The sequence below is a fragment of the Sceloporus occidentalis genome, unplaced genomic scaffold, assembly GCF_023333645.1.
Source record: "Sceloporus occidentalis isolate IW3139 unplaced genomic scaffold, rSceOcc1.0.p SCAF_2, whole genome shotgun sequence".
Classification (NCBI taxonomy): Eukaryota; Metazoa; Chordata; class Lepidosauria; order Squamata; family Phrynosomatidae; genus Sceloporus; species Sceloporus occidentalis.
In genome coordinates this window covers 194,946,036-195,006,983 of record NW_028316982.1, presented here as the reverse complement: position 1 = coordinate 195,006,983, position 60,948 = coordinate 194,946,036, and the positions used below count along the sequence as shown (strand labels likewise).

General features: G+C 40.5%; 2 protein-coding genes across 2 annotated transcripts; one reads left to right on the top strand and one right to left on the bottom strand.

Moving 5' to 3' along the window:
• The first annotated feature begins 782 nt into the window (after positions 1-782).
• CUNHXorf38 (chromosome unknown CXorf38 homolog) lies at positions 783-15,067 on the top strand. Its single transcript, XM_089511852.1, has 7 exons — positions 783-1,028; positions 5,251-5,385; positions 5,705-5,827; positions 6,981-7,130; positions 8,795-8,962; positions 12,443-12,614; positions 14,446-15,067. The coding sequence occupies exons 1-7, from the start codon at positions 798-800 to the stop codon at positions 14,478-14,480; spliced, it is 1,014 nt and encodes a 337-aa protein (XP_089367978.1). The 5' UTR covers positions 783-797; the 3' UTR covers positions 14,481-15,067.
• On the bottom strand, positions 14,728-32,801 carry LOC149319507 (renin receptor-like). The gene is made up of 9 exons (XM_089511851.1): positions 32,647-32,801; positions 24,038-24,168; positions 23,530-23,658; positions 21,400-21,495; positions 20,634-20,771; positions 20,144-20,197; positions 19,609-19,758; positions 18,456-18,575; positions 14,728-17,727 (listed from the first exon to the last, which is right to left on the bottom strand). The coding sequence occupies exons 1-9, from the start codon at positions 32,714-32,716 to the stop codon at positions 17,533-17,535; spliced, it is 1,083 nt and encodes a 360-aa protein (XP_089367977.1). The 5' UTR covers positions 32,717-32,801; the 3' UTR covers positions 14,728-17,532.
• Positions 32,802-60,948: the final 28,147 nt, after the last annotated feature.

Genomic DNA, 60,948 nt, shown 5'->3' with positions numbered 1-60,948 from the left:
TGAGGAAGCAGACTGAAGTCTAGGAAAGCTCATGCTGCCAGCTTCTTCCTTTCAGTTACTCTCAGAGATGCTACAAGATCTCTACTATACTGATGGTCTCAAAGGTGCTACGAGATCTCTGCATATTGGTTTTCCAGACTATATCTTTGAGAGGAAGAAGTTGGCAGCAGCAAGAGTCCTAGACTGCAGCCTACTTCCTCAGATACATATTTACATGTGATGATGATACATCAGATGCATTTATGTGCATCTGAGGAAGTAGACTTTGAAGGAAAGCTCATGCTGCTGCCGAGTTTTCTTTCTCAAAGGTGCTGCAAGGTCTGTCAACATACAGATGTTTTTGGGGCTGGACTGTTTCTGCAGTGTGTTTTGGAGGGACGTACTAAAGGAAATGGCAGTACTTGCCCATAGGGAAACTATACTTGCCCATAGAGAATCACTGGGGAATTTTTGCTCATGGGGAAACATAGGCGAATACTTGCTCATAGAGAAGCACTGGAGAGGAGGTTACCTATTATTTATTTATTCACCTGTGTTTTCCTATAAGCAAGCATTCCCCAATGTCTCCCTCCCTATGGGCAAGCATTACTACAAAATGTCTCCCTATGGGCAAGCATTCCCCAATGATTCCTTATGGGAAAACATTCGCCCATGTATCCCTATGGGGAATTATGGCCTCCCTGTGGGGGAAAGTATGTACTGTATGTTGCCACTTGTCCTACTTAGGCCCCTGCTGGGCCTGCCTCCATTTCCGTGTCTGAAGGGAGGCGGCCGAGGCGAGGCCTGGGCCTGGAGTGATGATGATGGCGCTGGCGGAGCTGGCCTCCCGCCTCAACTGCGCCGAGTACAAGAACTGGCTGAAGGCCGGGCAGGGCCTGCTGCTCCTGCGGGGGGCCCTCCAGGGCTTCGCCGGGGAGCAGGTCCAGGCCTTCCACCGCAGCATCGCCGCTCGCCTGGCAGCAAGGCCGCAAAAAGGGCCGCCTCCTCCTCGGTGCAGCGGGAAGTGCCCCCCTCCTCGGGGGAAGCAGGTCAGGAGGAGGCCGGCAGCCAGCCTCTCCTCCTCCTCCTCCTCACGCCGAGGCCCTCGGCTCGGCTGCTGCCTGGCGGCCTTCGGAGGAAGGGGCGACGAGGCAGCTCTGCACAATGCATGCGGGGCACCCCTAGGCTCCACCGAGTAGTATTGTTACTAAGACCATATGATAGGGAGGGGGATGGCTAGCCTCCGAGGAAGAAGGGGCCACTGAGGTGGCATTTAGTATAAAATAAGTAAAGTGTTAAAGCATATATTTGTATGAAAGAAGCGTAATAATTGGTATTGTAAAATTTAAAGATATTAATAAAAAATTAGTAATATCATATTAAAATATATAATAATATTATATATATATATATACACACACACACACACACACACTTTTATATACTTTTATCTATTTTATCATTTGTATGTTCAGTGCTGTGCAAATCTACAGCACTATATAAATAAAGCATAATAGTATTATATATCAAATATCTACTAATGTTATAATATATAAATTATATTACATATTATATTATATAATATATATCAAATATCTATTAATATCTACTAATGTTATAACATATAATTATATCATATTACATTTTATATTTTATAAAAATATCTCATAATGTTATAATAATGATATAATATATAATTATATTACCTAATATATATATATATATATATATATATATATATCAGATATCTAATAATGTTATAATATATAAATTATATTACATATTATATATCTATATAAAATATCTAATAATGTTATTAAAATATCTTAAAATGTTATAATATATAATTATATTATACACTCATCCTTCCATATTTGCTGATTTGATATAGACGGATTTGATTAATATGTCCTCTCTAGGAATATCTAGGTCCTCCAGTGCTACTCTGTGGTCAACTTTAACCAAAAGTTGCACCAAAAAACCTAGCAAGAAAGATTCCTAGAGAGAATACTCTACTTGGCCTTTGTAGCTCCTCCAGTGCAGTTCTATGGTCAGTGTCTGTTGGACGTTGACCACAGAGTTGCACCAGAGGACCTAGAGATTCCTAGAGAGGTGTCCTCTCAGGTAAAAACTTGGTGTTTTTATTCTTTGTGTTTTTTCTATGTTCACAGGAGTCTTGTGCCCCTAACCCTAGCGAATATGGAGGGACAAGTGTAATATTATTATTTAATATATATCATAAGATACACATACACACACATTATACACACACACACACACTGAGGAATGGGTGTAAAGGAGTGATTTCCTCCTATTCCCTTCCCTAACCTCATGTACCCTTTTCCCACCTGTTTTGGAATATTCTAAAATCCTCTGGAATACACACACGCACACACACATTTGGAGGGAGGAGGGCATGGGAATCTTCAGGACGATTGGTGAAGATCACCTTCCCCCCTTTTAGCTAGGATCAGAAAACTCCCCCTGAGAACCATAGAATCATAGAATCGTAGAGTTGGAAGAGACCACAAGGGCCATCCAGTCCAACCCCCTGCCATGCAGGAAATCCAAATCAAAGCATCCCCGACAGATGGCCATCCAGCCTCTGCTTGAAGACCTCCAAGGAAGGAGATTCCACTACACTCCAAGGGAGTTTGTTCCACTGTCGAACAGCCCTTACTGTCCGGAAGTTTCTCCTAATGTTGAGGTGGAATCTCTTTTCCTGCAGTTTGCATCCATTGCTTCGGGTCCTAGGTTCTGGAGCAGCAGAAAACAAGCTTGCTCCCTCCTCAATATGACATCCCTTCAAATATTTAAACAGGGCTATCATATCACCTCTTAAACTTATTTTCTTCAGGCTAAACATCCCTCGTTCCCTAAGGCGTTCCTCATAGGACATGGTTTCCAGACCCTTCACCATTTTAGTCACCCTCCTTTGGACACGCTCCAGTTTCTCAATGTCCTTTTTGAATTGTGGTGCCCAGAACTGGACCCAATATTCCAGGTGGGGCCTGGCCAAAGCAGAGTACAGTGGCACTATTACTGCCCTTGATCTAGACACTATACTTTCAGACACTATATTACAGAGAGAAGCAGACTTGCCAGCTGCATTTGCTTGGCTGGATCCAACCTGTTATGTTTACTTATGCAGATTTCAATAGATGTTGCCAGTTTGTACATCACTAATGAAGGAAGGCTGTTTTGTCACAGAGAAGCAGTATAGGTATAGTAAGATTACTCTGGATCACGTCTTTTGACTTAAACTTGTATGGGAATACTTTTGGAAAACTGTTGCCAAGGTGCTTTACTTAATATCATGGTTAAGCCAGTGGCTATTAGAAAAGTTGCAAAGAAAATTAGATGTTTTTTTTTTAAAAGGTTCCTGGACAAAAACAAAATTAAAAAAAATATTTCTAGAGATGTATTTAAAGTAGGAAATCATTGCTTTGAAACATTTCTGGAAGTGATGGCACTCATGGCTAGAAAATGATTCCTCCAACATAGTGAAAAGAAAAAACTAACTCTGCCTGCTTTATTGCAGGTGTTACATTTCCTGTTTTGATTCCAGATTTTGATTTCTTGTTCAGCTACATTTCCTCCCATACTGGGAGGTCTGTATTTGTAACGGGAGGCAAGAGCTGTGTACTATGTTTGTTATTTCAAATCTTTTAAGATGAGTAGGAAAAGAAGGTTGGCCCTCTGCTAAGAGACATCGACAAACAACTCTCAAAATATATTTGGCTGGCAGCATTTCCTGATTCTTTGCTCAGCTGCCAAACTAATTTGGCAGTCGTCTTCACTATTGATGGCTCAAGGGTGCCAAGGTGTCATCACTCAAATTATTGCTTCACATAATGTTACGGCACAGAATTTATCAAAAGAGATTGGGCAGGAGGTACTTCTCAGTAATTAAGTAATTGACATTCTGCAACCAGCCTGTGATCATATGGACTCTGTATCAGGGTGGCAATTTATTTAAAATTACTAGATGATGGCCAAATAGCATCATTCATATTGATGATATGTCTCACTCAAATTATAAAGAAGGCATCAAAATATTTTAGATAGATAAGGCTGCATGGTTTTTGGCTCTCCTGCCAGTTTAATGTGACAAGCAGCAATTCAAGGTGCATAACCTTTAACTACCCTTCGTGCTTCATACTGGATAAGACTTCACCAGTTGAATGTGGCCTACCCAGACCACAAATTACCACTTGGAATGTATGCTATGGCAAACATCGTATAATAGACTATTGGTCTAGGACTGGGAAGATCAGGATTTAAATCCCCTCCTATCCCTCCTGAAGCTAACTAGGTGATTATGGGTCAATTGCTGTCCCTTTATTCAATTCCCTAAGCCCCTTGGAAGCAAAGTAGAACATAAAAGTAACAAACAATTTATATCATATAACTGAGCTTAGAGATAAAGGTAAATATAAATATATATTATAAACAATTATTAATAATGTATATAATACATTGATTATATTAGTTGTTACAAAATACTTATAGCTATTATAGATAGGTGAGCCAGTGTGGTGTACTGGTCTGAGCACTGAACTCCAGGAGACTGGGGTTCTAATCCTTATTCAGTCACGGATACCCACTGGGTGATCATGGCCAAATCAAATTCTTTCAGCCTCAGAGGAATGGAGTGGCAAACCCCCTCTGAATCTTGTTAAGAAATGACTGTGATAGGGTCACTGTAGGATCGCCATAAGATATATTAATCAAAAAGCAAAAACTATTGAATAGTACAAAGAGCCCTTCAAGATGAATACTCCTCTAAACTGGCTGCAATGCTTAAGATGTTCCACTGGTATGAATCACTCCCTCTGAGGCCAGAAACGAAGTGTCCAGTATCGATCATATGGCTGGGCACCTCACTGAGACCGAAGAGGGAGCGACTCACACCGGTAACTGTGTCAGACAGCACAGTGGGGCGCATGTAGAAACAACCACGCGGTATTGCTATGGAATGTTCTGAATTTTTCTGCAAATTCTGGAGCAAAGTGTGGATTCAGTGTGGAACTGTCCTTCCCTTGTGAAGATAGTCTGCACTTGAACCTGGGATTTGGCCCTGTGTTGTATAAACAGACCACAGTGAGGGCAGGGGGGACTAGTGTAATTGGCCTGGATAGAGGTGTCCCAGGTAGACACAGACTTGGAAAGCACCAGACTTGGGAAGGCTTCACTTGGGTAAAATACTTTAACCATTGAATGCTTCATATTATAAGGTCATTTATGTATGCTGCTTCTTTTGATTTATAGTTTCAGCCTGCCTGCTCCCTATGTAAAGAATGGAAAAAGGAGATTTTGAAACATCACACACACAGGACTGGGGAGGTGAACTGGGGAAACTGCAGGCCTTGGCTCTGGCCTTCTAACTCTTGGGAGATTGCAAAGGTAATTCCTGATGGTTCTGTATCTTTTCCAAGCATGATGATGGTGAAGATGATGATTTTATACATCATCTGTACAACAGATAGGGAAAATGTGACACATGAACCCCAGTTTTGGAGATTGTATTTCATATAATATCTGATTAACTTGGTGCTTCATTCTGAAAAATGAAAGCAGTGATGGCTTAAGGGTATTTGACATGATCCAGGAAATTATTTGGTGTGTTTTTATATCAGGTGTAGAAGGCTATTGGATGGGAGGTTACTGAAGGCTGTGTGAGATGTGGCATGCCCCATTGACTGTGTTCTTCTTCATTGCTTAGGCTTACATGCCTCGTGGGAAAGCTGATAGTTGTGGCCCTGACAAATGTGATGCATCAGGACTCTTAAATCTTTTTACCTTCTGTGATCACTTCAGCAACATTGATCAAAAGAAAATCAGAGAGGTAATTCAAAGACTGATGTTGACATCCTTTCTTCATTCTCAATAGGTTTCTCAAACACATCCACCAATTTCCCACCATTGATCTCCTTTCTCTTCTAGCAAGCTCCCTGTCTGTGTACAGTGTTGGTTCCCTGCATTCTCTATAGAAGAAATAATAGCTTGCTTATCCAGAAGCAGCATCTCACAATAAAAGTCCAGAAAGGAGGAAACAACACCACTTCTTTTCTTCTGAAATCTCTGCCATTTATGGGGAATTAGGGACAAAGAAGGAGTGATTTCTTTTCATGATTTAGCACAGGTTGGAAAAAGTCTGGGCCATGAACCCATTTTTGAGGCCTCCAAAAGCCCACTGGACCCCATTTTAATAAGGTTTTTTTTTGTTGTTGCCTGAAGCCACAAAAATGTACAAGAACTCCATGTACATGTTATAGATGAGCACCCCATAACTCCCAATCCTTGTTTTTTTAGGCTGGAAGCCAGCTGAAAATGGTGAATAGAAATGACATGATGGCCCTACCAATGCAGTGAAATCTACTAGTGTGGCCTATGTGGTGGCAATGGGGAATTGGCCCCCACCCCCTGTGCAGTTACTCATCCTAATTTAGAAGAACTGATTTCAAAATATTATATCCATACCTTTAGTTGTTGGGTAGAAGCAAGAATTACAGTAGCTGTTGCTTGTCCTATAACCAGGTAACAAACAAGACCCACTGAAATTCACTTTTCTATACAGCTGTTAAAGGTACAAGGGTCTTCTCCAGTTTTCAAGGTGGCCAGTCTTACTGCTATTGACATTATTTGTGCTCCACTTTTTCTCAAAATTGGCACACAAGATGGCTGTTCTCTTCAGTAGACTGTGTATGCCTACAGATGAAAAAATAAAATTTGGTAAAATATAGTAAACTTAAGGTTGATTGTGCAGGCTATTAGAAGCACTGATGTCTTTATTCACCTGCACAGTCTTTACCACATGGAGTATTTCCATGCCAGTGACATTGACAATAGCCTGTGACTGTGATGTAGACATATATCACTCATTTAGGCCTCATTCCTCTGCCACCTCCCACAGCGCAGGACTGTAACTTAGTAATTACTTTCTGTAGCTCTTGCTGCGTTTACAGTCCACCTGTTTTTCTTTATGTTTGCATCTCTAGGTGATTAAGTGCCGCAATGAACTAATGCACTCTTCAGACATGAAAGTCTCTTCTTCTTGGCTGAAGGAGTTTGGCAATCATGTCCAGAATTTGCTAAGCGAGTTCCAGGATGTTCCCGAGGCCCAAGCAGCTAGTACAAGGATAGAAAAGGTAAAAATTTCAGTCCTACTAGTTTCGCTGCTATTATTCATTATGATTATCAGCATTATTTTTTGGCTATGCATTGCAGTGAATATATAGTTTTATGGTCTGTGAATATTTGTGTATAATTGGGAGTATAGCAAGCTGTTTCAGAACTTGTTTCCTGGGAGGGGAACAAGCATTTGTGTGGATCAGCAAATGGGAACATGGGTTTCGTGTAGATTAACATGGTGCAGTACAACTATTGCAATTGCCTGTCTAAAAAGGACTGAGTATAATATAACAAAAAGTGTGTGTGTGTGTGTGTGTGTGTGTGTGTGTGTAACATGAGCTTTCATGAACTGGAATTAACTCTTGTCAGATATAGTCTTGTCAGTATAGTCTTAGAACAAGGATTGGCGAAATGTGACCTTCTGGATGATGTTGGATTGCATGTCTCACCAGCTCCTACCCAGCATAGCAAATGGTTGGGAATACTGGAAGTTGCACTCCACAGATGTCTGGAGGGCCACCCTGTTGTGTGTGGACTATCAACATGATTGTTAAATTAGGTTCAGAAAGTAATGACAATGACAGTTTCTGTTATGGAAAGCCAACATGGCAAAGTGGTTTAAGTGTTGGACTATGACTCTGGAGTTCATGGTTTGTTCCTTCTCAGCCCTGAAACCCACTGTGTGAACTTGGATAAGTCACAGTATCTCAGCCTTAGAGAAAGGCAATGACAAATCTCCTCTGAACAAATCTTGCCAAGAAAACACCATGATAGAGTCACCTTGCGGTTGCCATAGTCTGAAATGACTTGAAGACACACAACAAGAAAAATAAACTTATTGTAGGGCAGTTTTGTAGGGAGATGACAGGCTTTAGACTGTTTGCCACTTGAAGAAGAGAAAAAAAATGCTATGTATACAGTCAATGTGGGAGAATAGAAAAGACAGGATACAAGAAACCATTTTAGGCCCCATACAGACAGGCCAAAATAAAGCTGCTTCGGGTCACTTTGGAGGTACGCTGTTTAAATGCTGCATGCGTCCTAAGAGTCCGGAAGCCGTGCCAAAGCCATGCCCCAGTCCTAAGGACTGGAATGCCGCTTTGGCTCAGCTTCTGGCCTCTTAAGATGTGAGTGTCATTTAAACAGCATACCTCCAAAGTGACCCGAAGCAGCTTTATTTTGGCCTGTCTGTATAGGGCCTTAGTTACTTCAAATTTAAAATAAAATTCCAGTTATAAAATAATGTTTTGTGCTGTAGGCCCTTGTGTTTTATCACCGAAGTTCCTCTTCAAACTTCTTAGCATCAAAACACTTTCCTAAGTGGTAGCAAAATCAAAGGAAAAACAGACTGGAATACTCTTGATGACATACATGCACATAACTTGGGGTTGTGTGTGTCTTAGGTCTTGTTTGGGACAGTGTGCATGGGGGCATTCATTATTGATAAAAGAGAGACTTTGTGAACTCAGGCTTTACCTGCAAGTTGGAAAAAACTTAAAGGCACACAAGAAGTATCTGAAGGGATACACTCCTTCAAAACAGTATCTTTATCAGATATTGTACTGGCATTACTTGGAGTTTTTTAAATCCAGGCCTTTAGGTCATGACTTCCTTACCAAACCAAATAGCGTTTTTATAAGGTAGTTTTCTGTTTGTTTGTCTCTTTTCACCAACCAAATAGCTCCTGTCATCTGACTGGGCTGTTCATGTACCAGGGGAAGATCAGCTTGATGGACTGGAAAGTGAAATAAGCCAAATGCAGATGAGTGAAATAGAGGCAGAACTGATAAAAGAGAGACTTTGTGAAATCAGGCTTTGCATGGAAGAGCAAGAAACAATGTCAAAAGAGGTAAGAAAATTGGAAACATCAAAGCTTAATTAGATATTGAAGTTTATTGTTCCCTTCCTATAGGAAGCTAGTCTATTTAGAATGGGATGGACAATCCAATTCCAGAGGTTGGATTGTATCAGCTGTCACTTCTAGCCAGCATACTCAACAGTTTGTCAACAAAATTTTTCTTAGGCAAGGAGTAACCTCTCCATGATTTGAAATTATATCAGGTTTCATATGAAGCAAACAGTTCAGATGATTGGCAGGCTACTCCTTGCCTAAGAAGAATGGCAAGAATTCTGTTGAGCAGTTACAAATGTGTAACCTAGAGTTACACACTTGTGATTTTTTTTCATATTCACGATCCCTATGTAACCCCAGGTTTAGTTTAGGGGCTCCATAAGGACTGTGAAAGTCCTCTAATTTCCACTTACCGGAGCAGTTGCAATCAATGGGGGTTTGTTCTCTTGTCCAATCCGGAAGCAGCTGGCTGACCATTTGCCCCCATGCACAAGTGTTGTCTGAAGCAAGGGGGAATTATAAGAAGGGTCTTGCTTCTGCCTATTGCAGCAGAGATCACTTATGGGAGGAGGTGGGAATGTCAATCAGGTGCTTCCTGACCAAAATCCGTCCATATCTCTCAGCTTCTACTGCAAAGACTTTGGTCCATGCCCTAGTGGTCTCTCGACTACTGCAACCTTCTCTTGGCAGGGCTTCCTCTCTCTCACCTCCATCGATTTCTGTTCAGCACTCAGCTGCTCGTATTATCTCACTCGCTCGCTGGTATGACCATGTCTCCTCCCTGTTGTCATCCCTTCACTGGCTCCCCTTTCCCTTCCACATTCGGTATAAGCTTCTCCTGCTCACCTTTAAAACCCTGCATGGGCTGGCCCCTCCCTATCTGAACTTCTTTCTCCCTACATCCCCACTCGTTCCCTCCGTTCTGGTAACCAAGGTCTCCTGTCCCAGCCCAGGATTTCCACGGCCCCATCCTGGATTCGTCCCTTCTCTCTTGCTGCCCCTCACTTCTAGAACCTCCTCCCCTTACAAGCCTGACTCAACACATCTCTAACCAGCTTTAAAGCCAAGTTAAAGACCATATTGTTTAGCGAAGCGTTCCCAGGGAGTCTGTGATTGTGACCTGGTTGTTCTGATGCTTGATTCAGTACTGGATATTTGTTGTTTTACTTGTTTCTTATGAAGTTTTTAATTTGTTGTTTTAACTTCTAGATTGTACGCCAGAGGCAGGCTTTTATATTTTTTAGATTTTACCTGGTTTTGTACAGCGCCATGTACATTTATTTATAAAGATAATAATAATGATAATAATAATAATAATAATGGGAACAAATCCCCATTGATCGCAGTGGCTTCTTCCCAGTAAGTGATGATTGGGGGAATTGGGACAGGATTCAGTGCATAGCACCATAACTATAAATCTCCAATGAAATGCCAATCAACATTCTTAATACACCTGAACTTCCAACAACTGTTTTCTTCATCAGTGAGAGCAACTAGAACAAGTAACACAAAGTCCTAATGATCTTTGCTGTGGTTTATGCCAACAGATGCAAAGTATGGAATGAAGTTTATGCAAAGGGTAAAACTGGGTTACTGTTGAGGCTTTCGCTGGTGATTGATATCACTGGATAATGGCATCCTCAGGCTTGGTGTCACCCAGTGTATGTGTGTGTGGGGGGGGGGGCTGTAGGGGCACACCTTCCCCACTTGCTCTTTTAGTCCGCCTGCCAAGGGCTGTAAGCGGGGCTGGGCAGGTGAGGGAGAGGAGGAAAGTTTGCTCCTCCTTTGCCTCCATATGGCTTCCTTGTGAGAGGGGAGCTACTTGTCCGGGATTGCTGCCAGCAATCTCTGACTTATGCTGATAACCAAGCCTTCAGCCAACACGTGCAAGCAAAACAAACCTTGTGAAGAAGCAGTCTAAGAGCAGGCCGAGGAAGCAAGCCGATGTCAGGGTTCCAGAAAGTCAAACGTACCGAAAGATGAGCCGAAGCCAGAAAGTAGCATGGTCAAAGCAGTCCGAGGTCACAACAGCCAAGAGATAACGAAGGTCCAGTCGAAGGTCAAGATAACAAGGTAGCAAGGTAACAAGATGTCAGGAGCTAGAGCGACAGCAATCACACCAAGGGCTCATGCAATAAACTCTAGCAACACACTCAAACCTCTCTCCCACTTAAATCAGGGAAACTCTCCCTCAAGCCACCTGAGGCTGGTTTGCTAATTGTCTTTCTGCAATCCTCCTGGATCTGCGCCTGCAAGCACTCTCGGCCCTTCTCTCTTGATAAGAAGGCACCTGCAGGCAAGCCTCGTCTCCAGAGTCACCACTAGGCTGTGGCACCATAGGAGGCCTCTCCTCAGCACTAGGACCTGGTTGGACCTCCTGCTCTGGGACTGGGGAAGCACAGCTGGGACCTGGCAGAGTAGAACTAACACCTGGCGTAGCCTCAATCAGCCCTTGCTCTGGAGGAGGCTCATCCTCCTCGAGCTCATCTTGGCTGGCCATGACACTACTGTACATTGGGCCAAAGTCAGGAGGGCCGGGCTCACCCTTCTCTCACCGCCACATAGCTTCCTCATGAGGAGGGAGCCAGGCAGAGACAAAGCCAAGAGGGTTGCACTTGCCCTTCCTCCTCTTCTGCTGCCTTGGCTTCCTCCTCAGGAAGGGAGTCACAGCAACAAAGAAGAATAGGTGGGCCCAGATCAAGGATGGGCAACCTTTGAGGATCCAGGAACCAGTGTTGCCTTATCTGACACCTCCACTCCCCTATGTCCCTTTTCTTGCCCCCCCCCCCTCCCCAAGCCTCTTGGATATGCAATTTGACATTGAAAGATAATCCCTTGAGGTCAGTTCTAGGTTTTAAAAGACCTTTATAAGAAAGAGGGTTAGATCCTTCTGATTTATTTAAAATGATGGTCTTGTCAGGCTTAAAAGAGGTTCAGGGGGAATTATATTTAAATAGCAAATTAACACACACACCTTTCCCAGACTTGTGAAGTTTGACTTGCTGTTTTGGAGAACAAAATCTCTGAGCAAAGAGAGGCACTGTATGTATTCCCAGAGAGTCAATGGGGGGGGGGGGGTTGCGAGGGGTTCAGACCACACTGAGTGACACCCCAAAGGATGCCCCAGAGGGACTGGCGCAGCTCCTGAGCAAGTGAGAAAAGATGTCAGCTCACTTTCCTGCTTGGGATTTGTATTTAACCTTCTCTGTCAGAGGGTTCTAGTGCCACAACAAACTATAAACCCCAGGATTGAGCCTTAGTGCTGGAGGTTGGAAGTCCAGGCTTACATCCCAGTTCTTTTATGAAGCTCGCTGGGCTGTAATAGACAAGTCTCTCAACCTAATTTGTTTCAAATACTACATGTAAGACATTAGTATTTCCTAACATTTTTGGAGAAAATAAAATGAAACCAAGTATGTAACTTTTAAAATATTCATTGTACTTTTGAAAACTTTCAATGTATTTTTTTCTTTTAAGGATTTAAACAGAATACAAGCTGTAAAGGATTTCATACACAATAATCATGATCTTCAGAGAAGTTTGCAGGCAGAAATGCAGAACTTAGAAGACTTAGTACAAAAATTATACAGCCAACAGCAATTGGTAAAAGAGACAGAAGAAGTGAATTATGAAGAGAAAAAAGATGAAGGCAAGTGCATATGCTTAAAATTAAAGAGGTTTCATTTTTTCTGACAAGCTGCATAACATTATAGCATTTGAGTAGATTTCAGATATGAATGCTGCCATACAGAAAGCATAATGAAAACAAAATTTGCCTGGTTAGTTTGCATAAACATGCAAATTATGCACAGACCTGCTTTGTGTCTGCTTGTTTCCTTAAGATTTTTTGGCTACAGAATCTAGACTGAGGGTGTGGAAACTCTTTCAGCTGAAATGTAATTTTAGGAATGTTCTAAGGTGCCAAATTCAAATTGTGGGTGAGACAAAAAATGCCAGTGTATATATTTTTTTATCATTATTAACGTTCCTGCTGCCAGTAACTAAGCCTTAGGAGAGCCATTTCAGCCTTTTAGAGTGGGGAAATGTCTGCACAACAGCTGGTAAAGCACTCCAACTCATGCAAAAGGGGATGGGACCTTCTGAGGAACCTCTGGGGGCTGGGTTTTGCCTCCGAGGTTCTCTACCCCAGTCTGGAGTCTGTAACTCTATAGCACTATTCACTTGTGTGTTTAATCAACTTGCAGAGGGAAATGTACTACCTGCACTCCAGTTTCATTATTTTATTCACATGGAGAGCAACAAGTCTGAGCAGGAGATTTTCTCCCTAATTGTGTAGTGCCTTCATATGATCAGGTTTGCTAGTAACATGGACAACACTCACACGAAGGGGAAACCCAGGCTCATTGTTCTCTTATGTGTGGATAACAACAGAACTAGAGTCTGGGTCTAGATTAGGGTCTAATGCACTCTGTTCTTTGTATGTTGATTCAATACCTTTTATAAATGACTATAGAATGGTTCAACCCTTTTTCGTTTTTGGCCCAGTCAGCAGCTCGTCATGAATACAAATGTTGAAAGTTTTATTTCCCACAGATGTGTCAATGTATGTAGACATAAGCCCCATAATGAATGGCAGCAACCTTTTCCCTAAAGCAGTGACTAACAAACTTTGGTCACGCAGATGTTTTGGATTTCAGATCCCAATATTCCTGTTGGCCAAGCTGGCTGGGGCTTGTGGGAGTTGAATTCCAAAACACCTGGAAGACCAATTTGGGAACCAGTGTCCTACAACATCATTGGCAACTTATATTTCTTTAGCTCACTGTCTTTGTTACCTCTCTTTCAGACTCCTTGCTCGGGTTCCATTCCCCTACTCTCTTTATGCAACAGTGTTGTATGAGGCTTTTAAAGACAGACTAATTTTTCCCTTCCTCTAGGGAAACTAGATTACAAACTGAGGTCCAAAACACACTGCAGAAATACTCCTGTTTGAGACCGCTTTAACTGTCCCAACTCAGTGACTGGGAATCTTGAGAAATATAGCATATTGTGGCAGTAGAGCTTTCTGATAGAGAAGGCTGTCTCACAAAACTAGTTCTCAGAATTTCCTAGCACTGAGCCAGGGCAGTTAAAGTGGTCTCAAACTGGATTATTTCTGCAATGTGTTTTGGACCTTAGTTCCTAAACAGTTGGTTGGTATGCTCACTCAGTCATATCAGTGTTGGAAACTTCAACACAAATGCAGCGTCATGGTGTTCAGCAGTGCCCTGCTTCCTGTGTACTTCAAAGCTTCACATTTTAATTTTTTGTACAGCTAAAATGAGATTATCAGTCTGGATTCTTTTTGTTCCCACAAATTGTAAATGTAACTAATCCAGCTATACTTAATATTCCACTGAAACTCAATGAGCTGTAAGTGTAGAACTTAAAAGATCATTTCTTTTCTTCACATTCATCCCTATATGTAGGCCTGAATAAGAAACATATCTGGTATTGATGTATCTATATTTTTGTTTCAGATTGTCCTTTACAAAAAATGAAACGTATGGTATGAAGAATGGCTGCTGTGAAAACACCAGGCATGTCATGAAGAGAAACATTTAAGACTAGAGGTCTCTTTTTAACTCTGGTCTCCAGAGTCATAGTCCAACACTCAAACCATGCTGGATCAGTCATTACATTTTTTTAAAAAAATGCCAGACCCCTTGTGCTATATGCTGTCTTGTTTGTGTAACTTAGCATGATTTTTCTTAGTTTTCAGTTCTGTTTGCGCTGTGAGATAATACCATATTAGTGCTGGAAATAAATCCCTATGTTGCTTGGGCATGGCAATGGGAAGAAAAAGCAAAGTTTTTCGATGTATTTATTGGTTAGACATACATTTTCTTGGTAATGTCAAACATTATTCAACAAAAATTAGAAGACAATCTTCCTATAATGCATGCATGTTCATTTGGTGAGGCAGACAGTGAGAAACATTTTAAAATATTCTGTTAGGATAGCTAAAGGGCTAAGATTTAGAAAGCAAAGTATGGACTGGAATTTCAGAATTGGGTTTAAAATTCAATCACTTTAGTTTACTTATTCATCAGGATAAGTAAAATGAATTGTCAACTTTGATATTAAAACTGTACAATGCCACCTAATTTAGTAAGATTTTGTTTCATTTATTGTACATTTGCTGTTTAGTTCAACAAGGCAGCCAAGATGGTGTCAAATCAAATCTGTTCCTCTATCAGCTATCGCAGTACAATCTTTTATACTGAAATTTCCAAAGTCTCCATCAACAAGGCCATAATCTAAAAAGGTCAACCACATTCAGAGTTCACGGAATAGGTTAATGATAAAGCATTTGGGCCATTTATTTCAGTGGGACTTAAACTAACTTCCTCTTCCTTAGAGCCTATCCAAGACCTTATGTTGATACAGGAAAAACTGTTGCCTAATCTAGATACCAGCTCCATAATCTATAGAAACCAGCTTCAGAGTCAAAGCACTGAATATTTTATCAGTACTCAACAGTTTGTACACAAAGAATATAACTGATTAAAATAAATGGGCTTAGGTGTGCTTAACTCTAGGTTAAATCATGCCTAAAACATATTACTAGGCTAGTTTCAATTAGGAACTCAGGAACATCAGTTGTTAGTTTTAAGATTATAAATAATTGATCTTGATCTTGATCTACATGTCTTCAGTATCTTCAACACATTTTAAGTTTCCTATATTCCCCAATGCATTCACTAACTAGTGTGTGTAATTGAGGTTTGTTTGGTTTTTAAGACTGCAAGGCATTACCTAAATCTACATGTAAAGATGCTGGATAATAAAAAGAGGGGGGAAAACATTTAAACTATTGCTAGAGATGAAAAGTTTTTTCCCACAGGGATTCAAGTATTTTCAGTATATTTATAAATATATATGGGAATTTTACTATTTAACTATCAGAGTAAATAGTTAATGTACAATTAACATACCTCTTGCTATGCTTTAACTGATACTGCACGAAAATTTTATTTTGGCAACATAGTAGTACCTGTTGTTGCAATATATATCAGGAGTGATGTCTATGTTCCTTATCTGTCCTGGCTGCATGTTTAGGCTGCTTACTAATGTAGTAGACCACCTTATCTAGAAAAAGTAAGCCCAATCACAAGCTTAGTGCAAAAACTCCAACTACATAAAGTTAAGCAATATAATAGAAACTTGTTTACTGGTCCACTGTGCTAAATACATGAACAGCCACTCACACCTTCAGAAGCCTGAATATTTGTTAGATTCTCTCCTCAACCCCAATCTCTCACTGTTTCTACACTTTAAAGTGAATGGGACTTTTTTAAAATTCAAGGCCTGTTTACACCATTTTCAGTGCTACTATTGCAGACTTGAAAAGCCTCCTTGTGGCAATAAAGTCTGATCCACATTATGCTTGTTGAGCACATACCTACCATTTACAAGACTATAGCAGTACCTATTAGCAGTTTCTGCAATATATGGTGAAAGCTGAACCTTGTAGCTGTTATATACCGGTACATAGATTTGCCAATGATTAGAGAAGGCCATGTGCCATCTCAGTTTACAGTGTGATCATGGACCAGTTTTTTAAAAGATGGAAACTTGAACGGAACTCAGTATTCATTCAGCTATTGTTATTGGTACAATCCAGTGACATGTAATGACAATATCCTCTTTTTTCACACTGAAGATCCTGATATACCAGTATGTATTTTTCTCTTGCTCCAGATCATGTCTGCACAGAAATTTTAGGCAAAACATTTATTATGAATAAAAGTCACAGGATGGGAGTGAGGGATTAAATGCACCCCAGCATTCACTAACACCTTGAAGAAAAAAACACTCCCAAAACAGCAAATCACACCTACAGAAGCCAGCCAGTCACTTCCTATATATTCCAATGTGATTTGACTATGGGAACAGTAGGGGAAGATCACACAAAACTAAAATGAAAAATCACAGCCATAGAGGCTTCTAGGGATGCACAATATGATATACTGTATTTAGGAGGAACTGAAGGGACAGACCCTCCAAAGTCCCAGAGATGGCAAAAATGGTTCCCAGGTCCCCGAGAATTTGCCCACTCTGTTGTAGGGTATCTCACAAGGTTACACCCATATTGTATTTTAACAGAACAGATTTAATTAAGGGAGAATATACAGAAGGTTCAGCATAAGGAGAGATAAATCCCTACAAACAGGAACTTGAAATATTTACATGAAAAACTCCTTTGTAACTGATGGTCTACAACAGTTTCAAGAAAAAATCCTAGGTTTCCAGTGTAAAGAATTTAACACAAAGCAAACTGCTAGTGTATTTTCAGTGCATTTGTTTCACATGGTTACACACAACACACAAGAGCAACTCTAAAATTCAAGGAATATTGCACAGCCACAGAATGGAATCATTTACACATACAGTCAATAAACATTTACTCATGATTTCATACACTGCTAAATTTTTAAATATACCCTTAAGGGAAACACAAGGGGATACACTTCACAGAAATAGTTGTACTGTTAGATAGTCTATACTGAACCACACCAAGTCACTGGAAGAAGCCTCACTCATTTCAGGCTTGAATCTGAAGCTCAATCCATCCTAATCTTTTGGTTGGTCATCCTATAAATGATGCTGTCATAGCCTGGATCCATATTCCAGAGATTGTAGGAGATAACAATCACAGCGATTGCAAGGCCTATCATGATCCAGAACACTATGTTGAAGACAACGGCATAGTTGAAGTTGTATGAATATCCTAGGTTATATGGATTTTCAGACTTGCTCTGTAACAAAGAGAAATAGTATTCTTAATAAAGGAAGAATAAAGAAATGAACATATGTAAATATCCCAACAAATAATTGAATAATGAAGAAAAGTGACAGCTTGTAATGTATACACAGTTCATTAGTATTCTAACATCTAAGTTTTTTTGTCAAAACGTAATTCCAGTCTTCAGGCAGAAAAAGGCATTAAACAAAAAACAATCTAGAAGATAAAACCCACAATCTAGACCAGAATCAAGACCATAAGCCTCAAAAGTTTGTACAAATAGCTAGGCTTTAATTTGATGCTGACACGAGTTCTTTCCTAATTTTTTATCAGAATGTTTAGAGAGCAGCTGGCTCTTTCCCTCCATATTTGAAATCCCCTTGAGAAAAAAGTTATAGAGCAAGTGCATCATCTACCTCTAAAGCAGTCTGGTATCCCATATAATAGACATGTGGTATGTATTTGATTCATGGCATTACTGATGAAGCCCTTAGTTATGGATAAGCAGCTCATTTGGACTCCATATTCATTTAATACTAGAATATCCCCTCCCCCCCCACCCCCCAGTCAAACACTTCTTAGTGCACTGGGCAGCTGAGAAAAGAACAAAGCACAGTGTAGGAAAGTTATCACTTGACAGAATGAATTCTAAGTGACTTCCACTGAAATTCACAAGATTTCAAAATATTTAGGGTCAAGATACTAGGTTTACATGATATGTCTAGTGAGAGCTTGTACAACCTGTGAAGTTGACTGCAGGATGGACCGTGACTTCCTCACAAAGGGAGTGTCAAACGTCTTCACCGTCACCACCTCTACTACTGCATTCCCACCATATAGGCTGTACATCTCATCTGCAAACTGAACACAATTGAAACTCAGAAAACAGAGTGTACTACATTATTTTTATCCTGTCCTGTATCTGGGGGTCTCAACGTAGTATAGTCAATAAAGACAACTTGCAAATAGAAGATAAAACCCACGATCTATAAGTTTGTATGAACAGTTAGGTTATAATTTTGTGCTAAAATGAGGCCAATGTTGGCATGAATTGGACCTCCAAGGGTGAAAGATGTACAATTTGAATTGTAACAACAGTAAGCAGCACAGCTTCTCATGGTATTTGGTTTTATCTTTGAGAACAAAGCCAGTTGTTTAAAGGTAGAATGATAAATACTAGTCAAAACCAGTATTTTTTTTTAAATGCCCCAAGCTAATTATTTGAAAGTTATCTCATAAATTTTTAGTGGAAATATTTTCAGGCATTTTGTTTCATGACTATAGTACTAGCCTTTGAAGAATCACAAAGTCTACCATCTCACATTTTGTACTTCCTGCATATTTCTTTAATCACAGTCCAATAATAATGTGTGCAAGGCCAGAGAAATCACTAGCATCCTTAAATTAGGATAAAAAATAATTTCACAGAACTCAGTTATAACATTTTAGCATTCAAGAACTGCCAGAGTTTTGATATAGGATATGAACATTTTATGAAGTCATGCTGTAGTCAACAGCTCACAAGAAGGGCAGATTTTTGCAAAGAGAAGGTTATTCAAACCATTTATGACTACATTTAATTTGTAAGGAATAGCTGATTTGCATATCCAGTATCATTTTATCTGTATAGTTTCCCAACAATAGCAACAAATCACTATTTGTTTCTCTTCTAAGTGTCCTGACTAACCACTGCATTATTAATAATGACTAGGACAACTGACTGATTTGGCCATCAATTCTAGCCATCCAACAATTAATTTGAAATATCCATCACTGTTGCATTACGTAACTCTGAAGACAAGAAACACTGTACCATATTGTTACTAAATGTTCCCTTTATGTGAGCTAGCAAATTTGGCATTCAATTATTTAACAAGATCTCTGCTCATGGTACCTTTTGTAGAGAGTCTGCAAGAATCTGAGAAGCATCCTTGAACTGCTGTGAATCCTCTCCATAACGCTTACCAATTTCTTCCAAACCAGAGAGCTCTAGAGAATATAGATCCGGCGAATGATCTTTGGCTAAATGTTTGTGCCTGGAGAGCTTGGGAGATGACAGGGAATTTTTTTTTAAAAGGATGACAAAAATGCAGGTGCTTTCAATTTACAAACAACTTTTTCTGCCACCTTAGTGTAAATGATCATTGGCCAGGATCATTCTTCTGTCTTGTTCCCTCAGTCATTTACAAAAATCATTGCTTAACCAGCTAGCAATCACACATGTTTTTCCCCCACTCCTTTTCATTTCAAAGCAGCCAGCTGGCATCAAATGAGCGGAAGAGAGTTACATGACCAGAAAATTACATATGGCTGCTACCCCTGTGCCTGGGGCCAAATGGCAACCACCTTTTGTCCAGTTTCTGCCAACAGACCATTAGCAGCCAACTGCAGAGTAGAATGAAATACTTGTTTACAGAGTCTGTGCTTACCAAGCTTGTGATATCATGCAAAACTTGTAATTCTGATAGGAAGAGGAGATCAACCTAAGGAAAGAATGATCTTAAGTAATTTTGAACAGGAACTGAGTAAGCAGCTCAGCTACACCGAAGACTCTCAAAGCTAACATTGACATTATATTATTAGCAGAGATGGCAAGCGGGGAACTCACTCAAAACACTTCTGTTTACTGACTATTTGCTTACTGTACAAAGGGCTCACAAATGGATCTCATCTATGGTCAAATCTTATCATTAAACCAATGATGAACAGCATCAATGCATTTTGTAGATCAGTACCTTCCCTTGTATAATAAATACATAACCAGCTAAAATTTCAGTGAGACTCTACACAGGAACACTCTAGAATCACTTCTTGAGCAAAAATATGCACAAACGTAAGCAAGAACATCTTTATTTAAGGAGGAGGGAATAATTTAAGGAGGAGGGAATAACTTTAATAATTTGTCTAATCTTCACTTACCTCACTGTTTCGGCTCAGTGAGCTGAGGGGAAGGGAAGAAAGAATGGAATTCTCTTGGAATAATCTATTCCGAAGCTGCCGGAGCGTGACAGAAAGATCCTCAAATACGGAATTTGCCTTTCCAACCATGTATACCCTCTGAAACAACCATCATTGCATATTATGAGAATGAATTAATACTAGGTTACTTTCCTATGACATATTTGCTGAACAAGCAACTATTTTCTAACATAAAACATTTTACACAAACTCTGCTTGAAAGCATGTATTGCATGTGAGCTACATTGCCTCCTACATTTGGGGGCTGGGAGGCACATTTAGAATTTTGAACCAGTATGAAGGGTTTCATTACAAAATGGCTTCCATGTCAGTAGAGCACTCACAAAACAGTTGCAGTTAAACTCATTTTTGCAACAATGTTAGAACAGAAGTAGGTTGCCCTCAAATATGAATAAATTCTGCAGGTGAGATCTGTGCACCAAAATACAAACATGAAATTCTGAAATTTCAATTCTATCTTGTTTCTCAAAACATATAAACACACACAGACACAAATCTTCTCACTTGAGCAGATTTTCCTGTTCTTTCAGGATCACCTTCTAGCATATCCTCCTTTTTCCTCTGTATTGTTTAAATATAAGTAGGATATCTTGTCTGCCCAGGAAGTTGCATTGCTGGGCGCACTGGTGCCCATGAGGACCATGATGCTTATTACCAATACATGATTTCAGTGTTTTCTGTTTTAAACAACGGAATTGGCACTTACCTCTTCACTGGGAGCTAGCTGTACAACTACGGGGGTTTCCTCAGAAAACAAGGTATGAATTGCATTTGCAACACCATCCAGACTGAAAGGAACCGCCTAGGACAATTAAAAAAAATGCTACTAAAAATTCTGGCTCAAATTTATGAAACAGTACAAAATAGTAACTTCACAGTATTTGCCTGTGTAGAAGTTTTACTGCATAATTTTTTTAATTCTAGAACTGATACAAAACAAAAGAGCAGTTGCATGACACAAACAATATAAACAACATAAATCTTCAATCTTTTGCAGCAGACATCAGTTGCGTGTAATCTAGTGATCAGGAGCCTCCAAGTGTTACTTTCAAACGTGGGCAGTTGATAGCATAAGGCAGTTTCCCATTTTTCTGAGTCAGGTAACTGGTCAAGTCTTCTGCAGTCTAATCTATCTCATATTAAAGTTCTATATAATGCTATCAGAGTTAGAGAAACAACCAACATCTTTCACGATATGCAGATAAAGAATGATACTGCATTGACTCATATACCTGTACTTTAGCTTACACTACCCAAATACAGTTTATTCTTTTTGATTTATTGTATTTGCTGTTGTGTGCTTTCAAATCATTTCCAGTTTATGGGAATTCTAATCTGTCTCTGGGTTTCATATAAAGATTTGTTTAGAAGGGGCTTTCTCTGAGGCTGTGTGACTTGCCCAATTGGTTTCCATGGCTGAGCCTGTTCTCCAAGAGACCTGATCCAGCACTCAAGCCCTACATTGTGCTGGCACTCTGGTTTATTGTATACCGTATTAATATTTGGGTTTAATTTTAGATTTCTTAGCTTTTCCTTTTCTCTCATCTTGTGCTAGCATTTTGTAGAAGTTTTCAATAAATACACAATAAATGACCCCATCCAACAATGGTGTTATTGCCAGTTGCCTTTGGGTTGATCCCAGCTGAGATGCTTCCAACCCACTTTGTCCTCAACCATTCTGCTAATGCCCTGCAGGCTCAGGTCTATGGTTTCCTTGATTGAGTCTATCCATGTTGTGTGTGAACTACCTCTCTTTCTACTGCCCTCCAGCTTTCCTAGCATTGTCTTTTCTAATAAATCCTGCCTTCTCATGATGTGTTCAAAGTATGACAGCCTCGATTTAATCTTTCTTTAATCGCTCCCAAGTTATGGACTAGCCTGCCAGAGGAGATCCAATATATCACCTGTCTTGAAAGCTTTAAAAAGGCAATCAAGATATATCTCTTCTGGCAGGCCTTCCCAGCTTAACATTCCAACATCCCTGTCAATTTAACTTATTATTTATTAACTGCCCGCTGCCTCTGCCCTGCTTTTACTAACTGTTTTAACAATTGCTAATAATTTAATTGTATTTTATTGTGGGTGGGAAGGTTGGGAGGGTTTGGGATACAATGAGCAATGAGACATTTATTATATGTTTATTGTACTTTATGGATGCTTTCCTGTTAGCCACTTTGATCTTTTTGGAGAAGCGGGATACAAATAAATTTTATTATTTATTAATTGCTGTTTCCCATAAACTTGATAAAAAGTAATTACTGTATCATCCTTGAATGCAAAAAGCCATTAGGGTACACCCAAGGTCCATGTACACTTCCCATGTGCCCACCCAACTCTCCCTCTAGTTCCAGAACAGACATAATTTGTCACAGAACAAAAAGACAAATTGGACAGGTAATGGGGGAATTTTCTGTTCGTTATACTGGCTCTTCATGTTATCTATGTATGTGTCTATGTATTCAGTAGGAAGAACAGAATGAGGACCTATATGAATATAGAGCCTCCTCAAAAGCAAAGAAATAGAGAAAATAGAAGATACCTTACAATCAGGTTAGACTGAGGAAAAGCCCTTATGGACTCTTATAGTTGGTGCTACAGAAAGGAAAATTCAATGCATTCTCCTTCACAGTACTGATCTTAAGAATGAACAGAAACATCACACTGCACTCTAAAAAAATTGTTAAAAGTGAATCAGTGCCTTGCATTTCATGTATGTGTACAGATTCAGAGCTCACATATGCAAAGTGTAAGCAAAAATTAGAAAACTTCCATTTTCCTATACAAAGGTTTTGGCCCCTGGAGCAGATAATGGAATTTAAAACATGACAGTACTTACATTCTCAACCGGGTAGGAGATGCCACTCTTAGGCAGTGTTAATTTGTCCAACCCTGTCACGGTCACTAAAACTGTCGCTCGAGGACGCCGGAAGAGATCCCCTACTGCTAGTCCAGGCCAAGAGAGATCCTGTAATAGTTCACAATTCGGGGGAGGGGAAGAATTAGTTTCCTTTAAAAAGAAAGATAAAACTACATATACTCAAATAAAAAGGCATTTTTGATCTATGATGGGAACATAGGGAAGATGTTTATTATCTTATGAAAAGAGCATGCTATTTTGAATACTTATAGATGAAAAGCAACATGCATATTATTGAAGTAATGCAGTATTATCTGTAATGTCACCATTTGTGTAAATACACTCGACTTAAGAAAAAATCAGAATAAAATCATGCCATGGTTTGCCTGAAAATCCCAAAACAGAGTGCCAACAGAGGCTAGTCCTAGAGGGATTTTCAAAAAAAGGTGATCAGTACTGTGACTTAAGAGACCCACTGGTTACATACATCCTCAATAGAGAAACCCATGGATAATGCTGCCACATCTGGAATCCGCTCTCCGGGTATTGGCCAACTTCCTTCACGGAAAATAACTGACTCAGGAGATCTTAACACACTGAATTCATTAGCAGAAATACCTGAAACAGGAAAACAAATAGGTATATATGCAGCAGAGATGAGGTAGCAAAATAGGCCGTATCACTTCTGACAACAAATATAGATACCATTTCTGAATTATAAAAAGAAATAGTGCTCTATAAATAGAAGAAAAACATATCTACAACAAGAAAGTTGTAGCCCATGGCCTATATCACTAGTTCCAACTAGCAATTAAGAAGATTTGCATATTGATTTACCATTCAGAAACTGATGCAATGGGTCAACAATAGTTTGGTCTAGTCATTGGATTTAGAGTCTGGTTTTTGCCTGTTGGTCAGCCAGTGTAGTCATTTGAGTGTTGGACTAGAGCTTGAGTAAAAGGTAAAGGTACTGTATTCCTTGTTGACAAGGTTGTTGTGTCTGACCATAGGGGGCAGGGCTCATCTCCATTACTAAGCGAAGAACCAGCATTGCCAGAGACTACTCTGTGATCATGTGGCCAGCATGATTGCACAGAATGCTGTTTTGCACAGAACACTGTGGACTCGAGACACAGGTTCAAATTCCCATTTGACCATGGAAACCCACTGGGTAACCTTGAGCAAATCTGCCTGTGTTTCAAGGACAGCTAGATCTTAAGCCACCTCCATGCTGGTAAAGCTATTACTGGTATAACTATGATCTTCACTTGATGACTGTAACACTACTTGAGCTAGTTCATACATTCATTTGCAGGTCACCAAGTGTAAAGTAATCATGTAATGTGTGAACCAACAGTGGGGACAGAAAGCTGAAGTTTAGAAACTGAAAGTGTATTGTTACTTCTGTTTAGTCTAACTGGTTAACCCAATCTTGCCTGTTCCTCTCTATCAGCCTTCTCCAACAAAATGCTCTCCAGATGTGTCAGCTGCAGTATAGCCCCAGAATCACCAAACAAGTAATCTAGATGAATATATCTGAAGGGCACCAGCTTGAGTGAAATGGCCATATTTATGTAAAACTTTTTTTTAAAAAAAAACAACAATAATTTTAAAACATTCCTCTTACTAATTTTTTGGAGAACCAGTGTGGAAGAGTAGTTTGAGTGATGGACTACAACTTTGGACACCAGGGTTCAATTCCCAGCTTGGCCATGAAACTCACTGGGTAACCTTGGGCAAATCCCATTTTCTCAGCCTCAGAGGAAGGTAAGGGCAAATCTCTTCTAACAAATCTTGCCCAAGAAAACCCCATAATAGGGTTGTCATAAGTCAGAAACAGCTTGAAGGCACACAGTAACTACTTTGCCTGCTGTGCTTAGTTTGTATCTGCAGGACTTCTGTCTGAAATACACAGAGAGGAGTGCTAGGAAGTGTACTTCTTCTTCTTCTTCTTCTTCTTCTTATTATTATTATTATTAACCTTTATAAATAAAGTGCTGTAAATTTACACAGCGCTGTACATACAATCTTTTTAATTAGACGGTTCCCTGCCCTCCGGCTTATAATCTAAAAAGATACGACACAAAAGGAGAAGGGAGAGGTGGTGGGGAAGGGGATGAGGTCCAAGCAGTCTTCTCTGACTCCGAGGCCTGAACCAAGGCAGAGGGACTGGAGGGAGGACTTGGCTTCTTGGAGCTAGCCTGCCTCTCCCCCCCTCAAGATGGTGGAAGAAGGGAGGGCTTGTCTTCTTCCAGGCAGGCCTGGTGGAGCTAGCCTGCCTCTCTCTCCCTCAAGATGGTGGCTGAAGGGAGGGCTTCTACCCAAAGCTTGAAATGGGGGAGTCTATTCTACCATGGTATAACATACATCTACAGTAGGCCCTTGGTATCTGCTGAGATCTGGTTCCAAGACCCCCATGGATACCAATATCCATAGATGCCCAAGTCCCATTATATACAATGGCATAGCAAAATGGTATCCCTTATACAAAATGGTAAAATCAAGGTTTGTTTTGGGGGATTTTTAAAAAATATTTTCAAACTGTAGATGGTTGAATCTACAGATATGGAGGGCTGACTATATATAGAGAATTTCAGCTCATAAACAGTATACACAAATGTTACACATACACAGTAGGTGAAGTCAAAAGAAAGTCTCTCCCTTTTTTCTGCCCTAAAACAGGCAGTGCCAGATTGGTTATTTCTTCACTTTGAGAAGTGACAGCTAATGGGTCAGCACCCAATCCCAACCCTTTAAAGTGCCTTGTTACCAGATGCTACTAGAGGAGAAGGTCCATAGCTCAGAAGTTACATTTAAATGCAGGTTTCAGGCTCAGTTCCTTATGTCTCCAGTAACAAGGATCTCAGGGCTGAAAAAGCTCATTCCCCAAGATCCTGAAGAACCCCTAGCAGGCAGAACAGAGAATAGAAACATGGATGGGCCCAGAGTAAGGCAGCTCTTTATGGATGGTGAATTAACATCTGTTGGGCTAAATTACACCACTTAGTGGGCCTACATCAGTCTCAAGGCCTCCAGTTATTTAATCCTAATCTATGCACTCTTGAGATACAACAGAGCACCACTAAAACCAGGCAGTGTGACTAGGAACTATAAAAGACAAAACACCAGAATCCACTCCACTATGTAACTGATAATGAATATGAGGGCTAAACCACAGTGTAAATGCACAAGTTATGACAACACTATTCATAAAGAATATATAAACTTGCCATGTAACTCCACTTATAGAATAAGCTCCACAAAAGAAATATTAATCATGGAAATCCCAACTCCTAGACCATGCACATTATTGTCTTACAACAGGTCTGTTTATTCTATTTACTTGGATAGTGTTGTTATAACTTGTGCAATTACAATGTATACTGATACACACACACACACCGAGTTAATTCTTACCCTTGTATTCACAATCAAGTATACTAGGAACAGACAAAAACCTCCAGCAGCTATCATTCTTCTACTACATTATTTTCATTCAGTTATTCTGACTCTTTTAACCTTGGAGTCAGTTTTAACCTGCATTCAAAGTTATGTGTAAACACAATGGGTATTGACAGTAAACATGTGCCAGCCAATAAAACTAGTTTACACTAACAGAAATGTATTGGTAAACACTGTCTACCTGCCAAACCATGTCAGTGTAGGACAAAATAGTGATTCAAGGTTTGCAGGTTAAAAATCCTACAGTCTTTTCTTACAGACACTTCCTTTCTCCTATTTTAAGACTGGAAAAGCTATTACTAATCAACCTCATTAACAGTTGACTATTAGTCTCAAGAGGATTTTTAAACTTGACAATTTTCAAGGAAAATACAGTTCTTCAATATTATACTGAACTTTAAGATTCTTTAAAGAGAGAGAGAGAATTTTCCTTTCAGGAAAAAAATCTGGGAAGTACAGTATTTATTACTTTGGAGTGAGCATTTCTGTTTGTTTTTGTTGTGTTACCCACGCAGCTATGAACTCAAATATCTGAATTTACGTATTGTACTTGAAACTAAGACTCCCTCTTCCCTATCTTGCAGTATGAACAGCACGAACTTGTGGTGATTCAGTCACGATGAACACCCACTGAACTGTGCAACTATTTTTTTCCAGCCATTCTCCGGAAAAATCTCTAAATTTCCAGTTTTGTAGTCTCTTGCCACGATGGATTTTTCAAATCTTTCACTTTTTTAGACTTTAGAATACACACACTCATGACTTCATGCATGTTTGTGCTAGAGTTATATATTCTTTATTAAAATAAAGTAAATTGATTGGCATAAATTTTGTGCTTAGCACAGACTTGTTCTTTTTAAGGATTAACCTTGATTTTACATTTAAGGTTTTATATAATTTTGAGAAGGAGCAAAATAATCATGTGAGGTCACTAGACAAATGTGACTAGCTGACAAAAGGACAAGAGAAAACACAGTAGATGTGTCCCCCATGCAAAAAAACAAAACAAAACATATTTACATCTGCATGTTATGCATAGTTTTGGATATGCAGCAAAAGTGTAAGGATAAGACATTTGTTTTGTTAAGACAAAAATCAAGATTTTCAGGAATACAAATTGTGATTGCTAGAATCTTAAAACGGCAGAATCTACTACTATGTGCAGCTCTCAGTACATTCTGCAGTATACTCAAATCACATACATATAGAATCAGAGTTGGAAGGGGTCCCAGAAGCCATTGGGTCTAAACCCTTGTTCCAGTTAAAGCATTCCCACCAGATAACTATCCAGCCCCTTTTCGAAGATGTTCAGAGAAAGAGACACCACCACTTCCACTACCAAATTAGTCTCAAGACATTCCTTCTAATGTGCTACTAAACTCTACCCTCCAGCAATGTAAATCCATTAGACCTGGTCCTATCCACTGGGGCAGCAGAACAAACCTTCACCCGCCTCTCTGTGACAGCCCTTTAAACGGAACCATTATGTCACCATCACCACCCTTTTTCCTTTTACCTCTCTCAAAACAATTCCTTGCAAGTCAACAATGGAAGTTCATGAACACAGTGCACCATAGGGGAAACTCCAAGGCTACTCTGATTTCTCATCACTAAACCTGAGACAAACCCATACAGATTAAATGAAACAAGTAAATGGCACTGCCTTCTACTACATCTGGAGGGACAATTTTTTCAAGAAATAAGAGTTCAAAGCAGTTGCCATTTTAGGCCCAAAACACACTGTAGAAATAATCCAGTTTGAGACTGCTTTAATTGCCTTGGCTCAGTGCTAGGGAATCCTGGGAATTGTAGTTTGTTGTGGCACCAGAGCTCTCTGACAGAGAACGCTAAATGACTCACAGAAGTTCCCAGAATTCCCTAGCATTGAGCCAGGGCAGTTAAAGCAGTCTCAAACTGGATTATTTCTGCAGTGTGTTTTGGACCTTACTTATACTGGCTTCTTATCTGAAGCAAGGGAAGCTCTTATCCCTTCTTTTTAATAGCAAGATTGAAAAGTGCATGAGGGAAAGACTTCTAAATCATGGTCAAATGATAATCAGGTGCTTTCTACAAGCCTGCTCTTAAGTAACAATGAAATCAATCTGTCTAAACATTTATAATACCCAGTGCAGCAAGAAGTAGTGAATAAAGTGATTTATTGAATTGCTGTGTTGTTGTGTGCCATCAAGTCGTTTCCAACTCATGGTGACTGTATCTTGAGGTTTTCTTGGCAAGATCTGTTCAGAGGGGGGTTGACTTTGTGTTATTCTGAGGCTAACAGTGTGTCTTGACCAAAGTCACCCAGTGGTTTCCACAACCAAATTAGGATTCAAACCATGGTCTCCAGAGTCATAGTCCAACACTCAAACCACACTAGCTCTTTTACTGAATATTTCCTGAAGATGCAGGTTAATCTGAACTGGGAATAACCAAACATATGCTGTTTGAAGAGGAACTGAACAGCAACTCTTGGTTTATTCCAAAAACACAAAAAAAGAGCATCAAGTCATGAGGTATTGTGAACAATCCCCATCTCACACAAAACAGTTGGATTTCTGGAGATTAGCCAAGATCAGAACTGGCAACATACAAGTACAAATAGCAGAACTATTTGGGAGAAAAAACCCATGGAGTTATGACTAAAAGACTAAGTTCTGCTGTGTAAAGGGAAGTGGCAAAGGTTTCATTCTGCCTGCCTTCATATGCAACAAGGAGACTGTAATACAGTCTGATGAGAATAATAACCCGACATTTTAAAGTTAAAATCATGCAGAAACTGATGCAAGAAAGATAGCAGTTACCCTTTACATACTTTATGTTCTGCCTTTCCACCAGAAGATGGAATTATTGCCCCATGAGGGCTGGGGGAAAGACCACTCGCAAATACACATAACACAAAAAAGCAAGGAGGGGGAGGCAGAATTTCAAGAGAAATTTGGGCTTTTGGTAGCTGTTTTGCTTGGAAACCCCACAAGAGACTATCACAGATAGCTGCAATGTAACAACATCTAATTGTTGCACCAAATTGGCTGGTCAGAAATTTAAGCTATCATTTTTAGTATTTTTAATATTAGTGTGTCCAGAGAAGGGTGTCGAAAATGGAGAAGGGTCTGGAAACTATGCTCTATGAGGAGAGACTTAGTGAGCTGGGTATGTTTGACCTGGAGAATAGAAGGTTAAGAGGTGATATGATAGCCCTGTTTAAATATTTGAAGGGATGTCATATTGAGGAGGGAGCAAGCTTGTTTTCTGCTGCTCCAGAGAATAGGACCCAGAACAATGGAAGCAAGCTCCAGGAAAAGAGATTCCACCTAAACATTAGGCGGAACTTCCTGAGAGTAAGGGCTATTTGACAGTGATGAATGGCTGGATGGCCTTCTTTCGGGTGTGTGTGTGTGTGCTTTGATAGTGAGTTCCTGCATGGCAGGGGTTGGACTGGATGGCCCTTGGGGTCTCTTCCAACTCTATGATTCTATGATCATACAGTAGTACGAGCAATACAGTGGATGAGGCAGAGAGAATATGATTAACAGTTAACGGATATGGGAAAATAAACTCTCCATTGTACCCAGGTCCATTGTAAACCATACCTGTCACAGCTTTCTAAGTAACATTCCAATGCTATATTTAATTTGCATGTCCACAAAATCTTACGTCAAATAAAAGTAGTCGTCCATGAAGGGGTCGTAAGACTTGGGCTGTTTCTGCTGCAGCAGACTAATACAGTGGGCCCTTGGTATTTGCTGGAGTTTAGTTCCAGGACCCCTGTGGATACCAAAATCCATGGATGCTCAAGTCCCATTAAATACAATGGACAGCAAAATGATGTCCCTTATATAACATGGTAAAATCAAGGTTTTCTTTTTAGAATTTATATATATTTTTGAATATTTTCAAACTGTGGGTGCTTGGGTCCGTGGACAAGGAGGGCCGACTGTACAAAATATCCAGGAACCTTGGCAATTCTTCTCAAGGTTAGCTCTTTTGAAGACTACTCTGATCACAAGAGGAAAATGGTGCATCAGGGAGAAAAGAAGCCCTTTCCTATTCACAGCTCTCTCACAATCTGAACACATGTCAGAAGTGGGGGATGCTCCCTCGCATTTCATTATATCCCCAAAGTCTCTTCCTTCCTTGAGTTACCAAACCTATTAGAGAGCAAGAGTTGTGTGGTGGTCTGAGCATTGGACTATGGCCCAAAACACACTGCAGAAATAATCCAGTTTGAAACCACTTTAACTGCTCTGGACCAATGCTAGGGAATCCTAGGAACTGTAGTTCTGTGAGACATTTAGCATTCTCTGTCAGAGAGCTCTGGTGCCACAATAAACTACAGTTCCCAGGATTCCTTAGCACTAAGTCAGGGCAGTTAAAGCGGTCTCAAACCGTATTATTTCCGAAGTGTGTTTTGGAACTATGACTCAGGAGAGCAGGGTCCATGCTCACTCATGAAACCCAATGGGTGACCTTCGGCAAGTCACACTCTCTCAGCCTCAGGGGATGGCAATGGCAAGCTCTGAATAAACCTTGCCAAGAAAACCCTGTGACAGGGTCGCCACAACTCGGAAAGGGCTTAAAGGCACACAACACACATATCTGATCTGGCCTAAATACCTGCTGCGGTTCCCCATGTTTTTAACCTGTTGTTTGTTTATTTTATTATCTTATATTACTATCTACTGTTATATGCATCAGTCATTTTTAGATTGTACGCCACTGGCAGGTTTCATTATTCTTATCTATTTTATCCATTCTAGGTACAGCGATGTGCAAATTTACGGCGCTTTGTAAATAAAACGTAGTAGTAGTAGTAATAAAATGTAACAATATCAAAATACATAAATATAAAAATTTTGAAAACAATTAAGAGTTAAAACAGTTACAAGTTGAACTATAACTTATATTTTGTTTGTTTATTAATGCTGTTAATCTACCAAGTTCTTTCACTGAAGAAGGATGGAGATATTAATAACAATTTCATGTGGGTTTTAAAAAAAAATTACCGGTCTAATCAATATAAAATGGTCTGATATGAAATAGATTTAGATAAGGCAGTAAAGAATGGATATCTACTGTGATATATACCATAGCTATATGTGTGTGGAAGATTATGTAAATGTTTTCTTATGTTATTGCATGTAGATTAATACTAATAAAGAGAAATATATATATATATATATATAGTGTTGTAATCCGCCTTGATTCCCTCGGGGAAAGGTGGCAGAATATAAATGAATTATATGATCATAATAACACATTATAAATACAAACCGAAACCACAAATGTGGGCTTCCAAGTCCCATGGCTCCTTACTGAGGGCTGCTGGGGGCTGGAGTCCAGAATAAACGGAGCGAGAAAGGCGAGGGGCCCATTGGGGGCCTAGAGATAGAGAAGCTAAGCAGGGCCAGCCCTGGCTAGGACTTGGATGGGAGACCGAGATTCCAGAGGGAAGCTTACGAGCCCCTGTGAAACCCCTAAGCCCAGAGGCAAAGGCATCCCAACACCTGGAAACCCAAGCCCTTCGTCCTCCAGGGTGGCCAGGCGTCCTCCTTTCCCAGGACGCGTCCTACATTCATGTCCAGGAGGAATCCCTAATGGCGGCGGCCATTCCAGCGACTGCGGAGCCTTCCTTACCCGCCACCAGCGCCGAAGCCAGCCAGAGCGCCACGCAGCCCCACCGTTGCTGCGGCTGCTCCTTCCCCATGGCTCCCTCTCAGCAACCTCCGCCTCAATAGACTCTGGAGCGGAGAAAGAGGAAGTATAAACCAGCTGGTCTCCAGGCCCAAGCCTACGCCCGCCTCTTTAGCACCAACTGACAACCGCACTAGCCAATCAGAAAGCGGCCCTCGCGAAAAAAGGCGGGACTAACTTTGGAGTGGCAAGGCCTTGCGACCAATAGCGGCGTCAGAGGCGAGGCACGCGGCCAGTCTGCTTCAGAGGGTCACGGGACTCCACGGGAACGGAGGGCGGAGGCTTCGGCTTGAGTGACAGCACCGTTAGCCACTCGCGACGTAGGAGATCGCTCGGCTCTTTTCCAAACCTATGAGAAAGTGGTTTTTTTTTTTTAAGTGTCTATTCGGGGAGCATGCGCAGATGGGTCGTCTCGAGGAAGAAGGGGCGGGCCCATCTCAATGCGTTGACAGGAAATCCGACCAATTAAAATAGGAAAGATCCGTTTGACGTTTGCGACGGTTTGCCTAAAGAGGCGGAGGGCTTTCGACGTGATTGGCAGGACGATGGGCCAATGAGAGTCCGAGGGATCGCGAAGGCGGCATATAGACCAATAGCATGGCTAAGAGGAGGAGCCGCTGGTGCGACTGCGGCGGTTATTTTTTAACGGCTCTGAAGAGAGAGAGAGAGAGAGCAGGGAGGCCCTTTAAGGGTCAATAAAGCTATGGACCCAGCAGCTCCTTAGCTTCTCCCTGAGTCTCCTGGCCTAAGTTCCTCCTCCTTGTGCTCCCTCTCAACCGAGCTAGAATACACTGGTGTAATATGCCAGCCTCCATGGGCTTGGAATATAGTTACAGTGGTTTTGTTAAAATACATATCGATTTAAAATGGCAAATAACACACACACACATATTAAAAAGATCCACATTTAAAAGTCACAGTTTAAAAACCAACTGGATGCGCCTTCCTGAAGAGGCTGGCCTTCGATGTTGTTCTGAATCCACACAGCGTATTCAGCTGTCGGATCTCTCCCATGGGGCCCTGGGGTTTATTGCAGCCCCTAAGCTCTCTGACAGAGAAGGCTAAATACCACACAGAACTAATCCCAGAATTCCATAGCACTGAGCCACGGTAGTTAAAGTGGCGCCAAACTGCACTGTTCCTGCAGCACAGAGTTCAATGTTTCCACATTTCAATGCTTTGTTCCTCTGAAATGTAACCTATAGCGCCTAGTATTACAGCAATAGCGAGTACATTTCTTTTTTTAATTTTTTTTATTAAGGCTTATGAAATAACAAACATAAACAATAGAAATAACAGACTTTTGGGAACGAGCAAAATGAATTTCCAGCCATTCATACATCCTTTCGAAGTTGTAAAAAGATCCAGAAAGGGAAACCATAGATCAATTTGCCACAGTCGGCGGCCAGTGTCCAAGATGGTGCAAAGGTGGAGCAAAATGAGATGTACTGTTATCGACATAATCAATAAAAACAGACCAATCCCCAATGAATGTGTGCGCCTTTTTGTGTCCAGATCTGTTCTTGAAGCAATAGGAAGGTTTTTCTGACAACCATGTGTCCCAGACATTTCCCACCAAATTCCCCATCATCTAGTTCTAGCTGCAGAGATTAAGAATGATGAGCCTCTGGTGTTTTAGATGACTATTGGCTTTGCTGAAGATCGATAACAATAATAAGGCCAGATAAAAATTCATCATTTGTTTATGATGTCAGATATCTGCATCAGTATTTAATTCCAAAAAGCATGGCCCTTGGATATTGGAGCCACGTGTGAAAAGGAGAGATTGCCCCTCGAACACCTCACCCTGCTTTTTAGGGCTCTTCCCTTTTCTGTCAGTTGTCCTGCCTCACAACCATCCCTATTGACAGGGGAAAGGACAAGACTAGGCCTCAGAGTCCCATCCTCATCACCATCTTAATTTCTATCTTACTTTCCCAACAAAACTGGGATTCAAAGTGACTCACAATTTAAAAGAACAACACAATCAGCCTCAATGCCAATCTTTTACAGCATAACTTGTTGTGTCTCCTTGCCTTTTAATATTGGCCCTGGGTTTTCAGACTGGTTTTGCAAATGACATAAAATGTAAGGACACAGGAAGCTGTTTATATGTAGTCAGATACTGTCCATCTTGCTGACTGGCAGTGGTATCACTTTCAGGTTTCAGAGATCTCTGCCAGCCGTTCCTGGAAATGGCAGCAACTTTTTACAACCTGTGAATTTTTCCATGAAAAGCACTCAGAGCCTTCCCCAGTAAAGCAATGCTGGAAAATTTTTAGCTTTGTGTACCAAGTAACAATTTACTGAGTGAGGATCTGGGAGGTGTCTGTACAGATGAAGTACCTGAAATGGTGGGAATTCATGCTAGAAGAAGATAAAGTTTTCATGCCTAAATATATGATAGCAGTTCAGTCACAAATTGTGATTTGGGGTACAAGTGAGCACACACTCAAATCTTTCATGAAGAATTAATGTTTCCAAAGTCTCTCCAGAAAAAACGATGTACCAGGTGTATTCCTTTGCTTTTTCTTAGCTAAATAGAGGTGGTTATTATAAACAGGAGTGCATACTCTGGAAGCATCCTGTAATACAAGATTTTCCACACCAATTCAAGGCAAAGGCAAGTTGGGTGCCCAATCAAAGGATATGGTAGATGAATGGCACTCTCCTTTGTCATTTTATGCAAAGCAAATCAGCCCAGGATAGTTTGTACATTGTAACAGTTGGCAGCTTGAACTGAACTTTTTACAAAGAGATCATGTATTCAAGATAAAGAATTGGCTTGGAAAAGTTACTTTTTATTTAACCTCCAGAATTTCAAGCCAGCTTGCCTATGGACTATATCAGCTGGGGATTCTGGGAGTTATAGTCCAGAAAAACAACCAAGTACTGAATTAGAGAATTAATGAATGAAAAGTCTGGGAGTTTGTTAAAAGCAGGGGGTGTTTCATTGTCTCTGGAAGGATATATATTCTGCACTGCTTAAAAGAAATCGACAATTTCCTTTGTTTGCAGTTCTCTTAGGTTTGACAAATTCCCTGGTGCAACTGTTTCTAGTTATTCATCACTGCTTTTTAAGACCATTTGAAGGGGCATTCTGACATGATGTTTTCGTGTTTTGTGCTATTCTGTTGTCAGTCCAAAGGATTGCACCTACTCCCCAATAACAGACAAAAGTAACACACAACAGCCATGCACTACTTTTTAAACACCATAACCAGTCGCAGGAATGAATTATTTAAACCACTATTGACTACTGGATGATCCAAAACCTGGTTAGACATACTTATGAAATTACGTTTACACAGCTTTCATTTTCTTTATTTAAAAACCCTGAATCTTCAACACAGATAGAAAACCTTCAGCTTTTAAAATAGATTTTCACTGAGTCTATGCCTCAAGCCTTGTTTCTAGGTTGTGCACAACTTTCAGATCTCCTAGGATAATCTAGCTAGAAGCAACTAGTCAGCAGGCCTGGAAGAAAAAAAATGATTGCAAGATTTATAATACTTGAGCTTTGAACAGTGATATTGACTAACCTTGCCAAGAATGAAATTAATCCCTGGTCAGTCATAGATCTGCTTGGCGGCCTTGGGCAGGTTACTGTCTCTGAGCTTCATTGCGTCTGCATTGGGAAAGGAGAAGCTATCATTTATCTGACAGGTTGCTGTAAAGATGAGAAATAAAAGGCTGCAAGTCACTTTACATTTTAAAAGTGAACTGAAATTGATTTGTAATAGATATTACTAATTAGATAAATTATTAGTGATCCATACATATTCAGATAAAACGTCTTGAATGGTTTCTACAGCTTATCCCATTCGTTTTACCCCATTTACCACGTGAGACTATGGAAAAGGACCATATTATCGATTAATTTTCTTCAAAACACTCATTGCTCTGCCTGTTTGTCTGGCAGCTTTTTTCAAATATCTATTACCAGTGCTAAAAGCAACTTGGGAAACTATCTGAAAACCTCCATGTTTCAAATACATTTAGCTAATCTTGAAATAATATGCAAGAAGGGCATGACTGAACTGAAGAAGATCAAAATGTAGGCTAGCATCTTGGGTGTTATAATTAGTTTCATTTGCTTAGAATCATAGAATCAGAGTTGGAAGAGACCTCAAGGGCCATCCAGTATAACCCCCTGCCATGAAGGAATACACAATCAAAGCACCTCTGACAGATGGGCATCCAGCCTCTGTTTAAAGACCTCCAAAGAAGGAGATTCCACTACACTCCAAGGCAGGATAATCCACTGTCAAACAGCTGTTATTATCAGGAAGTTCTTCCTAATGTTGAAGTGGAATCTCTTTCTTGTAGTTTGAATCCATTGCTCTGAGTCCTATTCTCTGGAGCAGCAGAAAACAAGCTTACTCCATCTTCAATATGATATCCCTTCAAATATTTAAAGAGGGCTATCATATCACCTTCTAACCTTTTCTTCTCCAGGCTAAACGTACCCAGCTCCCCAAGACACTCCTCAAAGGGTTTGGTTTCCAAACCTTTCACCATTTTGGTCATTCTCCTCTGGCCATGCTTCAGCTTGTCAACATCCTTTTTGAATTGTGGTGCCCAGAATTGGACACAATATTCCAAATGAGGCCTGAGGATGCAGGCTTGGTCTGCTTCTTCAGATACATGGAGTGAACACTTGGGAAGTAGACCAAGGCCTGTTACAGACTGTCAAAATAAAGCTGCTTCAGGTCTCTTTGGAGGTATGCTGTTTAAATGATGCACGCACCCTAAGAATCCAGAAGCTGCACCAAAGCTGCACTCGGGTGCTTAGGAATGGAGTGTGGCTTTGGCGCGACCTCTGGACCCTTAGGACCCATGCATCATTTAAATAGCATACCTCCAAAGAGACCCGAAGCAGCTTTATTTTGGCAGTCTGTAACAGGCCCAAGTCTATGAATGTTTATACTACAGCGTCTTTCACTCAGTTAGTCTCAAAGATGCCACAAGATCCCTTTTCATACTGATATTCCAGACTAACACAGCTATGTCTCTGAATTCAAAGTAGTATGACAGCTTTGATCACTTTAATAATACTTCCATTGCCATGGCTGCATCCTACAGAATCCTGTGATTTGTAGTTTTCTGAAGCACGACAGCTCTCTGATAGAAAATTCTCAATACCTCACAAAAAGAATGGGTCTAAACCATGTGCCTTTCTTAGTGTATGATTGCCATTAGAAAATCCTTAGTCCATACAGAATTCTGTGAGTGCATGAAGAATTGGCATGTGACTGCCTTTAATGCATATTCCATCACTACATAATACATAGCCTTCTACGATGCCACTACAACCATCCATTTGTGGTGTTATGCAACAGTCTGTACAGAGCTAAACATATGCTAATAGTATTTACGTAGCCAAAGGTTTTCACAAGCTAAAGTCTAAAATGTTACCAACTGTTCATCATATAATATACAATGAAATTGGTGTAATGGAAGTTTGCTTAATTATCACTCAACAATATCTCTTGTGCTGAAGACCAATAATGCCAAGTGTTTCCAAGAATAATTGTACATTTTTGTATCCTGTGAGCACATAATGGGTGCTCATGTAAAAATAACAGCAAGAAGCACAAAGTTTTTGATCCAGATTTCTCTTGATTTCTCTTCTAGAAGCAGAAATGTTGGCAGGGGTTCCAAGCATTACAGTCTATAAAGTAATTCTAGCATCAGGTTTCTGTTATCCAAGTTGTTGCCTTCTTAGGAAGTCCCTGCAAAATAATAGATTTATTCCTCACCACTCAGCAGTACTTAAGAATCAGAGACTGGAAAAGATTTGCTGTAAAAAAAAGTAGTCCATCTAAATACAGTCCAGTGGCAGGTTGTAAGTCCAATGTCAGTGAGGCAGTAAATGCACTCTGGAATTTATTCCAAACTTTAAAAGAGCTACCCAGCGTGCTGAACCTATTGAGGGAGTAGGGTACAGCACTTTAGATAGAGCCTTTAAAGCAGTGGTTCCCAACCTTCCTAATGCCGTGACCCTTTAATACAGTTCCTCATGTTGTGGTGACCCAAACCCATGAAATTATTTTAATTGCTACTTCATAACTGTCATTAAATAGATGTTTTCCAATGGTCTTAGGTGACCCCCATGAAAGGGTCATTCGACCCCCAAAGGGGTCCCGACCCACAGGTTGGGAACCACTGCTTTAAAGTCTGAGAGATTTTCCACCCCATCCACATGGAATCCCAGGATGGCTTGCAGACATTACAAACATATGTGAAGGAGTTGTTGTAAGACCTCTTCTAGGGGGGAAAAGCTTCCTTGGATCCTACTATATTGGATAACTAAGAAGCCCAACATTCAATTTTTGGTTCTTTTACTATATTATGTGGCAGCTTCCCAACCAAGGATTCTTGGATGAGGCAGATTTTCTGGATCCATTTCAGCCTTTTCTGGATCCATTTCAGTTTCAGGACTAGTTTTGGGATGGAGACTGCTTTTCTTCCCTTGCTTGGCAATGTACACCGAGGACTGGACAGGAAGAGTATCTCCCTGTTGGTTCTGCTGAACCTCTTGGCAGCTTTTGATATAATGAACCATGGTATCTAGGTCAACTCATGGGATGGGGTTGGAGGTATTTTTCTATATTAGGTCCATTCTTTCCTGGAGATGTGTTCTCAGAGGATGGTGCTGGGGGTTTCCTGTTTGACTCCTGAGTTTGGGGCCATTGGCCTATGAAAGTTCCCAGAGTTCTGTCTTGCCTGCTATTTAACACATAAATGAAACTGTTGGGAGAGGTTTTCTGGCATTTGGGAGTCAGATATCACTAGTATATTGATTATACTCAGCTCTTTTATCCTAGTTCCAAGAAAGCTGTTTCTGCGCTCAACCAGTGCTTGGCATCTATAATGGTCTGGATAAGGACAGACAAATTGAAGCCAGACAAGACAGGGATGCTCCAAGAATCTGGTCAGTAAAAATAAATACCTGGGAAAAGGAATTCAGCCTATGCTCAGTAGGGCTGTGCTAGCAATCCATTCTTAAAGAGCTGCTGAAACAAAACAAAAAATAGAAATAACCACCTTCACCTGTGGATTCAGAAAGGAAGGACCAGAGACATAATACAGCAACATCTAGAATGGCATCTTGCTTCTCTTCTTCCTGCTGACATACCAGAATAAGCTAAACGTATTGTCCTGTACTGGGCCATAATGGAAGGTACTAGAAACTCACCCATATGCTACTGCATTGAAATCTTATTTTCCTTCCCCAAGCACAATCCATATAGAACCATTAGCTGAGAAAAGAATCTGTTGCATTTTCTCATTGGTTTACAGAAATTATCCAACAATAAGCTATTTTATTTGTGTAAGGGAACTGTGGAAATCTAGGAAGAACCACACATTGATATTTTCAATTCTGTGTCATTTTCACGTAATTCTGCTTGATATATAAAATAACACAGGAGATTAATTTTTATTTTAGATATGCTACAAACTGAAGCTGTTGCAATTCTGTGGGTCTTGGTAGCAGATGGCCTTCTACAAAATGTGCAATTTATTCAGCCTTGGAAGGTGGGTAGAAAGGATTTAGATAAGTCCCTTGCACAAAATCCCTTTATCATATAAGAATCAAGGGTGTTCTGTTATTATCTTTTTAAAAAATAATAGTATTTTCTTTAGGCATACTGAAGAAATGTTATTGTTCCACATTCCTACTTTTCCAGACAGCCTTTATGCTGCATTGGCCTAATTTCATGCAGCCCTGAGACTAATTTCCAAAACCTTCTGCAACTAATCAGTTTCAGACCTCTGGCAAAAGCAAAAGTGATTTATCCTTCTCCTGGCAGCCTACTGGATAGATGAGCGTGAGAGTGGAGGGACTGTCAACAAGAAAATAAAAGAGAAAGGAGAAGGGGTTGCAAAAAGTGAGAGAACTGTGGTTGCATTCTTGGTTGGCTCCAGCACCATCCACCATAGTCTTTAGTCCGGCTCACTTCCTTACCCTGGCTGGTATGCAGCCTTCTTTCACGGGGATCTTACTGCAGAGCTGCTATAACATAGCCCTGAATTTTTAAAAACTTTCTTGGGAACTTTTATTTTGCTAAAAGGGGCAGTTTTGTGACATTTTCACCATCCCACCCATAGCCATTTTATTCCAGGAAATGCCTTTTTTCAAATCATGATGTAAAAAAGAGTTGGTTTTTTATTTTATTTTTTTAGCATGATGAGCTGTTGTAACTTCAAAAATGGTCCTGGGACCACACCTTCCTCATTCCTGCCTTACTGGCCTATCTGTAATGGATTATAATGGCTAATACAATGGCACTATCATTCCCCTTATATCACATATCTATAGTGATTTGAATGTTGGACTAGGACTCTGGAGACCGGCATTTGAATCTTAGCTTGGCCTTGTAAACCCAGTGGGTGACATTGGGAAAGTTACATCCTCTCAGCCTCTGAGAATGCAATGACAAAAAAAAAAAAAAAAAAAAAAAAAACCCTCGCCCCCCGAAAAGACTTGCCAAGAAAACTCCATGATATGGTCACCTTAGAGTTGCCATAAGTCAGAAATGACTAGAAGGCACATAACAACAACAATAAATGATCTCCTGACTAAAAGGAGGTTAAAACTCTGTAATTTCAAATCCTGTTATACAGTGAGCCCACACCATACGCGGACTCATTATAGCCGGCTTTCAGCTTATGCTGAAGCCACCCAGCAATAAAAAGTGGCGTGCATGCACCCATGGCACATACCCATGGCTAGACGGCGAGCCCAAGCCCCATCCTATCCAATGGGGCTTGAGCATATGCACTTTTTGCTTTACGTGGGAAGAGGCATAAAGCAAGAGCGGATTGTACAAATTCTTTTGGAGGAAGGAGTACTGAGATTTAATAGTGCTTTTGTCAAAATTTATTTGTTTCCAAATGTGCAAGTTAAGCAGGCATTAAAATATGGACACAAGCACATCAACTCATGCACAAATCCACCTTCTGTCTAAGAAACTCACTATTACCCATCTCTTGTCCCATGGGTGATTGTAAAGCAATACATTTCATATTGGAAGCTGACTATCCAGACAGGCTGGGGTGATTGGATGTACCGATTGCGTACTGACTATCCGTTTTCCCAATCAAGTTTTGGTTTAAGAGAGGATTCCTTTTTTCTGTAATCATAAGTTACAACCTTTTTTAAAATTACTGTATAGGAAAATAAATGTGTACAAAACTGTGCTTTTGTTCTCCTTTCATCTTAGCTCCAAACTAGGCCCCAATTAAAGAATCAGTTAAAGAAAGAATATTGTTAACTTTCAAGGGAGGTTCTCATTAGTACGTCAAACATATACTGCTGGTAAAGCAGAATTTGCTAGGATTTAGGGTGATTTAACAACCTGCTTCAAGTTTTGCTTAGCTATGATGTAGATACTGTGGATTCGGTAGAAACATAGAAATCTGCTTTTAGGTCTGCAGCAGTGGCATCACTAGGACTGGTGTCATCCAGTGCAGCAACTCATGGTATCACTCCACCAAGGACCTCCTCTTGTACCTGTCCATACAGAATCCTTAATAATTTGACAAAATCAGTGATTATAAAAACATGAGCAGCAACTAAAACAACATGCAGGTGAAACCATATGATTCAAAATAGCATTGCAATTGGGTAATAATGACAACTCTGACTGGAGCATATGCATATTAGAACATTCAAAAATACATTAGCATAAAGGTTTAGTCTTGTAGGTATATTGATACAGAACAAGCTGGGCTTACAAAAATGTTTTTCTGCTTATAACCAACTACAGGGATATTTTTATGAAAAAATTCCATAGTGATACTGCTGGTCTATAGTCTGGCTTGATAATATCTACACAGCAATATCTCCTTTTACCTACAACACCTTTGTGGGTTTTTGGACTGAAACCTTTCCCAGCCCTGGGGCATGACCTAGGAATTTCTGCATACAAATGGGTGCTGTACCATTTGAGCCACATCTCCCAGTAAATACATTGGCAATGGTAGGTGTTTTACTGTCAGTGGGGCCTGGTGGCTTCCATACTAGTAAATCCACTCCAATTTTTAATGTGAATATTAAGGAGCTAGCTGAACCTTAGCCTCAAATTAGGATCTGAACCCTGGATAGCTAATTTAAGGTTTGGACTAAAACATGGGGTAGATACTGTAGCCTACTGACATGGGAAGCATCAGTTGCCACTATGGGCTCATTCCCACTTGCAGTTTAACCCGATTTCCAATTTGGCTTCGCTCCGTGCTGTTAAACGATTCCAAAAAAAATCTCCAGTTCCCACTATAAAAATTGATCTTTTCATTATCCCTGTGGAATCGCTTTTTGGGGGCACGATTGTCATCCCCACTAGTTTGCACTGCCTAAAAATGCATGTCAATCATCTGTACATCATCAGTGACATAAGCAGGTCCCATCCAGACCCCTGCCACCCTTGGATCACCTGACCCAAGCATGGCAGGGAGGAGGGAGACCCCTCCCACGGGTCCCATCCAAATACCTGCCATCCCTGGATCACCCAAGCATGGCAGAAGTCTTTTTTTTAAAATAAATTCATGGAAAATTCGATTTGTTGGTTTTGTAACTACTTGCTTTTGCAAGGAGTTGCAACATCAATGAATAGAATTTTCTATGAATTTTATTTAAAAAACAAACTTAACATGCACCCATTGGTCGCACAACAAGCACAAAGGCAGCCCTGACAGGGTTGGGGGGGGGGGGGAATGGTGAATCTGTCAAAATCTGAGGAAGGATGGTAAACAGCCTTCTGCCATTCGTCCCTCCCCTCCAGAATTAATCAATGTTGATCTGTCGTTCCCACTTATTGAACTTGCTTCAGAATCCATTCGTCTAAAAAGAACCACATAGAAACTACTCTCTGGAAAAACCAAGTTTTTTGTCTTTGCCTCGCTTTATCACGACAGGATTTGGTCACATTACAGCAGAAACTGGTTTCAAATAGGAACGAGGGTCATTTACACCGATCGGCAATTTGCTCTATTTCATAGTGGGAATGGGCACTTTATTACCTAATAGCTTGTGGATGTTAAACATGACATCCTATTAATGGGTAGTGATTAAACCTTACTATAGAAGTGTTGATTTACTTTAGGTTCACATGCTTTGGTTCAGCATTCAGGCTAACATTCTGACCATCAAGCCTGAGAATTACTCAACTTTACTTTTCTGTATTTCAGTTTTTTTAAGTTATATTTTAAGTCTGCACCTTAATTGAGTGTTTTGACAGTGACACTGCATATATTAAGTGGCAAATTCTGCTGTGTTTGGTGTCAAAGACTAAACTCCCATTAGCTCTGAAGGTGCAGGATCTAGAGAAGTCAATGATGTTTTGCCATACCTATTTTGCATTCTGTTTCAACCTTGTCATTATTGATTTCCTGCATGAGAGCAGAACTGCTGAATATAGAAAAGGGGCGGCATCATTATTTCCATCTTGTGCAAAAAATAGATCATGGGGAATGAGTTATTTGAAAGAGGGCTGTAGCTTGTGTCATCTCACAGTGACAGAATTTCCTTCTCTAGAGTCACATTAAGTTGAATTCAACCTTCTCCCTCTAAATTTTAAATCACATACATGCACATTACAAGCTCTCATTATGATGGGGATTTTATTTTTATTTATTTTTCAATTAATAAAGTGTGATGATCTCAGAACCCTTTTCAGTTATAAAATCTCACTGGTGTTTAAGCCTTGAGGCCTCAGTCTCACAGTCTAGCAGGCTCTCTTTAATCTGTGGAACAGGACAGGTCTTCTCTAAATCCTTCTTCACATTTCCTCATCATTATTCTAATAACCAAGTACTACCAGGCGCATCTGAGGATGCTAGATGCAGTAGACCAAGTCTATAAAAGCTTATGCTACAACTTCTTTAGCTCAGTATGCGCCAAAAAAGCAAATAAGTATGGCTGTGTACACAAAGGTAAGCTCCTCCGCCAAGGTGGAACAATAATTTTAGGTATCTATCTATCATGTATGTAAGTTACTGGTTTTATTGGAGTGTTGCATATTGACAGATTTTATTTCTTGCAGCCTTCTTGCCTGTAGTATGGCTTTTAAGCCATTAGATGAGTTACTTGACATTCCCGGCACATTCAAAACACCAAAACACATTCTTTGTTATATGGATGGTAACTCTTATAACTAAAAAATATCTATTGATGGCTAAAAAATAACCAACCAGGAATGTTTAATCCTATATCACATCCACATTTTCTGCTTAGCATTTATTTATTTGGAGTATTTATACCCTGCTCTTCAGCCGCAAAGGCTCTCAGAGCAGCTTACAAGTGGTAAATCAGGCAGTTCCCTACGCTCAGGCTTACAATCTAAAATAAAAGTTTGCCATAGGACTGCACCGAAGGACCCACAATTGCCTAGAGAAGTGTTCTTCCTAGGAATCTCTAGGATCTCCAGAGTGAGTTTGGGCAGATGTTGACCACAGAGTTGTATTGGAGGACCTACAAATTCCTAAAGAGAACATATTAATCACATCCATGAGTAATCAAATCCACAAAAATCAAAGCCAGAAATGTGGAAGGCTGACTATACATAGATTCAAGAGAGCTCAAGCAAGGGAAAAAGGAACGTTTGAACCAAAATAAAATAAACCTAATGTTTAACTAGTCTAATACTTCTAAAGCACTTTAGTATTTGACTATGGTGTTTATCATGTGGAGGTTTTTGCAGCTCAGATCCAGGGTGACGCCTGGTTCAGCTATGTGGATTCATTTTATAATGTGAATGTTTTATCACACCTGGTTGCCCTTCTGTTGCCTTTCCGAATCGAGGGGGAATCAAATCCAAGGCAAGTCACGTGATGTGGATTCAAACAAAGCCAAGTGAGTGCACATTGTATTACCACACCAAGGGGATTCAATGATTCAAATCGGCACCCTTCCGCATGCTCAGTGGGGGTCTGAACGCATCGTGACCTTGTACGTTTCTTGCGTGATTGCGTGAATATTTGCCTCGTGAATATTTCTGTGTCTTCTTCATCCCCCTTTTTTATTTTCCCTTCCATTTCAGCAATTTCAACACAGACATAGATAGATAGATAGACAGACAGACATATCTGTATATTCACATTGATGCACATACACACACATATATATATTCCCAAAAAATGAGTTGCCCTGAAAGTTGTCCTGAAAGTGAAAGGACCACCAAAAGGAAATCGGGGGAAATTGCAGAGCCGCATCATGGGAAATTTGCAACCCGGGGGGTTTGCGGTGGTGTACCAGAGCAGAAGCAAAATTGCATTCCACACCAGACCAATTCAGAGTGAAATCGAAGTGAGCTTGGAAGCAAATTCTGTGAATTAACTTTTTTCCGAATTCATCAAAATGAGGAGTTACTTTGAAATCACTGCGGAAGCGCCACGGAAGGAGCCCCCATAGAAAGGAATTGCGTGTGATAACACATCACATTATCGTGTGAATTCGCATTGTTGGACATGCAGTCACCCCAGAACTGAGCTGCAAAATGCTGCAAAAACCTCTGTGTGATAAACTTCTATAACTCCTAATAATAAAAAAGAAAGCTGAATGGAAATTGGTGAAAATCAGTTGAAATGTTGGGATGAGGAAGAACACAAGAGAAGGGGGAGAGAAGGAAACCCACAATATTTCAAGAAAGAATTTTGATGCAAACACTGGGAATGTGCAATTAAAATCAAAACGAAAAGAACTGAAAACCTGATATGTCCCTAGACCTTTTCTCCTTCCAGATGAATTTAGTTACAGCTGTGTTCTTTAGGAAAAATACTTTTCTTTTTAAAACTTCCAAATTGGGTTTGTTTGCTTTTTGGGGGAATATTTATTTATGAGGAACTGTAGCATTCTTCTTTTGCTGTTGATATAGTTTCTGGTGTCCTGTTTCCTAAGAGCAATTCTGCATGTCTGGTCAAAATCACAATACACTGTTATGGCACTATTATTATATTATAACCCCTTTGGCTGCTTCATGTGGAATTCTAGGGTTTGTAGTTTAGTGTGGCTTAAGAGCACTCTATCTGAGGACTTGTTCACACAGGGAAAATTGGAAGGTTAAACTGGTCACAATGCAGGGTAATCCAGGGCATTAGGGACAATTTCGTAGTCGCTTTTCAGATGATGCTGTACACAAACTGGTCAGATTCTAGACAGAAAGTGAGGTGAATCAGGAAATAAGCATTTTTGCAAATCTACCATATTTGCATTTCCATTTCATTTGCTAATTCACTCTCTTCATATAATAGCAGCTGTCTGAAAACCAAGTCCCCGATCCTCCCTGTTCCCACATTTCCCAGGGTTCCTTACTGTGCCAAGGAGAGGAAGAAAGACTTGTTCTTAAAGGGATACACAAACACAACACACACCCCTCTTTCCCTTGTGAGGCTGCTCTCCCCTTCCTGCAGCAGGGAACAGCTGGTGAGAGAAGGCAGAGGGAGAGGACGTTTTGGAATTCCTCCTGTGCAGGAGGGAGAAATGAAGGACATGTCCTGGAAAAGGAGGGCATCTGGGAGTTTCAGCCTTTGCTGGAATCAGGCAGGTTTATGGAGCAGCCACCTCTTCTTTCTCTCTAGTGCGTGTGTGTATTTGTGGTTTTATGGGAGTTTGCAAAGGGAAACCTCAGCCTTCCTTCCCCTAAAACAGCTTCTGGGGCAGAGATGATTTTCCTCCCTGGTTTCCCTTCCCTCTCTGGAACGTGTGTGTGAGTGTGTGTGCACTTGTGGAAATGACAGTTTGGAGCATGTGCAAAAAAGTTATTTGCAAGCTAGCAGTGGGGATTTGTCTTCATCCGTCTGAAACCCAAATATGCTGTCGACCCGCTTTCTTCCCCTTGTTGTGCTCTGTGTCATAAGCATTAGCAAATTGGTTTGCTTTTCTGGGATGCCAACATTTTAACCACTTTCGGGATGGAAGCACATAGGTCACCGTGTGATAAAGTCCTTTGAATTCTAAATGCCCCTCACAAACTGCAAATCCCACGATTCCAAAGGAGGCAGCCATGGCAGTTAAAGTGGAATAATAGTGCTATAACAGTGTACTGTGATATTTTTGACACCTGGTCCATGAACATGTTGGGGAAATAGCAAAAGGAAAATGGAGAAAAAACGAAGGGTGCATTCCCACTATGGTTTAAACCAGATCGTGTCGAATCACAATCCGGTTTAAACCACTATGGTTTCGAATCAATTTGGAATCAATTCCTAAGGTAGGGCATAGTTTTCCCCCGTTTAACCTGTGCCAAAAAGGAGCTGGGTTTTCCCATACCTTTTTGGGCCGAATCGATTTATTCTCAACAAGGCACATCCAATGAGCCCCAACAGCCACCACTGTTGCCGCCACGGGAAGGACGGAGGCAAACCGACCGCGACTGGCAGCAGATCCAGCCCTGATCCTCCAGCAGGCCTTCCTGCCTCTTTCTAAGGTAGGCCTGAGGCAGGAAAGGAGAAGAAGGCTGGGCTATGTGCGGGAAGGAGGCTGCTGACAGTACGGAAGGCCAGGTCCCTTGCAGGGCTCTTGCAGCTGTCCCCCCGCAGGCCTGACCTGACACAAACATAGTGGCAGCCATGCTTGCTGCTGCAACCGAATCCATGATTTGGTTCAGCAGTGATTTAAAAGGTAAATGGGAATGGGCCCAATATTGCCTTTCTCCTACATAGACTTCACTTTCTCCAGAGGAGGTGACCATGTGCACATAACAGAGCTTAGTCTTTGCCTGATCCTTCACTGTGTCATGTTAGAGTTCTGCAAGGATTCAGACCTTGAGAAATAGGAACCCAGGTTTTGTTGTTGTGTTGCTTCAAGTAATTTCTGACTTTAGGTGACCCTATTATGGGTTTTTCTTGGCAAGATTTGGCAATTTGCCATTGCTTTTCCCTGAGGCTGAGAGTATGTGACATGCCCAAGGACACCCAGTGGGTTTTATGGCCAAGCTGGGAATCAAACCCTGGTCTCCAGAGTCATAGTCCAACACTTAAACCACTATGCCATACTGGGTCTTAGATGTTGCTCCGGCTGGTTTTGCTGAGGCATAAAATTGTATTTGTTTTTCTCCGTTTTCTTTTTTTCCCCCCACATCCAACCATCACTGTGCATTTGATCTTTTTTCTTTCCTTCTTTCTCCATGTGCCTATCTGTCTCTTTTCCTTCTCTCTCACTCAAATCTACTTGCCCACATCCACCTCCTTTACTCTCTCCTTCAACATAACACATAGACAGTGTATTGCAGGCATCCTCTTTGTGCTTGCCTCTCTCTCTTGTTCTTTGCTTTTCACAGCTTTGCGGCTTGCTGCCTTGGCTCCACCTGCCACAATGTTTTTAGTTATAAAAACTTACCAACTGAAACTTGTACAGTATTAGCATTTTCATTCCAATCTTTGGTGGAAAACCTCTGGTTAGTACAAGCAGTATAACTCTGAAACCCATGCCACCCCTTATGTCTATTCATATGCTTGGATAGCCCTTCCACACTCTACACTGGTTATTCTAAAAATAAAGAAAAAAGAAGACTAGAAAGGAAAAAAAGAATTAAGAATATGTATGTTTGGTTGACCTGGAGGATTAGCTAATATAAAGGAGCATTTGCAGAATACTTCCATATCCTTGTCAAATATTTTAAAAATACTTATTTTTAAGCATTTTAATATTTCATCACATAAGAATTCTGAAAATTTCAATATTTGGATTTTCTTTGTCCCTTCTGGGTTTTATTAATGTTTTCCACCAGAACTGTATGGGTTATAGGTTGTTTGAAATAGAAACAAACCTTTGTTGGTATTGTTCTGCTAGACTTTGGGAACTGTTCTGTCTGCGATCATAGACATCAGAGAAACATCTTTCGTAGCTTTTTCAGCAAATCATCTCTTGGAGTAAATATGTTGCATCACAGGAACTGATGTGACAGACTTTGAGTTGCATACCTGATGAGAAAGGTGTGGCAGTGTTTATACAAAAGCTTATATGAATGTATTCCTCCGTCCCATTCAAATACATTGCATTGCTTAGCAACTAGAGTGAAGCTAATCAGCATGACATTAAATATTGATATTTTACCAAAAAATAAATGTCACAGGAAGTTTAAGAAAATCCCCTACGACCCATACCTGGCCTTTAATCACTGTGCAGTTGGTTTTCAATATTAAATAAGAATTCATATTCTCTTTAAAGGCCTCCAGCTTGTGTTTTCTTCTCCTTTTTTCAGCCCACGGCCCACTGAGTTTTAAAAGTGGGATAAATTTTTAAAATTTGATTCAACAACAAAGATTTCAAAATGCACCTGTATGTATGATCCTACTAACTAATCTAAAATGAAATATATTAGCTAGTCAGAAAAGTACCACAAGACTACTTTGTCCTTTCTTTTCCATTTTGAAATGAATGCCATTGCGTGTATACATGCCATATATTTATCACAGATAAAAATTATTTTTTTGATGTATATGCCCTCCTTTTGCACTATATGCCTTTATACCATATTTCTTAGTAGCAGGATCTTGGCTGTGGCATTTGCTTCTAAGGGAAGAAAGACTAGCTGTATCTCTTTTGAACTTTGGTAGGTAGCCAAGACCTATCTGTAGGCAGCCAAAACCTGTTTTGAATAATAATAATAATAATAATAATAATTCCCACTCCTTCGAACAATCGAAGTGGCTTATAGTAAAATAAACCAATAAAATACAATATTAATTCAATGCCATATAATAACATTATAACCTACCCCCTACCCCTCCCGTCAGTAATAATAAAATACAATTAAATTATCAATTATTAAAACAACAATTAATAATTAAATTGTTAAATTATTAACAATTATTAACAATAACTAGAGCAGAGGCAACTAGGTGTTCATCAACAATCAGTAACAGACGTTAGGGTATTGATCTTACTCTGGATAGGACTGTTGGTCTTTGGTCTTCTGTTCCTAAAATCATTTTTAGCATTTGGACTGTTTTAATTGTATGTGCATGTTTTAAAACTGTTTTTTTTTTCAAAATACTGTTTTGATTTGTTTTTAAATAATATTTTGGGACAAACAATTCCCACCCCATTCAAGCTTAAATACTAATTGTAATGCAGGTTTTATTCTACTTAGGTGCATCGTTTGTTGATTCTAGCGGTCCCATTGTTTCCTATGCAGTTTAGCTAGACTTTACTTCAAAAGCTAAACTGTCCTCCACCATGGTAACACTGACCTAGTGACTGGAAATTGGAACCGAGAGAAAATGGATCACAAATGTCAATCCTAGGTTTACAACATCATTCATTTGCTATATAGACAGGAAAGCAGGGACAGGCTTGTTTCTCACAAAACAATTGGAAAGAATATTGACTACACATTTTGCTCCACAGCTCTGCTACTACAAGCACTAGAAATCTGCTTTAAAAAAAGAAGCTTGAAATCAAATGCAGATGATGGTCCAAATGCATATCACTGCCACTCATTTATTAATTTTGCTCAATTTCCTGTGTCCTTGCCTTGGGTGTCAATATATGATAAAAATCCATGTCCAGAAGGCTTAAACGTTTATGAACTGTATGCTGTTGGCACATGAACTATATGCTACTATATAATAATAGTGCTAATCGTACTTACAATGTGCTATGAAATACATATATTTTGCCCATGGAATAAGTTTAAGTATTTAATTATTGTTGAAAAACTGTGGTTAAACTGTTGTAATGTGCTGATAGGGATGTTCCCTTTTTAGGTATGAATAACTGGAACTCTGCTTATCTGTAATATTATACACTTGGGTTTAGAATCTGTCCATGAAAACAGCAGCTATCTTAGAATAACTGCAGCAGATGCTGCCTCTTGATCATCACTAGAAAGTAGATGACTACCTACAACATGAACACTTATGTATTTGTTTCATTAATTTAAACAGCCAAAACATTCTGCTTGCATGTTACCATTGTTTAAACAAAGCTGTGGGGAAAAATGGTGCCGCACAACCATGGGAAAAGCTATAACTGAGCAACTGTGATGGACATGATGTGTTCCTTTCCATTAGTATAGACCTAAATGGTGTTGCACTGGAGCCAGCATGGTGAAGCAGTTTGAGTGTTAGACTAGGGCTCTGGAGACCAAGGTTAGAATACTCACTCAGTCATGGAAACCCACTAGGTGATTTTGGGCAAGTCATACTCTCTTGGCCTCAGGAGAAGACATAAGGGAAAAAACCTCTGAATACTTATTGCAAAGAAAACCCTGTGATAGGTTTGCTTCAGGGTAGCCATAAGTTGGAAACAACATGAAGGTGCACAACAACAAAAATTTTGCAGAACTGATGGCTGCCACCATTGCTAGTCTTCATTATTGTGCTGGACTCCAGTTTTGGTGAGCCTTAACTAAAGTAGGCTCATTCAATCTGCTGTTGAATTGTGAGTCCACACATTGGTAAATCCAGCTGATGGAATAACTTTACTCTAGTCAGGACTGACTAGTTCAGAAGCAAGTAATATCTTACACTCATTAGGAATATGTTTCCTTCTTTGCAGCATGTAAATCAGGAATGTGGAATGTGTGGCCTGTTCTCCAATTGTTATTAGACTGCCACTCTCATCATCCCTAGCTAGCATAGAATCTATTGTGAGGGACCATGGATGTTGTAATCCAACCTTTGAAGGGCCACACTTTCCACATTCTTGATACAAATGGTATCCCTTACTCTTAGACATGTTTCCACATCTTCCTATTATTTTCAGGTCAGTGAAGGAAATGCTCTATGCCACTATAGTACTGTACTGCCTGAGAGAGTGTGGGTAGCATTCCTGCACCAATGTCCTGACCAGAGGTTTGCCATCACAATGCTTTCAGTTGTGTGAATTGAGCGTGAACACCAATGCTCCATGCGGGTACCATTAATTAAAAAGAATGGGCAGTGTGAACAGCAAGTTGGATTCAATGGTACAATATTTTTCTTTTTCTTCTTCATTTTTTAAAGCAACCATACTGCATTGATTAAAAGAATGGGTGCATGGGGTGTACTAGAACTTGGGAACAATTTCATTAGCCTTCAAGAGGCAGCAGCAAGTCAGTAACATGGGACATAAAGATATAATAGAATAGCAAATGGAGGCAGAGCATTTCCTGCAAAGGAATAGCTGCCGGGAGCAAGTGTTGACATGTCAATCTGCCAGCCAGGAGTCCAATTAAATACATGCCTTTGACAAGCTTCTTGTTTTCAGTGCCCCAGAGATGATGGGGTCAGCCATTTTGCAGATCCTATTTAACTTCAGCTGTTGAGCGTATCCTGCATAAAAACAAATGAATGGCAGAAATTATCCCAAGCAATTATCTTCCTCATCATCATCACCCTTACGAAACAAAGAGACCCAGTTTCTGATCTCGTTCATGTCACTCAAAAATGAGAAGCATTGGGAATGTTCCACAGTCTCATTTCTGGGGTGAGGGCTATATTGTGCCTGGTATCTGTCTCTTGAGCATCTGGCCCTGGAAAATGGGAACATCTGCGCCCTGCTCAGAAAGATCCTCTGTTGGGACAGCAGCCGGCTCTATCAAAGGCAGTGCTGTAAGGAAGCCTGAAGCACTGCTTCAGCCTTGCTCTTCCTAATGAGGAATCCTCCTACCAGTACACAAAGGAGGAAGACTGGGTGACTGCAGAATCAATAATCCCCTCCAATTGTTTTAGAAAAAAACAAAAACGTAAATGCAATCCAGCTCACACTCTATAGTCAATAGGAAACAACCACAGACTTAAGTAAGAATTGTATTAAATCCACAATTTGCACAGCATCTTGCTTTTTAAAGCTTATTAATAGACAGAGTGACACGGCAGGGGTGGGCTCTCTTTTTGTTCTTAGTTAAATCAAAATGTGGGGGAGGGAAGGAGAGGGAGAGGGGAGAAGGACAGGAAAGGACATTTCATCCATGAAGTCTGCATCAGTTTATTAGTAAAAAAGCATGGCAAGGCAGAACTTTCCTTCTGAAATTATATTAGTGCCCCACACATCCACTAATAATTAAAAGCCTGCCAGCATTTCTATTATGCATTCTGTTTGGTGCATTTAATATCTCAGCAGCTTGAAAGCTTATTGGCTTGATTCTTGGCAAACAAGTTTTTTATTCTGGATGCAAATCAAAATCTGAGTCACCATTTTTTTTAAACACAATCCTTTTTAAAAAAAATGCATGGTAAGTTTTAGGTTACCTACTCTCAGAACAACCATATGAGATTGGTTCAAGACATTTTTATTTCTGCAGTTGAGGAACCACCGAAGTTGAGATAGTGCACCCAAATCCTGTTGGGGAGTTATGAATCCATAATCACTATAGTTACAGTGCTACGCAGTGAGTCTCATCCCAATCCCTTCAATACCCATTTACCAGCCAGCAGCCACTACGATCAATGTGTGTGTGTGTGTGTGTGTGTCTGTGTGTGTGTCTGTTCCCCTGTCACTCAGGAAGCAGCTGACTGATGTTCCCACCCTTCCCATGAGCAATCTCTAGTGTGTGGAACAGAAGCAGAACCCTGTCACAATTCCCTCTTGCACTTGAGATTATTCATACAAAGAGGTGAGGATAGGACCGTCAGCCAGTGCATCCTAATCTACAGACCTTCATCCATCAAATGGCTGTTCAGTGTGTACATCTAGGTTACACATTTGTAACTGCCCAACAGGATTCTAGCCATGGTATCCAAGCTCATTGATTATAGTAAATTTTTACCTGGGTGCTCAGGTTTTGCAGACTAAGATCACAAAGATGTGCTTTGGTAATTTATGTCAGGGTAAGAGGATTGCAACTTTGAGAGGGTAAGAAAAGTGAATTTTGTAGCAACCTGTGAGTACTTTAAGAAAGCACCACATGATTCTTGATACTTCCACCTTCCACTGTTTCCTGAGATGATAGATAGATAGATAGATAGATAGATAGATAGATAGATAGATAGATAGATGGGACTAAGTGGCAAACCAGTGCCTTTCATAGCTACTACAGCAGGGGTGGGCAACATCAAGTAAAAGAACTCTAATTGGCCATCCTGGAGTCCGTAGACCCCAGAATAGAAGAGGAAAAGGAGCTAGACTGAGGGGTTGGGGATAGCCCCTCCCAAATTATCTGGTAAATTTGGATCACTGAGACCTCTGTGTAGTTGACCCTCCTCAGACATTATCCATTAGAAGGATACTAAATGATTAAGAGCTAAGAAATAATAATGCAGCATTTTCATAGTTTGCCTGAAGTTTATGGTATGCAGACTTACTTGCAAGACAGCTGCCCTGAACGCATGGAGGACACTGCTAAATATATACTGTACTTGTATGACTCCTCATATTTTTTTGAACAATAATGGCTGGCGAAAATATTTTCCCTCCCCTTGCAAGTAGACTAAATCAATAACAACCAACCTACACGGAACAACCTTCTGTGAGCCACTTTAGGTCCCACTCTGGGTTAAAGGCAGCATATAACACAAGCAAACAAAACAAACAAATACCTGCCAACATTGAGCCCCTCCACATTACAAACTGTTCCAGGGGCTCTGCTGGGTCCAAATCTGACCTTCTCTATGTAGGGTTGCCATAAGTCAGGACCTCCAAACTGGAACAAATGTAGGACAAATGTAGGACAAAATATTCAAATGGCGGACACATTTTTAAAAATGGAGGACACCCAAAAATTGATGGTTTTTTTTTTTTAAATTTCATGTAAATGCATGTTTCTTAGGCATGATAAAAATGGAGGACATTTGGCATTATTCCTAGACAGATGGCAGAAATGTGCTTCCCTTTCTGGCCAAAAACCAGAAGAGGAGGAAGAGTGGAAGAAGCAGAGGAGGAGGAAGCGGAGAAGAAGAAAAGGAGGAAGAAGAGGAGGAGGAGGAGGGGTAAAGGAGGAGGAGGAAGAAGAGGAAGAAAAAGGGGAGGAAGAGGGGAAGGATGAGGTGGAGAAGAAGAGGTGGAGAAGAAGAGGAGGAGGAGGAAGAAGAGGAGGAGGAGAGGAGACAGAAGAAGAGGAGGAGGAGAAAGAAGAAGAAAGGCTCTTTCCCCTGCCTTGAAGCCTCCCTGGCCAGCGGAGGAAGCTTCAAGGCAGAGAGGAAAGGGTCTCCCCTCGGGGAGAGACCCTTCGTCCCTACCTTGAAGCCTCCGTGGCCGGCGGGGAAAGCGGCAAGGGAGGGGAAAAGGGCCTTGCCGAGGCGAGACCCTTTCCCCTGGCCCTCCCAGGCTGCCTCCCTGGCCGGCGGAGGAGGCCAAGCAGGGAACGAGCCTCGCTGAGGCGAGGCTCTTTTCCCTGCCTGGCGTCGGTGGGGGGTGGTGGGAGGTCTCGGGGGCGGGGCCAAACCAGGGCGGGACCGTGTGGCCATGCCCCAAACCGGGAAAGTCCCGCCCCCAGGCGGGATATGGCAACCCTATCTCTATGGCCATTCCCTCCTTCCATGACACCATTATTTGGCAATTTCCTAGTTTTTGAATGGGCTTTCCTCTATTTTTAAAAGGTTAAAAAACTTCTTAGGCCCTGACTATAAGACCTTTAAGCTAAAGTGTGGGTATATTCACACTGCACAGTTATAGTTGTTTTCTGCACAACTGTTACAGCTCCATCTGATGGAATTCTGGGATTTGTACTCTTATAAAGTACATAGAATTCCCAGCTCAATAGCTTTAGTGCACAATTTTGCAGAGCTATCACACTAGCACTCTCTAGCAGGGAATTCTAAGGAGTTTCCTAAACTACAAATGCTAGAAATCCACCAGCAGGAGCAGTTAAAGTGGCATGAAATTGCTATAATCATGCAGCACATGATTTATTGATACTTTGGTTCCAATTTTTTCTCTTTGGCCTTGCTTATTACCAGATTGCAGCCCCCTAGAACTTTTCTGAAATTAAATTTAACCCTTGAACTAAAAGAGATCGCCTGCCCTTGTGTTGGACAGATGAGATGCCTCCTTGGGCCTCCAGCCTCCTTGCAGGTTTAGTCCATGTCTTTTCATTCAGTTGTCTGGGAAAGAGGTTCCTTTCACTTTACCCAATTATAGTGCAATGATGCCACTTTAATGACCATGGTTCCATCCTTTGCAGTTCTGTAGTTTAGTGAGGCACTAGAGTTCTCTGGCTGAGAATTAATAAAGTGTGTATCTAAGGGTGTACCAAAAATGTCAATAAAGGGCATATCTAAGGGTGTATCTAAGTATTCCTTCCTAAACTGCAAATCCAGGATTCCATAAGAGGGAACTATGGCATTTTAATTGGATCATAGCCCTTTAATTCTGCGGTGTGAAAGAGCCCGAAGTCATTACTGCGCCCATTGTTCAGAAAGCCAAAATGGGTCCAAAGATATGGCAACCAGTCTGTGGCCATCTCATCTTGGTCTGCAGAGAAGACTGATGTTATGAAAGATGAAGGGCTGTGTCTTCATATTGCTGTCCTATAATATTAGGCAGAGTGAGACAGTGTCCGCATACAACCCCCTAGCAAAGAGGCTGTAATTATCAGGGTAAAACCTAGTGTAAAAGCTCAGACTAGTTATACTGGTGAGCACGTTTTCTACTGAGACAATGAAAATCATACATCTAGTTCTCCTTCCACATTTCTGGGGGGGGGGGGGCTCTGTTTAGAAGAAAGAGCTATGCATGCCACATGGCCTGCACTATACCCATGGATTAGCCTACTGTCTTTGCTGTACAGTGAAATGGATGAACCTGTCTTACTGCCAGAACTAAAGATTGTCCTGCCAATCCAGATGGCTTCTATATGAGGATTTGAGGTCTGTGTGTCACCATCTTGTCTTTTGCCTCAGGCAGCAGAATGAATTAGACAAGTCCTCTGCTATATAGCCCTGATCATATTTCCATAACATGTCGCAACACTCAACCTCTCTGCCATGACATTATTGTGTTCTGCATTCCCTTACAATCTCTGGTGGCAGCCAATGTGGCATAGGGGACAGAGACACGGAGAAGGCTTGCTCAATGTTATGGGGGGAGGGGCTTGTAAGAGGATTCTGGTTTTGTTGGAATCCTGGAATCTTTCCAAAAGATCTGTTCTGTTCAGAGACTGGAGTCATCGCAATTTTGACTCTTGGTGGCATACTTTTAATGTTCATATCAAGGAGTACACAGTACTATCTTATGCAGCAGTTCTCTATTTACCTACAAAGCAATGGGCTGTCCAGCAGTGTGGGTCCAGCTCTATCTACCACCTGGATCAGCCACTAAAATGTCCTACAATGGATCTAGAACAGATCCTGGCTTTAGGTCATGACTTGGAATAGGATTTATGAGTTCTGATTTAAAAACAGAGTTCTGTTTTCATAGTGTTTTGTATCTTGTATCTAATAAGGAGGACACTATAGGTAAGATTTAGATGCAAACAATATGTTTCTTTATTAATCTCTTATGTCTCTTTTTTTCCCTTTTCTCCACCCTTTTCCCTTTTATCCTTTCTTCCTTGATCCTCCAGAGCCCAACGTCTGAAAAGCAAACTAAAAATTAAGGGTAAAACATGGTGCGGAAGTTCAAACTATGTATTATGACAAATTCAAGTTGACCACTGAAAAACAAGAGGCATATCTTCCACTTCTCCATGATCCCAGAGCAATCTCTAGCTGAATGAACCTCATGTATTACGCTTTTATCTCACTGTCATAGTTTTCCTTGCTACGGCTACCACCTGAGAGGAGGAAGGGGAGGACAAAATGCAAAAACGGTGATGTCATGACACATGTTTTCTAACTAGATTTTCGGATTTGGAAGTGACATTTTCCATTGCATTAGTTTGGCTGAATTTTTTTTAAAAAATCTGAGATGAAGGATAGCAACACACTTCCTCTTAGGGGTTCGCAGAACTCAGAGCCTGGACCTCCTTCTCCATTGATCAGGATGCAGAGGAGGAATCTTGGGGCAAGAATGCTACCTTGAAAATTGTGCATACACATATTTTTGTCATGAGTTAGACTGTTTTTTTTTTAATTTGAATTACATATTATGTGCAGCTATGAATGATGCTTAATGTATTATGCTTAATAACATTACCCTTTGTGCCATCATCCTTCTGATCAGGGCACACTTCCTCAAACATATCACATGAGTTATCCTTAGGTTTCAGGCTTGGACCCTGAAATCTTCCTGTGATTGGAACACACAGCTCTGTCTTCCATCACCATTTTCTGCTCCTCAGCTCTCAGTCAGCTCACCTAATGACAAACAAGCCTAACCTCCTTACATAATTTTGCTGAAATATCTTGTAGTCTGGGATGTTTCATTTGTATATATTGACTCAGGAGTGAAAGTAGGAGAGATGTTAAAATTTAAACATACATGCTAGCCAGTAATAAGGTTTGCATCTCAGTTCCAGTGGAAATGAAACCCAGAAATGGACAGAGGAAGTAGAGGCCCTCACATCTGATCAGATTAAGAAGACAGCTGTTTTTGTCTGCACATGTTCATTCATTAATGACAGTAAACACAAATCCCAAAAGTTATGAGAGCTTAAGTCATTTACACTCTCATACATGCTGGAAGTCAGGAAATGTTAAAAGATTTTTTAAAAAATGTAGATATAAATATATGACGGTGATAAATTAATTTTAACAATACCAATATGATAGCTTATACTAATGACCATGCTGACTGGGGTTAAACAGGTTTGTATTCCAATATACCTACGCTGGGGAAGATGTAGGTATATTGTCTACGTCTAACTTTATTACTTCAACATTAAATAACCTGGTGCATTCTTGAAAAGTAGACAACATCCTTAGTTTCTTTGCTGCTTTGAAACCCAGCTCCTCTCCCAGAACTTAGAAACTTCTCTATGGTCTGTGGTCACAGACATGGGAAAAGTAAAAACAATGTAAGAAAAGCCTTGGTATATTAAAATATGGGTGCGCTCTCCTTAGCACTTAAGTATTAGAGTGGCAACTCATGTTTCTACTGCAGAAATACTGAGGGTTTTTTTTTAATCTGGTGTTTTCTTGTGCTCCAAGTTTGTCTTGCTAACTTCATTGTATTGGAAAAGATTTATTTCCAGGTTCTATTGACATATAATAGCTGGCAGCAAATTGTGAGGCATATGGCAAAAACATAGCGTTAATAGCAGAAAACAACATTTCAAGTAATAATAGTTGCACTCTCTCTGAAACAAGTTATCATTAGAATGTGAAGCTCCAGTGGAATTACTGCAGTTTAGGTCAGCCGCTAGCTAACAGCTGATTCTAGCCAAAGTTACTTACAAGAACAGTTTTGCAAAAAGTACTTTCACAAGTCAGTAAACTGCTGACAACTGCCAGCACAAACCAGCAAAATTGGATGGCATTGCACCATTTTAAAAGTTAAAGTTTACAGTTAATGAGATTCAGAATAGAGGGGGGACATAAAATTTATCCAGTATGTAGTCAAAAGGACTCAAGGCACAAGCAAAGTGCAGAAAAATCTGATAAAGCAAAATGTATTGCTTTATTTCTTATTCCTCTTTCTGTAAAAAAAAAAAAAAAAAAAAAAAAAAATAGGAAGAAGTACACCTAGTACTGAACAACTCTGTGCAGGGTTTTTAAAAATCAGGACCCTATCACATGGGGTTAAAACCCCATCTTACCTTTCCCAAATTGAGTGCTAATTTGGGAGGCAGCCAGGTCCTATCACACAGAAATTGCTGCTGAATCACTGCCCAGGTCCATTTGGGATGCAGCCTGGGTCCTGTAAGCCACTTTGGTGGCCCCTTTTCGAAAATGAAAGTTCTGATTTCTAAAAATGGCTGCTGAAGCGGCTTGCAAGACACAGGCTGCATCTGGGACGGACCCAGGCAGCTATTCAGTGGTGATTTCTGTGTAATAGGACCTGGCTGCTTCCCGAAGTAGCACTGAATTTAGGAAAGGTAAGCCGGGGTTTTAACGCCATGTGATAGAGTCCTCACATTAGACTGGCGGGGATGCTTGATCATTAATGGGATCGGAAACAGTTATGGATGTGCACTTTAACCCTACCTTCCCCTGTTGATGTTGTTATTTAGTTTTGGAGGATATTCCCCTCAGACCTGTGCTTGCCATATTAATATTTAGCCCCTTCCACAGTATGAAATCTGCACTAATGCCTGCTCTCCCCAAACATTAGAAACTAAGGCCCCATACAGACTGCCAAAATAAAGCTGCTTCAGGTAACTTTGCAGTTAGGCTGTTTAAATGATGCATGCATCCTAAGAGTCTGGAAGCTGTGCCAAAGCTGTGCTCCAGTCCTTAGGACTGGATCAAGGCTTTAGCGAGGCTTCCGGAGTCTTAGGACGC

Excerpts from the sequence above, each read along its gene's own strand:
- CUNHXorf38 (XM_089511852.1), top strand. The coding sequence starts at position 798 with ATGATGATGGCGCTGGCGGAGCTGGCCTCCCGCCTCAACTGCGCCGAG. Across the intron at positions 1,029-5,250 it reads CCCCTCCTCGGGGGAAGCAG|TTTCAGCCTGCCTGCTCCCT; the intron begins GTCAGGAGGAGG and ends TTTGATTTATAG. Across the intron at positions 12,615-14,445 it reads TGAAGAGAAAAAAGATGAAG|ATTGTCCTTTACAAAAAATG; the intron begins GCAAGTGCATAT and ends TTTTTGTTTCAG.
- LOC149319507 (XM_089511851.1), bottom strand. The coding sequence starts at position 32,716 with ATGGGGAAGGAGCAGCCGCAGCAACGGTGGGGCTGCGTGGCGCTCTGG. Across the intron at positions 24,169-32,646 it reads GGCTTCGGCGCTGGTGGCGG|GTATTTCTGCTAATGAATTC; the intron begins GTAAGGAAGGCT and ends TTCCTGTTTCAG. Across the intron at positions 23,659-24,037 it reads TGGGTTTCTCTATTGAGGAT|GATCTCTCTTGGCCTGGACT; the intron begins GTATGTAACCAG and ends GAACTATTACAG.